Genomic DNA, 65,043 nt, shown 5'->3' with positions numbered 1-65,043 from the left:
GAGAAAGGGGAGAGCGGGAGGGAGAAAGGGGCTGAGGAGGGAGGAAAAGGGGAGAGGCTTTTTGTTGGTTGGGGGGGAGAGCAAGGGGGGGGGCTGAGGCGAGCGAACGGGGGGGCGGAGAGAGAGGAAGGAAGAGAACGAGCGAGCGGAGGGGGAGGAAAACGGGACACAAGGGCGGCGAGAGGTGAGCGAGAGCGAAAAAAAATATTGATAGATTAAAGGGTCAGGGCGAGAGAGAGAGAAAGGGGGAGAGAGGCGAGAAAGGGGGAAGAACCAGAGGTGTGTGGGAGAGATAGAGGAAAGGGGGAGCCAGAGAGAAAGGGGGAGTGGAGGAAAGGGGGGACGAGAGGAGGGTGTAAGGAAAAGTTGGGGCGACTGGATCCCCAGAGAAGAGGGAAGGGGGCAGGGTAAGGAGTGAATGAAAGGGGAGACCCCTTAAGTATTGAAGAGAAAAAGGGGAAGACGAGGGACCTGCCAAGGGGGCAGCGAGTGGGAATCAAGGGGGTCCATGTGCAATGGCGAGTATGCCTACAAGCGCGCTGCGAACGCGAAACCGGTTAGAGATAAGGTGCGATGAGAAGGACGGGAGAAAAACCCTCTCCCGATTGTCAGGGAAGTCGTCCGTTCATTGCCGGTAGAGAGGACGGGGAGTCCTAAGGGGTATGGACGAGAGAACGCTAGTCGTGGAGGGAGAGATGAAAGAGAGAGGAGGAAGAGGAGAAAGAGAAAAGGGGGGACAGAGGATTGAGAACTTAGGAGAATGATGAATGGGAGGGGAGAAAGGCGAAATAGGACTCGAGAAGAGAGAAAAGGCGGGAGAAGGGGGGGAAAGCGTGGGCGGACGCGAAGAAAATAAGAGCCAATGAGAGGGGAAATTACGACACGAGGAGGAATATAAGGGAGCGATTAGAAGTAAACGGGGAAGAGGGAGACGGAAACGAGAAGGGGAAGGGGAGAAAGGAGGGGAGGGACCGAGTGAGAGTTCAGTAGGGTGTCGAAAGGAAAGAAGAGAATAAGGAAAGAGGAGGAGAATGAAGCGGCAGAAGGGACGGTCTTCTCGGAGAACTTTTTGAGCTTATGAATGTGAGAACGGGGGGAGACGAGCCAAAGGGGGGGGGAGAGAGGCGGAGGGGGAGAGGAGGGGAGGGGGGGGGAGTGAGAGTGAGAGAGACCCGGGGAACGCTTGCTCATTGCCCTTCCTTCGGCCCTGGGCTCTCGTCTTATTGCGTTTCCCGTGCGCGAACGATATATTACAGGAAGATGGCGGATAGACTATTGTCGTGTGTCGATGGGGAGCAGAGGGCAAGTTGGAACTGTGGATGGAGACTCAGAGGCATGGCAAGGAGCCTAACCGTGACGGTTGAATCTTGAGTCAGGCACCGTGGGGCAGATGAGGGATCAACCCCACCAGACCAATGACCAGAACGACAGGACTGGCATACTGCTCCACGAACCGCAGCCATACCAGGATAAGTCAGGTAGGTGGCGCTCGAGGGCCAAGGGGGATCCAGATTTAGATGGACAACCAAAGCAGTGGCCCGAGAATTTTGCGAGAGGGGCAGGACTGGGCAGATTGACGTCTGTTCCGTGGACGGCAGCAACCTTAGTGGTAGTAAAGCAGATTTCCAGGTGAGAGGTGGTGGCCAGGACCAAGTGCTATTGGGGGCAGCCTCGGGGTTAGAAAGTCCAGATGGGGCGCGGAGGGGCCATGATTGGGCCAAATAACCAATGGATGTACTCGGTTTTGTCCGTGCTAACCCCCAAGGAACGGCAGCCCCCCACACCACGGGAAGTGTCTAGATCCAAGATCCACAAATCCAATCTGTTTCACATGCGGTTTCAATGTAGGTCCCACCAGCAGAGAGAACCCCACCAGGGGTTTTGAGCGGAGCGTATCCCAGCTTCCACATGGTCAGTATGATCTAGGCCAATTGTGATCTCTTGCAACGGTTTCAAGCCCCATGCACCGCCCGGCCGCGCTCTGCGGCATGAGACGGACAGCCTCCCACCTTTTCACCACTCTCCCACTGTGGTTGTGGACTGTTCCATGAAAAAACCCATATTCCAACTTGCGTTAAGGCCCATGCACTAACCAGACCGCAACCATTTTTCTTTTCCCAAGAACCTACGTATGCTCGCTCACCTATCAGGCTTCCCCTGTTGGGACACCCCTCTAGCCACCTCGCGACTCATTACAATGCTGCGGGGACATTCAGGCGATGCAGTGTTCTCCCAGACGCCCGTATCCCACCCCTGGTATCTTGCTTAGGTGTGTCCTGTCCTTGATGCGCGTAGTGTCCCGCTTGCTCGGCATCCAGTCACATTTGTGCGTACCAGTACTTGCCTGCTGGGTCAAAGTTCCAAAGCACTCTAGTAGATGAGCTCGCCATCATAGGTTTGATGATCAATGAAGGTCCACTGCGTGGTGCACTGCTGTTAACACAAAAAGCCCGCAATCTGGCAACCCAGTGGGCCCATGCAGTGGGTGGATGGGGGGGGGGGGCGGGGGGGGGGGGGAGAGAAAAAAAAATTACTCCCACACTGACACTCTCACCCATTGGGCTCAGGAAACGTGAGCGAGTGCAACCCAAGCCCGCTTTGGTTGGCCCACACCAGTCCTTCTGCATTACGCACATTACGGTGCCAGCTCTTTCTCTGCTCCCAATGAACTGAAACATTGGTGCAACCGGTACGAGAATCTACACCACGACTTGATTTATCACCTGCTGGCTCAAGACACACTATTACATCACTAGTCCTGGTGCCACCACCCTGGTCCCGCTTCCCCATGGCCAGTGGAGGGCCAGATCCCGCGAACATCGAGACTCCGTCACGACGAGTACACTGCTCTTCGGTAAAGTCATACCACAGAAGGAGGACAGGGCAAGTCACACCAGAGCTGTAGGATCCAGTCCCCGTAGACGGAACATGGCTGAATTGTGGGGCAACAGCTCTTTCAGCAGAACCTGGTTCTCTGATCCAGACCATCACAAGTGCTGGAGGATCTGAAGACCAGGGCTGAGGTCGCAGGTACAGTCAGAGCAGTTGCAACTGGTCCTCTTCACCCAGATGGGAACTGTATCACAGCGTGATCAGGATGTCAATGATCAAAACCTGGAGAATTCTAAGGGGCAAAGTTTAGGCTTTACACCTATGAGCCCGGGGACTAGTGTTTGGTTGGGCGGCCACATACTCCGCTTTGTTGGGAATGAGATCAAAGTGGCTTTTAATGGCGTACCGGACCGAAGGTTCACTTGCTTGGCTGATCGAGTACGGCATGGGCTAGTAGTGTGACGAGGAGTGGATAAATCAGATTTGGAGTCCGTTGTCCAGCACAGAAAACAGGGTCCATTGGCCCAAAACTTTGGCCATTCTGCACAAATTCCCAAATGCCTGCACTGTGGCCATAAAGCCGTCCAAACCACTTCATATCAATTAATTATGTAATGTATTTTAAATTCATTTTACTCTTGTTTGTAGTAGAGTATTAATCAGCGGGGGGACATGAGGCTTGCAGGAGGAACACCAGGGTTCAGGGAACCGAAGGTTTTGATGGGACAATAACAGAGCATGGATCCGACAATGAGGGACAAGGGTGAGGGATGTTGTCTGTGCAAGGCTCCAACAAGCAAAATGCCCAGTTAGATTTGGGAATGAATCATTCTGGGCACATTCTACCGACATGAAGTAGGTACAGAGATCTGACTGTGGGATTGAGTATTTAATATAACCAGCCCACACTGTTCAGGCAACTACAACTACAGCTACAGTCACATCTGAGGCAGGTGCAGCAATACTGCAGGGTGGGTTGGAACCCACAAGGATCACTGATTACACCTGGGAAAGTCTGAGTCACGACCACTTGTTGTAGGTATGCTACAATACTTACCTTCAGCGGCGCTGCAATTCTGCCACTGGCCATGTACGTGATGTTGGCGCGTTTGAGGGGGGCACGGGGTTAAAATACGGTTTTCACTACCTGGTCCTGGGTTATATTTTGTTGGAGTGCAAGCGTTTGCTAAAGAATCATTCCTACGGCCGTCATTTCCGGTTAGCGGCAAGATGGTGCTGAGTGCGTCACTTCCGGTTCATGGCAAGACGGCGCTGACTGCAGAAGGCATAGTGAAGACGTCGTTGAATAATTCAAGAGAGCTAACTGCTGTCTATGGTGAATGTGTTTGTTGGACATTATTTAAAGCACGTTTTTGCTTCACCAGCAGCAGCCCGAACAGGAGGCTTTAAACATTTTAATCATTCGGTTAACACACTGTATGTTCACCATGTTCTGAAGTTACTTGGCATTTTAGTATTGGGTGTGTGTGCGCGTGTGTGCATGCACGTGTGTGCATGCGTGTGTGTTTGCAGAAAATGTATTGGTTGTAAAGTGTTTGCCAAATTGTCTTGGCTTTTAAAAGGTTTTCAGAAAATGGATTGGTTGTAAAATGTTCGCCAAATTAATATTGAAATATTAAAAATATTGGGAATTATCGCCTTTGCTCACTGCATTTCATCAACAGTAAAGGGCCTGTCCCACGAGCATGTGACTGCATGCGACGAGCGCGACCAAACCAGAAGCGGGGGCTGCGCGGAGGTCGAGTGATCCCGTACGATTTGACGTGAAGTTCGAGCGAAGTCCGCACGTGATGTACGGCATCAGGATGCTGCGTACGGAGTTGAGACGCTGCGCACGCCCATCGAGGCAGTGTGTACGGCCTCAATGCGGCTGTGGGCCGGCAGGCCGTTGCCGCGCGGAATTTTGAACAGTGTCAGTTTTTCGGACCCCCGCACGATGTCGGGACCAGCTCCGCACAACTCCATACGGCTCCGGCGATCGAAGTGGGACCGGCCTCGCGAGGCCCTACTGCTCAAGCGACCACGTTAGGTCGCGCTTGCCACATGCTCGTGGACAGGCCCTTTAGGCATTATGTATTTTATCTTGATTCCTTTGGTATGTAAAAAGTTTCAGAAGTGACAAATATGGCTGAATTTTTTTTTTAAATCGCCCATGGTTCTGAAGTGGGGTTTTACATGCAAAAAGAAAACCCTTCTGAAGCTACATTTATCATTAAAAAAAATCTCCAGACTTACGAGTGGTGTGTGAAAAAGTACGATTTCTATCATTGAGATGTAGGTTTTGGAAAATAATAAAATGGCCTGACAGCTTAAACACCCACTCCCCTTCAATAGGATATTGTCAATTTGCTGAGGTTGATTATGTCCAATTAACAGTTAACAATTATGCCATTCCTTGGCTTGCATCTGTGTAAAATGTAAGTTAAAACCTACGTATGGTTTCCAGAAGTCGGGCATAAGTCAGTCCACAAGCCGTGATTCAGTCTGTCAGTCCAGAGACCAGGAGTGAGTGAGTCAGTCCAGAGACCATCAGTTAGTCCCAAGGCAGTGAGTGAGTCCAGAGGCCATGGGTAGGTCGCTCACCACCCCCCACCCCCCGACATCCCCCACCTCAAGACACTGCCCTCCGCCTGGGCTATAGGATGCTCTCCCGCCTGAAGCCCCCCTCTCCCCCGTTGCAGGATATCCCCTCTCTCATCAGCCCACGAGAGCCCCCTCCTGAAGCCGTCCCCCTCCCTCAGCTGCAGGACGTTTGCCTCCCCCCTCCCCACCCCTCAAAAAAATGTTTTGTACAAATTCTTCAGTGAGTCCAGGGGATTGAAACATAGAAAATAGGTGCAGGAGTAGAGAGGCCATTCGGCCCTTCGAGCCTGCACCATTCGCCATTCAATATGATCATGGCTGATCATCCAACTCAGTATCCTGTACCTGCCTTCTCTCCATACCCCCTGATCCCTTTAGCCACAAGGGCCACATCTAACTCCCTCTTAAATATAGCCAATGAACTGGCCTCAACTACCCTCTGTAGCAGAGAGTTCCAGAGATTCACCACTCTCTGTGTGAAAAATGTTTTTCTCATCTCGGTTTTAAAGGATTTCCCCTTTATCCTTAAACCGTGACCCCTTGTTCTGGACTTCCCTAACATCGGGAACAATCTTCCTACATCTATCCTGTCCAACCCCTTAGAATTTTGTAAGTTTCTATAAGATCCCCCCTCAATCTTCTAAATTCTAGCGAGTACAAGCCAAGTCTATCCAGTCTTTCTTCATAAGACAGTCCTGACATCCCAGGAATCAGTCTGGTGAACCGTCTCTGCACTCCCTCTTTGGCAAGAATGTCCTTCCTCAGATTTGGATACCAAAACTGTACGCAATACTCCAGGTGTGGTCTCACCAAGACCCCGTACAACTGCAATAGAACCTCCCTGCTCCTATACTCAAATCCTTTTGCTATGAATGCTAACATACCATTCGCTTTCTTTACTGCCTGCTGCACCTGCATGCCTACTTTCAATGACTGGTGTACCATGACACCCAGATCTCGTTGCATCTCCCCTTTTCCTAATCGACCACCATTCAGATAATAGTCTGCTTTCCTGTTTTTGCCACCAAAGTGGATAACCTCACATTTATCCATATTAAACTGCATCTGCTATGCATTTGCCCACTCTCCCAGCCTATCCAAGTCACCTTGCAGCCTCCTAGCATCCTCCTCACAGCTAACACTGCCCCCCAGCTTCGTGTCATCCGCAAACTTGGAGATGTTGCATTCAAATCCCTCGTCCAAATCATTAATATATATTGTAAATAGCTGGGGTCCCAGCACTGAGCCTTGCGGTACCCCACTAGACACTGCCTGCCATTGTGAAAAGGACCCGTTTACTCCTACTCTTTGCTTCCTGTTTGCCAGTCAGTTCTCTATCCACATCAATACTGAACCCCCAATACCTTGTGCTTTAAGTTTGTATACTAATCTCTTATGTGGGACCTTGTCGAAAGCCTTCTGAAAGTCCAGATATAACACATCCACTGGTTCTCCCTTATCCACTCTAGTTACATCCTCGAAAAATTCTATAAGATTCGTCAGACATGATTTACCTTTCATAAATCCATGCTGACTTTGTCCAATGAATTCACCACTTTCCAAATGTGCTGCTATCCCATCTTTAATAACCGACTCTAGCAGTTTCCCCACTACCGATGTTAGACTAACTGGTCTGTAATTCCCCGTTTTCTCTCTCCCTCCCTTTTTAAAAAGTGTGGTTACATTAGCTACCCTCCAATCCTCAGGAACTACTCCAGAATCTAAAGAGTTTTGAAAAATTATCACTAATGCATCCACTATTTCTGGGGCTACTTCCTTAAGTACTCTGGGATGCAGCCTATCTGGCCCTGGGGATTTATCGGCCTTTAATCCATTCAATTTACCCAACACCACTTCCCGGCTAACCTGGATTTCACTCAGTTCCTCCAACTCCTTTGACCCCCGGTCCCCTGTTATTTCCAGCAGATTATTTATGTCTTCCTTAGTGAAGACGGAACCAAAATTACAACAACAGAATTCTTTAATTTGCCACAACCAAGAAATGGAAGGATGCACCTTGATGATGACAATCTAGATTTGCTGCAGGGATTGCAATACGATAGAACTGAACAGTAATTTGTTGAGGAGAATGGGTCTCTGCTGAATGCTGAGCAGAGAGATGTGTGTGCACTCAATTTAACAGCAGGTGAAGACATTCCCCTTCAGCAGACACAATTCCCCATTCAATCAAGTTTTGCTATGACGATCCATAAAGTACATGGACAAACAATGCAGAAGGTGTTGATCTACCGCGACAAACTGGTATTTCAGCATGTACAACTGTATGTGGCTCTTAGCTGAGGAAAGATGAAGGGAAATGTCAACGTTTTCCTGAAGAATGGAACATCGACCAAGAATGTTGTCATTAAAAGCGTGCTTTGTTGAATGATGACTTCCGAGTTAAATTCTCAGATTTTCTTTGATAAAATTTGACCGCTCAATCTCTCTATACTTAAATTATATATTTTTATCAACAGCAGAGACAAAGATGCAATGAACAGCAACATGAGACACAACGAGAAAAAACTTAATAATTCGCATCTTTAACATGTAAATTGTTCTCATATTTTAAGAGTCATCCACATTTTAAACTTTAATAAATCCTTTTTCCACTTTTCATATCTGCGTGTTCTTCATCACTATGGGAACCTATTAGGCAGGAATGGCTGCTCTGTGGGAGCCACTAAGAGTGCATGGGGGAGGTTGTGGGGAGATGGACTGAATGCGTGCGGGGGAGGAGGGGGAAGGTAATGGCAAGGGGGGGGTGAAGGAAGTAGGGGTGAGTGAGTGAACTGCCAGCGTACAAGGCGTGAGTGACTGCACTGCCAGCCCACCAACCGTAAGTGAACTGCCAGTCTGATAAAGGTCCAGATTTCAAAACATGGGGATTATTGTCACACACCTCTCAAAGCATGGGCCTGCTCGCTTTCCCCCCCCTCCCAGGATTTCCACCCATGGCTGCTGCAAGCTGCCCCATAGTGTGTGGGTAAGGGGTAGAAGCTTCTGGAAGTTTGAGGATATGGAAAGAATTAAAAAGTGGAATCAATGCAAATAAGTGGCTGCTGCCTGGTACAGGTTTAATGGGACAATACAGCTGTTTCTCTGCTGCAGCCATGAGCCAAGGGCAAACTGGAAGTGTCAACATTAGATGGATCCTGTGACACCGATCACAACCAAGAGATTCAAATTATAACCTGGCAACATTTCTAACAGACATGGTGGGACATTGTTGGGGCTGTAAAGGAAGCACAAACCATTGTATAGACATTTGACATGTTCCGGTTACACACATTGTGACAATCAGTGGTTACTCAAGATAAACCAACAACCAATTTACAACTAACTAGCAGTGGATGGCACCATGCATGCCCTGAAATCTGAATGGCTTCTCCTCCCATTGGTGATTTGGTTTGGGGAGGCAAGAGGAGTTATAACTCGTGTTTAAGAGTTCTTTAAGGTGTTATAAGAACTTAACTCGTGTTTAAGAGTTAAGGTGTTATAACTCGTGTTATAACTCTGTTGGATACCAAGTTATGATTATTCCTGTTTGGGAAACCAGCTCCAGGGGTCACAGATTTAGTGATCAAACAGTTACAATCTGGAATTTCTTGCCTGAAAGCAATGAATGCCAGCTGCATGTGCCTTCCAAAATAGTCAGATAAACAAGGAAAACAGCAGTGGAAAAGCCAATGTTACTTGTGAGCAAAGCACCAAGGCAAATTCCTTGTATGTGTACATACTTGGTGAATCAAATGTATTTGATTATTCAATTCAATGAATGGAACCGACTGGCTCACTCCAGAAGAGAAGGACATTGGGTGATTTAGCATTTACTTGCAGGGAGAGTGAAGGGAAAAATATGCAAATTAGGCCACTCAGCCCCTCTGTCAATAACAAGACAATAGTTGATCCAACTAACCCTAGTTCAATATTTCCCTCTAGTCTGGCTAACCTTTCACACACTTGCTCTTCAAATAATCTACTCATTTGTTCCAACACTGTGCTCACATGACCAGAGTAATAAATAACAATTAAATAAATTGCCCGAGCTATGTTAAACAGCGGTCTGGATTCTCCCAACAGAGAAACTATCCTCCTCATCCATCTGGAACTTGATTCAATCCACTGTTAACTTGAATTCCAGCAGGTCAAGCTCAGCTTTAAAAGGCCACATAACCATTTCAGTTTAGTCTAGGACAGTACTGCACATGAATGGCCCTTCAGCCCACAATGTTTGCCCTAAACATAAACAGATCGTATCTGCCTGCACATGATCCATATCCCTCTATCCTCTGCACTTCCATGTGTCCATCCAAAAGCCTCCTAAATGTCACCATTGTATCTGTTGTCACCACCATCGTGTCTGTCCTCACCACCACCACTGGCAACGTGCTCCAGGCCTCCACTACCATTCAACAAAAACTTGCCTTGCACATCTCCATAAAACTTTCTTCCTCTCACCTTAACTCTCTATTGTTGGACATGTCCACCCTGGGGATAAATTCTGAATGTCTACTATCTATGCCTCTCACAACATTCTACGCCAGGTCCAATCCTTCAACAACCAGTTCCTCACCACAGACTCCACTAAGGAGCACTAGCTTTGCCTGCCTCCAGACTGGTCCCCCCCACGAACACTCCATGACTCAACCACCCGCAGCTGGACCATGCCAGTCTGTCCTCAGAGGCCTCACCTTCGCTCCCCTCTGCCCCACATCAATGTTCTGCCCCAGGACAGAGCTTTTCTTCCATTACCTCTACTCCTCACTCTACAGGAAGGAGTCCTCACCACTCAGTGATGACTCCTTCCCCACGGGTCCCACTACTCTACACTCTCCCAGGCAGCCGTCTACCCTCTTTAGATCTTTAGTTGTAACTATTGGTGTGACATCAACTTGTTCACTCACCTCACCTACTCCAACCTCTCCCCCATCTGAACGTACAGGCCTCCGCTCACTCTGCATCAACCCCAACATTATATCAAACCTACTGTCATGGGAGGTGCCGTGATAGACTGGTGAGCTGACCTCTCTAGTGACACCAGACACCAGCTCTCAGACACTCGACTTGCCCTTGGACCACAGACGACCAACAACCCATAACTGGAGTATTTCTGATTTTATTACTTTTGGCCGTCTGCCCTCTGCAGCCTCCAACCTTGTCATTTCCCAGCCCCGCACGGCCCTGTTTAACCTCCTCCCCAAAACCCATAAACACAACTGGCCTTGCGTACCCATTGTTCCTGCCTGCTCCTGTCCCACTGAATTCATTTCCACATATCTCAACTCCATCTTAAATCCCCCCCCCCCCCCCCGACTCATGTCCAAGACACCTCAAATCCCCTTTGTTGCTTCAATGACATCCATTTTCCAGCCCCCCCCACTCCCTCATCGTCACTGTGGATGTTCAGTCACTCTACATCTCCCACCAGGAAGGCCTTAAAGCCCTTCATTTCTTCCTCGACCACAGAACTAACCAATATCCCTCCACTCTCCTCCGCCTAGCGAAGCTGGTCCTTACTCTCAACAACTTTCACTCCTCCCATTTCCTCCAAATCCAAGGTGTAGCTATGGGCACTCACATGGGCCCCAGCTAAGCCTGCCTTCTTGTAGGGTATGTTGAACAATCCCTGTTCCAGGTGTACACTGGCCTTATCCCCAACCTCCATCTCCGTTACATTGACGACTGTATCGGGGCTACCTCCTGCACTCAAATTCACTTGGACCATCCGTTTCTGGATCTCACCGTCTCCATCACGTTCAAGTTCAAGTGAGTTTATTGTCATGTGTCCCTGATAGGACAATGAAATTCTTACTTTGCTTCAACACACAGAACATAGCAGGCATGAATACAGAACAGATCAGTGTGTCCATATACCATGATATAAATATATACACACATGAATAAATGAACTGATCAAGTACAAATAACGGATAATGGGTTATTAATGTTCAGAGTTTTGTCTGAGCCAGGTTTAATAGCCTGATGGCTGTGGGGAAGTAGCTATTCCTGAACCTGGACGTTGCAGTCTTCAGGCTCCTGTACCATCTACCTGAAGGTAGCAGGGAGATGAGTGTGTTGCCAGGATGGTGTGGGTCTTTGATGATACTGCCAGCCTTTTTGAGGCAGCGACTGCGATAGATCCCCTCGATGGAATGAAGGTCAGAGCCGATGATGGACTGGGCAGTGTTTACTACTTTTTGTAGTCTTTTCCTCTCCAGGGCGCTCAAGTTACCGAACCAAGCCATGATGCAACCGGTCCGCATGCTCTCTACTGTGCACCTGTAGAAGTTAGAGAGAGTCTTCCTTGACAAACCGACTCTCCGTAATCTTCTCAGGAAGTAGAGGCGCTGATGAGCTTTCTTGATAATGGCATTAGTGTTCTCGGACCAGGAAAGATCTTCAGAGATGTGCACGCCCAGGAATTTGAAGACAGACTATCGACTGACATCTATCTGGACTACACTTCTTCCCATCCTGCCTCTTGAAAAGACTATCCCCCACTCTCGATTCCTCCATCTACACTACATCTTCCCCAAAACAACGTGTTCCATACCACGACATCCCAGATGTTCTCGTTCTTATGGGAACGGGGGTCCCCCCTCTTCCATTATGAGTGAGGCCCTCATGCAAATCTCCTCAGTACCCCACAGCTCCGCCCTTGCTCCCCCTCCCGCTAGTCTTCACCTTTCACCCCATCAGCTGTTGCATACAGCACATAATCCTCCGATATTGTCACCACCTCCAATGGGATCCCATCACTAGCCGCATCTTCCCATCATCACCCCCTTTCCGTAGAGACCGTTCCCTCCACCACTCCCTGGTTAACTCATCACATCCCACCCAAACCATCCCCTCCCCAGGTACTTTCCCCTGCAACTGCAGGAGATGCAACACCTGACCCTTTACCTCCCCCTCGACTCAGTTTAATGACCCCAACAGAACTTTCAGGTGAGGCGGAGGTTCACTGCATCTCCTGCAACCTCATCTACTATATCCGCTGTTCCAGGTGTGGACTCCTATATACTGGCGAGACCAAGCGCAGGCTCGGCGATTCTTTCACTGAACACCTCCGCTCAGTCTGCCTAGGCCTACGCGAACTCCCAGTTGCTAAACACTTTAACTCCCATTCCCACACTGACCTTTTTGTCCTGGGCTTCCTCCACTCTGTGAGGCCCAGGCCCCACAGGAGAAGCTTGCTCCAGCATGTTGTGTCTATCTTAACACCAACAGACTGTCCAAGACAAATATCACGAGGACAACCTGCCTACATTTGTATTCAATTTCCTCAGTAATGAGCAAGTGTAGATTTCCTAATTAAATGTTGTACCCAAAAAATTGCTTGTGACAACTTTTGCACAGGACATCCCTATCCCTCTTCATATAACCATATAACAATTACAGCACGGAAACAGGCCATCTCGACCCTTCTAGTCCGTGCCAAACACATAATCTCCCCTAGTCCCATATACCTGCGCTCAGACCATAACCCTCCATTTCCTTCCCGTCCATATAACTATCCAATTTATTTTTAAATGATAAAAACGAACCTGCCTCCACCACCTTCACTGGAAGCTCATTCCACACAGCCACCACTCTCTGAGTAAAGAAGTTCCCCCTCATGTTACCCCGAAACTTCAGTCCCTTAATTCTCAAGTCATGTTCCCTTGTTTGAATCTTCCCTACTCTCAGTGGGAAAAGCTTTTCCACGTCAACTCTGTCTATCCCTCTCATCATTTTAAAGACCTCTATCAAGTCCCCCCTTAACCTTCTGCGCTCCAAAGAATAAAGCCCTAACTTGTTCAACCTTTCTCTGTAACTTAGTTGCTGAAACCCAGGCAACATTCTAATAAATCTCCTCTGTACTCTCTCTATTTTGTTGACATCCTTCCTATAATTAGGCGACCAAAATTGTACACCATACTCCAGATTTGGCCTCACCAATGCCTTGTACAATTATAACATTACATCCCAACTTCATCTCAGCGCTACATTCTCATTCAGACGAAGCCTTCTTACAAAAAGTAACACACCTCACATCACACATGCTGCGAGGTACATATGCCAAGGACCCATATTCTGCCCTTGTGTTTTAAAGGGTGGATGTAGAATATGGATACACTCATTGTCATCCCCCAAAATATCATAGGTTCTGAGTTGGGACAGCAAATGTGATACTAATGTTTAACAAACTGACAACCAACTAATTAGCCTGATGCATCTGAACAATGGTAGAATTGACATTAAAACGTAAAAAAATGTTACGGAGCAAGACCGGCTGGATGACAGGGGCGTGTCTCGGGATGGTTTAAGAGTTACATAGAAAATAGGTGGAGTTGGCCATTCGGCCCTTCGAGTCAGCACTGCCATTCATTGGCTGATCATCCATAATCAATAACCCGTGCCTGCCTTCTCCCCATATCCCTTGACTCCACTAGCCCCTAGAGCTCTATCTATCACTCTCTTAAATCCATCCAGTGATTTGGCCTCCACTGCCCTCTGTGGCAGGGAATTCCATAAATTCACAACTCTCTGGTTGAAAAAGTTTTTTCTCACCTCAGTCTTAAATGGCCTCCTCTTTATTCTAAGACTGTGGCCCCTGGTTCTGGACTCGCCCAACATTGGGAACATGTTTCGTGCATCTAGCTTGTCCAGTCCTTTTATAATTTTAATCGTTTCTATAAGATCCCCCTCATCCTTTTAAACTCCAGTGAATACAGCCAAGTCTTTCCAATCTCTCCTCATATGACAGTCCCGAAATCCCAGGGATTAACCTCATGAACCTAAGGTGCACTGCCTGAACAGCAAGGATGTCCAATTAGGAGCTTTCTTCACTGTCTGCCATTATTGCGCCGTTATTACAATTATTACAATTACCAAATATTAAAGAGGTAATAACGGGAGTAAAATGAAAATTTCCCGCGGAATTCTTCACTTAGAGGTTATTGAACTTGGTTAGAGGTACTCAGGACGGTTGCGGAAGTCGCGACAATGCAAAACGAGAACGGTGTGTTTCAGGGCAGCGAGAAAACAAGGAATACGGAATCGTGCAGGGAGATGGTGCCCAAGATCAGAGGCAAATTGGAGACACTTGTCCCACTTCCATTACTAGTGTGGACAGCATCCCTACATCACCCGTGTCCTTCCACTACCAGCTCCGTGGCCGCGGAAACACTCGGAGCCGCGAGTGAGCGCTGAGACCCGGCAAGATGCCAGATCGGGACAGATCCATCACAGAAGTTACAGTCGCTACTCACCGACTCCAACATCGTGCTGTCCAGGGAGCAGCAGGGAGCAGAACAAGAGCGCAACCCTGAGCCACAGGGAGCGGAGCTGGGCGGCGCCGTCCTTCATCACCGCTCACTGGGCACCAACTAAAGTAAAGATCCCACAGCCTGGAGCTAAACAGCAGCGACAAGACCACACCCGCTTTATATACCGACCCAGCAGCACAAACCAATCACAGCCGGGTAGAGAGGGGCCAATCACAGCTGGGCAGAGGTGGGCCAATCACAGCTGGGTAGAGAGGGGCCAATCACAGCCGGGCGGTGGTGGGCAGGTTCACAAATGATAGGAGTAGAGTTAGACCATTCGGCCCATCGAGTCCACTCCGTCATTCAATCATTGGCTGATCTCTGCCTCCTAATCCAATTTCCTGCCTTCTCCCCAGAACCCTTGAGACCCGTTCTAATCAATAATCTGTCTATCCCTGCCTTAAATATTTCACAGATTAACTACTTGCTGACTAAAGAAGTTTCTCCTCACCTCCTTTCTGAAGAAACGCCCTTTAATTCTGAGGCTCAGAGCTCTGGTCCTAGACTCACCCACCAGTGGAAATATCCTCTCCACATCCACTCTAGTTATGCCTTTCATTATTATGTCAGTTTCAATGAGGTCCCCCCTCAACCTTCTAAACTCCAGCGAGTAGAGGCACCGTGCTGTCAAACGCTCATCATATGCTAACTCACTCATTACTGGAATAATTCTTGTAAACCTCTCCAGAGCCAGCACATCCTTCCTCAGATATGGGCCCCGTATTTGATCAGTATGCGGCCACCTGCGCCTTAAAGGGCATCAGCATTACATCCCAATAAATGAGATAAGATGCTTGAGGAACTCGGCGGGTCAGGCTAGTTAGGACTGGACAGATTTGGCTTCGTCTGGATATGTTTGTCTGGACGAGTTTGGTATGGTCTGGACGGGCACGTGGATGTCCACTGTGTCCCTCCGTCTGATGTCTGGTGAAAGTGAAGGTGACATGGTGATGGTGACACGGGCACGTGGATGTCACCCAGTGTCCTCATGTCTGATGTTTCGATTGGTGAAGGTGAAGTGAGGACACAGTGACAGGGGGACATGATGACAGGGGGACACGGTGATGTGGGGACACGGTGATGTGGGGACAGGGGGACAGGGTGATGTGGGGACACGGTGATGTGGGGACACGGTGATGTGGGGACACGGTGATGTGGGGACACGGTGATGTGGGGACACGGTGATGTGGGGACACGGTGATGTGGGGACAGGGGGACACGGTGATGTGGGGACACAGTGATGTGGGGACAGGGGGACACGGTGATGTGGGGACAGGGGGACACGGTGATGTGGGGACGGTGATGTGGGGACAGGGGACACGGTGATGATGTGACAGGGGGACACGGTGATGTGGGGACACGGTGATGTGGGGACAGGGGACACGGTGATGTGGGGACAGGGGGACACGGTGATGTGGGGGACACGGTGATGTGGGGACAGGGGGACACGGGGATGTGTGGGACAGGGGGACACGGTGATGTGGGGACACGGGTGATGTGGGGACAGGGGGACACGGTGATGTGGGGACAGGGGGACACGGTGATGTGGGGACACAGTGATGTGGGGACAGGGGGACACGGTGATGTGGGGACACGGTGATGTGGGGACACGGTGATGTGGGGACAGGGGGACACGGTGATGTGGGGACACAGTGATGTTGGGACAGGGGGACACGGTGATGTGGGGACACGGTGATGTGGGGACACGGTGATGTGGGGACAGGGGGACAGGGTGATGTGGGGACAGGGGGACACGGTGATGTGGGGACACGGTGATGTGGGGACAGGGGGGATGTGGGGACAGGGGGACACGGTGATGTGGGGACAGGGGGACACAGTGATGTGGGGACACGGTGATGTGGGGACACAGTGATGTGGGGACAGGAGGGACACGGTGATGTGGGGACAGGGGGACACGGTGATGTGGGGACACAGTGATGTGGGGACAGGGGGACACGGTGATGTGGGGACAGGGGGACACGGTGATGTGGGGACAGGGGGACACGGTGATGTGGGGGACAGGGGGACACAGTGATGTGGGGACACGGTGATGTGGGGACAGGGGGACACGGTGATGTGGGGACACGGTGATGTGGGGACAGGGGGACACGGTGATGTGGGGACAGGGGGACACAGTGATGTGGGGACAGGGGGGACAGGGTGATGTGGGGACAGGGGGACAGGGTGATGTGGGGACAGGGGACACGGTGATGTGGGGACACGGTGATGTGGGGACAGGGGGACAGGGTGATGTGGGGACACGGTGATGTGGGGACACGGTGATGTGGGGACAGGGGGACAGGGTGATGTGGGGACAGGGGGACAGGGTGATGTGGGGACAGGGGGACACAGTGATGTGGGGACAGGGGGACACGGTGATGTGGGGACACGGTGATGTGGGGACAGGGGGGACACGGTGATGTGGGGACAGGGGACACGGTGATGTGGGGACAGGGGGACACGGTGATGTGGGGACACGGTGATGTGGGGACAGGGGGACACGGTGATGTGGGGACACGGTGATGTGGGGACAGGGGGGACACGGTGATGTGGGGACAGGGGGACAGGGTGATGTGGGGACAGGGGGACAGGGTGATGTGGGGACACGGTGATGTGGGGACACGGTGATGTGGGGACAGGGGGACACAGTGATGTGGGGACAGGGGGGACACGGTGATGTGGGGACAGGGGGACACAGTGATGTGGGGACACGGTGATGTGTGGGACAGGGGGACACGGTGATGTGTGGGGACAGGGGGACACGGTGATGTGGGGACACGGTGATGTGGGGACAGGGGGACACGGTGATGTGGGGACACGGTGATGTGGGGACACGGTGATGTGGGGACAGGGGGACAGGGTGATGTGGGGACAGGGGGACACAGTGATGTGGGGACAGGGGGACACGGTGATGTGGGGACACGGTGATGTGGGGACAGGGGGACACGGTGATGTGGGGACAGGGGGACACAGTGATGTGGGGACAGGGGGACACGGTGATGTGGGGACAAGGGGGACACAGTGATGTGGGGACACGGTGATGTGGGGACAGGGGGACACAGTGATGTGGGGACACGGTGATGTGGGGACAGGGGGACACAGTGATGTGGGGACAGGGGGACACGGTGATGTGGGGACAGGGGGACAGGGTGATGTGGGGACAGGGGGACACAGTGATGTGGGGACAGGGGGACACGGTGATGTGGGGACAGGGGGACACGGTGATGTGGGGACAGGGGGGACACGGTGATGTGGGGACACGGTGATGTGGGGACAGGGGGACACGGTGATGTGGGGACACGGTGATGTGGGGACAGGGGGACAGGGTGATGTGGGGACACGGTGATGTGGGGACACGGTGATGTGGGGACAGGGGGACACGGTGATGTGGGGACAGGGGGACAGGGTGATGTGGGGACAGGGGGACACAGTGATGTGGGGACAGGGGGACACGGTGATGTGGGGACAGGGGGACACAGTGATGTGGGGACACGGTGATGTGGGGACAGGGGGACACAGTGATGTTGGGGACAGGGGGACACGGTGATGTGGGGGGACAGGGGGACACGGTGATGTGGGGACACGGTGATGTGGGGACAGGGGGACACGGTGATGTGGGGACAGGGGGACACGGTGATGTGGGGACACGGTGATGTGGGGACAGGGGACACGGTGATGTGGGGACAGGGGGACACGGTGATGTGGGGACACGGTGATGTGGGGACAGGGGGACACAGTGATGTGGGGACAGGGGGACACGGTGATGTGGGGACAGGGGGGACACGGTGATGTGGGGACAGGGGGGGACACGGTGATGTGGGGACAGGGGGGACAGGGTGATGTGGGGACACGGTGATGTGGGGACACGGTGATGTGGGGACACGGTGATGGGGGAACAGGGGGACACGGTGATGTGGGGACAGGGGGACACAGTGATGTGGGGACAGGGGGACACAGTGATGTGGGGACAGGGGGACACGGTGATGTGGGGACAGGGGGACACGGTGATGTGGGGACAGGGGGACAGGGTGATGTGGGGACAGGGGGACACGGTGATGTGGGGACAGGGGGACAGGGGTGATGTGGGGACAGGGGGACACAGTGATGTGGGGGACAGGGGGGACACGGGTGATGTGGGGGGACACGGTGATGTGGGGACACGGTGATGTGGGGACAGGGGGACACGGTGATGTGGGGACAGGGGGACACGGTGATGTGGGGACAGGGGGACACGGTGATGTGGGGACAGGGGGACACGGTGATGTGGGGACAGGGGGACACGGTGATGTGGGGACAGGGGGACACGGTGATGTGGGGACAGGGGGACACGGTGATGTGGGGACACGGTGATGTGGGGACACAGTGATGTGGGGACAGGGGGACACGGTGATGTGGGGACACGGTGATGTGGGGACAGGGGGACACGGTGATGTGGGGACAGGGGGACACGGTGATGTGGGGACAGGGGGACACAGTGATGTGGGGACAGGGGGACACGGTGATGGGGGGACAGGGGGACACGGTGATGTGGGGACAGGGGGACACAGTGATGTGGGGACACAGTGATGTGGGGACAGGGGGACACGGTGATGTGGGGACACAGTGATGTGGGGACACAGTGATGTGGGGACAGGGGGACACGGTGATGTGGGGACACGGTGATGTGGGGACAGGGGGGACACGGTGATGTGGGGACAGGGGGACACAGTGATGTGGGGACAGGGGGACACAGTGATGTGGGGACACGGTGATGTGGGGACAGGGGGACACGGTGATGTGGGGACAGGGGGACACGGTGATGTGGGGACAGGGGGACACAGTGATGTGGGGACAGGGGGACACGGTGATGTGGGGACAGGGGGACACGGTGATGTGGGGACAGGGGGACACAGTGATGTGGGGACACAGTGATGTGGGGACAGGGGGACACGGTGATGTGGGGACACGGTGATGTGGGGACAGGGGGACACGGTGATGTGGGGACAGGGGGACACAGTGATGTGGGGGACAGGGGGGACACAGTGATGTGGGGACACGGTGATGTGGGGACAGGGGGACACAGTGATGTGGGGACAGGGGGACACAGTGATGTGGGGACACGGTGATGTGGGGACAGGGGGACACAGTGATGTGGGGACAGGGGGACACGGTGATGTGGGGACAGGGGGACACACGGTGATGTGGGGACAGGGGGACACGGTGATGTGGGGGACAGGGGGACACGGTGATGTGGGGACACAGTGATGTGGGGACAGGGGGACACGGTGATGTGGGGACAGGGGGACACGGTGATGTGGGGACAGGGGGACACGGTGATGTGGGGACAGGGGGACACGGTGATGTGGGGACACAGTGATGTGGGGACAGGAGGACATGGTGAAGTGAGGACACAGTGATGTGGGGACAGGGGGACACGGTGAAATCGGGACAGGAGACGGTGACGTGGGGACGGGGGAAATGGTGAAGTGGGGACAGGGAGACAGGGGGACACGCTTACATGGCGACAGCGGAGCAAAGTTACGTGAGGACAGGGAGTCACGTGGGGACGCAGTGATGTGGGGACAGGAGGACATGGTGAAGTGAGGACAGGGGGGGACATGGAGACGGGGACTAATCCGTCATCCATGGATGATGGGTTAGTCTGGGACAGGGAGACACGGTGAACCGAATGATGGGTTGGTCTGAAGAGTGACTCAGTAAACTGGGACTATATCCTCCAGTGGTTCGTAGGATGATGGGAGGACTCACTAAAAATGTTTTAAGTTCTTCCACACAATGAGATATTTTTCTCCTGTTGAGGAATCTAGGATCCAGGAAGAACCTTCTCAGACAAAGAGTTTGGCCATTTAAAAGAGTGAAGAGTGACTCTTCTCCAAAAAGGTAATGAATCTGTGTAATTCTCTGCATTTGAAGATGATGAACGTCATGGAAATGAGGCAATTCAGTCATGAGAATCGTGATGTCCTGAAATGCATCCACCTTACAAAGGAGTCTTGAGGCACGTAAATCCCTGGGGCCTGACAAGTGTATCTCAGACATTGTGGGAAGGTTTGGAACAAAAAGAACTGCAGATGCTGGTTAATACACAAAAGGACACAAAGTGCTAGAGTAACTCAATGGTAGAATTCCTGGAGAACATGGATAGTTTGGGGTCGAGACCCTTCCTCTCCCCCTGCTCCCCCCCTGTCAGTCTGAAGAAGGGTTCAGACTCGAAATGTCATCTATCTGCTCTCCAGTGACGTTGAGTTACTCCAGCACTTTGTGTCCTTTAGGGATATTTATAATCTTTTATCCAGGGGTGAGGTACCACACCACTGGACAGCAGTGAATATAGTACCGTTATTTAAGTAAGACACATCAGGGAACCACTGACAGTGAGTCTAACCTTACTGTTGGCAGAGTTATAGGAGGGGATTCTGAGAGGATCCAAGGAGGAACTATTTTCACACAGAGGATGGTGTATATGGAACAAGCTGCCAGTAGAGGTTGGTTACACAAAAAAGCTGGAGAAACTCAGCAGGTGCAGCAGCATCTATGGAGCGAAGGAAATAGGCAACGTTTCGGGCCGAAACCCTTCTTCAGACTGATCGGGGGCGGGGACAAGAAAGGGAAAAGGAGGAGGAGCCCGAAGGCTGGGGGATGGGAGGAGACAGCAGGGGGACTGAGGAAGGGGAGGAGACAGCAAGGACTAACAAAATTGGGAGAATTCGATGTTCATGCCCCCGGGGTGCAGACTCCCCAAACGGAATATGAGGTGCTGTTCCTCCAATTTCCGGTGCTGCTCGCTGTGGCCATGGAGGAGACCCAGGACAGAGAGGTCGGAGGCGGAGTGGGAGGGGGAGTTGAAGTGCTGAGCCACCGGGAGGTCAGCTTGGTTATTGCGGACCGAGCGGAGGTGTTCGGCGAAACGATCGCCCAACCTCCGCTTGGTCTCACCGATATAGATCTGCTGACATCTAGAGCAGCGGACGCAATAGATGAGGTTGGAAGAGATGCAGGTAAACCTCTGTCGTACCCTCTTAAACACTGCCAGTAGAGGTTGTTGAGGCAGGTATAGCAACAATATTTAGAGGACATTTGGACAGGTACATGGATAGAATGGTACATGTCTATGGGCCAAACGTAGGTAAATAGACTAGGTCAGGAAGACACCTTGGTTGACATGGATGAGTTTGGCCAAAGGGCCTGTTTATGTGTTGTACATAATTACGGCTATGATTAACCAACAATAAACAGACAGAGATGGCGGCTGGTGGGTTAATTTGCGGGTTTATTGGTACAGGATCCAATCACGGAGTATGTAGCCGTGGTCTGTGTAACAAGTACAGATCCCCCGGTGGAGACGCAGCGTCTGGAGGCAGAGACACCGGGGACATCGGCAAGGAAATGTCTGGAGAAAGAAAAGGAGGTTAGTGAGGTTCAACCGGGGAGGAGGGGCATCTGCTTAGGGCAACTGAACAACTGGAGGTAGCTCACTGGGCAACAGGGACACCACACCGCCTGGCACGTTGAACAAATCATTATTGGTGCCACAATGTAACTTAACATCCCTGAAGATCCCTCCCCTGGTTTCCCAGTCCCTGTGATCCCTCCTGTCCCCAGGGTGTCTGCAACCCACTTAGTTTTGCCTTGTGATGGTGAACAGGCCCAGGCACAGCTGCTGAACATCCGTTCCATACACAACGTCATACCTGGACGTCCTACATAAACGCACATTTCCAGTTCTCCTTCCCAACTTAGAACCCTTCCTCTCAACTCCCTCCTTCCTTCCCCTTCTGATACCCTATTGCTTGACTCCCTCCCTCTCTGCACCTTTTCCCCAGCGTTTCACTCCACACCCTCAAGTTATTCCTCTCTTCCACAGTACTGTAGTAAGATGCTGCAGTTGTTCTACCAATCAGTGGTAGCCAGTGCCATGTTCTTCACTATCGTGTGCTGGGGCAGCAGGGCAAAGGCCACAGATGCCAACAAGATTTAACAAGCTTATCAGGAAGGCTGGTTCCATCTTGGGGGTGTTGGATTCATGGGAGGTGGTCTTGGAGGGGAGGATGCTCCTCAAACTGAGGAGCATCCTGGACAATACAGCTCACCCCCTCCATGACACACCGGTCATCCTGAGGGGTATCTTCAGCAGCAGCTTGGTTTCACCAAGATGCAGTACAGAACACCACAGGAGATCCCACTTCCCTGTGGCTGCCGAACTGTACAATTCCTCCCCCTTCTGTTGTGGGGTAGACTGACTCCCTTCTTCCCCCACCCCATGTTTCATGTCTCTTGCGTTTTATGACTGTTGCAGATCAATTTCCCTCCTGGGATAAATGAAGTTCTACCCTAGAATACTGCAATAATCCCTCGACACATTGCCATAGTACCAGTAATAATCTCTGGATTGCTACCTGAGCCATGAGTAAATTGGCGTAGGGTCGAGAAGATTAAAGAGTTGAACACATGGCTCAAAGATTGCATTGGAAGAAGTGGGTTTGAATTCATGGGACATTGGCATCGGTATTGGGGAAGGAGGCAGCTGTTCTGATGGAACAGAGTCCACATGAACCCTGCTGGGACCAGGGTCCTGACGAACCGCCGTTGATAGGGCTTTAAACTTAAACAGTGGGAGGGTGGGTTCACCAAATTGGAAATGTATGGATGAATTTAAAGGGGAAGGAGAATGCACAAGAGGTTACTGAAGTCTCCAGAAGAACTAATCGGACAGAAAGTTTAAGAAGGGATAATAGACAATAGACAATAGGTGCAGGAGTAGGCCATTTGGCCCTTCGAGCCAGCACCGCAATTCAATGTGATCATGGCTGATCATCCCCAATCAGTACCCCATTCCTGCCTTCTCCCCGTATCCCCTGACTCCGCTATCTTTAAGAGCCCTATCTAGCTCTCTCTTGAAAGCATCCAGAGAACCGGCCTCCACCGCCCTCTGAGGCAGAGAATTCCACAGACTCACCACGCTCTGTGAGAAAAAGTGTTTCCTCGTCTCCATTCTAAATGGCTTACTCCTTATCCTTAAACTGTGGCCCCTGGTTCTGGACTCCCCCAACATCGGGAACATGTTTCCTGCCTCTAGTGTGTCCAAGCCCTTAACAATCTTATATGTTTCAATGAAATCTCCTCTCATCCTTCTAAACTCCAGAGTGTACAAGCCCAGCCGCTCCATTCTCACAGCATATGACAGTCCCGCCTTCTTGGTTCTTGGTCCTCCAAAATATTCCAAATAGAATTTAAACGGGAGGTGGTGAAGGAAGGGATTAAGCCAGAAAGGGTTATTGGGAAGAAAGAGCTACTTTAAATTGAGTTGCATCTGGTTGGGTAACTATAGTTGGGTGGAGATTATTCCATGCTTTAATTGTGTGTGCGGGGGAAGAACGAATTGCTGTACACATCTGTCTTTGTAGCTGGGATCACAAATTGGATCGAATGCCCTCGTCTGCTCCTAATTGGTTTGGGTTTGGTGTAGGCCTTGTAGTCTATGTTGAGCTGACCATTTAACATTTTGTAAAAACAGGTCAAACGGTGAATTTCACGTCTGCCTTGGAGAGGGTTCCACCCCAGAGAATTCAGAAGTTGGGTGACAGTCACTTCTCTCCCATAGGTGTTAGTAACAAATCAAGCTGCCTGTCCTTGGACACGTTCGATGGATGAAATGTTTGTATTTGTGTATGGGTCCCATGCTGCAACTGCGTAGTCCAAATGAGGTCTAACGAGGGTGAAGTATAGCTTCTCCTTGACAGAAGTTGAACAATGATGAAAGTTGCACCTCAGAAAGTTTAGGACACCTGTTACTTTCACCGTTGCATGATGAGTCTGACCATTCCAACGCAGATCATTCTGCAATTTGATGCCAAGATACTTGGTTTGTTTGGATTCTTCAAGGATGACACCAAGTATGTTGTAAGATGTTTCGCTTGGATTCCTCTTTCTGGTGACATGCATGGTTTCACATTTGGAAGGGTTGAACTGCATGCCCCATTGTTGTGACTACTCAACCATAGTATCAAGATCCTTTTGGAGAGCATCTTCATCATCAGATGACTTAATTGGACGGTACAGCAAACAATCATCGGCGAATAGTCTGGTCGTACTTGCGACTTTTTCATGGATGTCATTTATGTAAAGCAAAAATAGGTGTGGGCCAAGTACTGTGCCCTGGGGTGTACCACTCAACACTGGATGCCAATTGGAGCTCTTTCCATTCACACATACAGGCTGAAGATGTTTTATCAGGAAACTGGAAATCCATCGTTTCGTGTTGGAACGAATACCATAGAAGTCAAGCTTCCGAGGCAGTCTCTGGTGTGGGATGACATCAAATGCTTTAGAAAAGTCCAGCACAACTAAATCCATGATGACGTTACTATCAAGGTGCTTGGCCAGGTCATTTGTCATCAGGATAAACTGAGACTCACATGATCTATGCCTCCTAAATGCATGTTGGTTGTCAGCAAGAATATTATGTTTGCTCACGTGTCGCATCAGATTACTATCAATGATAGGCTCCAGCAATTTGCAGCAAGTACTTGTTAATGAAACAGGACGATAATTCGCTGGGTTGGTGGTTGAACCCTTCTTAAAGAGAGGAGTGATGTTGGCCTTCCTCCAATCCAGCGGAACATCACTCGAGTCAAGCGATACTTGAAAAATGAACTGCAAAACTGGAGCCAGTTCTTCGGCTGCGATCTTGAGGGCTTGATTCTGTATCTGATCTGGTCCAATTGCTTTTGTGGTATTGATGTTGAGCAATAACTTCTTGACACCTTCAAGCTCAATTTTAATAGCAGGCATATCAGCATACGGGCTGGGCAGTAGGACTGGGAATGATGAAGGCTCCACATCTTCCCGGGTGAAAACGTGTTGAAATTGGTTTGCAAGAGCTTCTGCTTTCGCCTGGTCCTCAATGATCAAACAGTTGTTCACTTTAAGCATCTGGACACCAGTGTTGTCTGTCCGTCTGGATTTCACATATCTCCAAAAAGCCTTGGGTTGCTCTCCCCCAAGAATAGAGGAACCATGTTGTCTATGAGCACCCCTAATTGAATGATCGACTTGCTTTCGCACTCTAGTAAAACTGTCCCAGTCCAGTTTTGTACCCCTTTTATTGGCACGGATATAAAACTTCTCTTTCTTACTGCAGAGACGTTTCAGTTTTGCCGAAAACCAAGGAGGACGCACACGGCCCTTAATTAGTATTTGAGGAACATGATTTGTAACAATATTATTTAAGGAGTTTCTCAGCCACACCCAGTTGTCATTTACAGATCTTTTGTCTGGTTGCAGGTTGAAGAAATCTTTTCCCAGTTTTTTTGCTAAGACTTTAAATTCCTCGCTGTTCACTTTTTCCCAGAGGGAAATTTTACGCGGTGGTTTTGAAGGAACTTTAAGCTTTATGTGCAGTTTTGCTTGGATAATATAATGATCGCTAATTCCAGCACACGATGAAACTTCCGAAATTAAATCTGGGTGTGAAATGAACAGTAAATCTAAAGTATTTGCGGTGCCACTTGTCTGGTAGGGAAAGAGACTTCTTGGGACAAGTGATTTTCCAGAGTTAGGTCAGCTAGTGCTTCCTGGAGCGCCCCCTTTGGATCGCTTTGTATGCCGTCAGTCCAATCTACACCCGGGACATTGAAAACGCCCCCCAGGATGATAAGTGGAGACCATGACGAGGCGTTAATTTTGGAGATGTTTGATCCAAGATCTAAAAGAGGCTCCGTTTTCATGTCAGGTGGTCGGTAAAAGCTTCCGATCTGTAACGACTGACCCTCAAGTGGAGCTTGACACCAGATTTGCTCAGAGTCGCTGTCCATGTCTGTTCTTTCAAAACAAGGAATGGTATTGTTAACTCCGATGAAGACCCGCCTCCATGCGTGTTTCTGCCCCTAAAAATTTGGAGGTGAGGAAGAAAAATCTCAGCAGATTTGATTGATGGGTCCAGCCAAGATTCAGACCCGATAAGGATATCAGGGTTTTCAGTTTCAATAAATGAATTAACCTTCCCGGGAATTAACCTTGTAAACCTACGCTGCACTCCCTCAATAGCAAAAATGTGAGAAGCTGTTTTTACCTTTTAAAAAAAACTTTAATCATGAATAACGTGAAATATAAGATGAAATCCTAATTGAACCCGATTACAGCGTGGAGAGGAAAAATGTGTAAGAATATGTAAAAATTTAAGAGCTAGTGCATAACGCTTTGAGGAAGATACAAAACATACATACAAAACACAGGACTTTTAGTATATGGACTAGACTAAGTGGGGCCCATTGGGTCCCACTCACACAGGAGGCCTGGTCCCTCGAACGCAACCCATTCCCCAAAGCAATATTCCACCACTCACCTGCTCCCTCAACGTAACCCGTTCCCCCAAAGCAATATTCCACCATTCGCCCATAACCCCTAACTGCGCAGACGTGGCTCATTTCCCCTCATCCCCAGCACTCCCCCCTTCCTCTTCAAGTGTGGGAGGGGAGACGGGTCTGCAGTGGGAGGGGAGGAGGGGAGTGGGCAGGGGGTTGGAGGTGGGGGGGGGAGCACATGGTGTGGGGGGTGGGGGTGGTGTAGCGACGGGGTGTGGGGGGGAAGGGAGGTGTGTATGTGTTGCTTCTCTTGTTGCATTCTTCAGGTGGGGCTGTCGGGGGCCGGTGGGGGGAGGGAGGAGCGTCCTGCACCCAGGGAAGGGGGACAGCTTCAGGAAGAGCCTGTCAGGGGCTGGTGGTGGCAGCTCTGCCATGGCCGACTGCTGTAGGACCCTCCACCCCAGACCCCAACAGCCCCCTCCCTCGCCGGAGGATGCCCCCCCCCCCCCCCCCCCCCACCACTGGCCTCTGCCTGCAGTCGTCCCGTCCCCCAGCTTTATTAAATACACTCAGCTTTATTCTTCCTTGCCACCGGTGATTGACAGCGGGTGCTGGATCGGGCAGTTTTTTACGATTTTTAAACATTCATATCTTTTGTACTATGTCAGCAATTGGAAGAAAACTTGTTGCACTTGCAGCGCAGAGAATGGCGTGAAAGGTGGAAAAACATCGTAGCGTTAACGGGTTCCATTTTTTCGCAAATTGAAAAACAACGCAAACCAGACAAGGACAAGGTGAGTTTCATAAGTATACTAGACCTAAGGAGACCCGTTGGTCCCGTTCCCTCAACGCACGGTTTGAAGGTGGGGGGGGGGGTGGGGCGCTGCGGTGTCACACATAAACTACACCACCCCACACACATGGGGGGGGGGGAGGAGGATGAGAAGGGGGAGACGGGAGTGGGTGAGGGGAGAGGAGGGAGAGAGTGGGGGAGGAGGAGGGTGTAGGGACCAGGGGAGAGAGGGGGTAGGCGGGAGAGAGAGGCGGATGTGAGTGGGGAGTGGGAGGGAAAGGGAGGGGGAGGGAGGTGGCGGTGAGTGGAGTGGGGGATGGGGGGTGGAGGGGAGAGAGGAGGGGGAGAGAGAGGGGGAGCGAGGTGGAAAGGAGGGGAGAATGGGAATTGGGGGAGGGGGAAGGGGAGAGAGGGGGATGGGGAGGGGGATGGGGAAGGAGAAAACGGAGAGGGGGGATGGGAGGGAAAACGGAGAGGGGAAGGGGAGAGAAGAGAGTGAGGAGGGGTTGGGTGGAGAGGGTAGGGTTAGGGGGGGAAGGAGGGGGAAAGGCTAGGGGGGGAGAGGGGCAGGGAGATAGGGGTAGTATTTAGGGGAGGAGGAGGGGAGGAGAGGGGAGGAGTGGGAGAAGAGTTGGGAGGGAGGGGAGAGAGTATTAGGGGAGAGGGGTAGGGGGAGGGGGAGTTGGGAGGGGAGTGGTTGGAAGGGTTGGGAGGGCGAGAGGGAGGAGGGAGAGAGGGGTAGGTTTGGAGAGAAAGAGGGGGGAAAGGATTTGTGGGAGAGGAGGTAGGTTGTGGGGAGTGGAAATGGGGAGTGGAGGGAGAGAGAAGGATGGATGGTGAGCGGGGCATAGGGGTAGTGGGGGATAGGGAGGGGGGAGTTTGAGGGGTTGTGGGGGCGCATCGTTAGAGCTGAGGGCTGGTTCTTGAACGCAATAATTACTTGCTCCCTCACTGCAAGAAGACAGCGTGTTTTTTATCAAAGGCCTTGGAGCGACGCAACTAGCAGCGCGTACGGTTAGCAACGGGGACTTAACTCGTGCTAAACAGCAGATGTTTAATCCAGAGCCGAGCCGGGGGCGGGGGGGTGGAACAGGGAAGGACAGAGGCAGAGAGAGCAAAATACAAGCGTGCGTCAACCGCTGAAGCGTTCAGAATGTTCTGGAAATGAAGCGTGCTCGTCTCATGCACGAAAGCTTTCGGCAACTGTATAGAATTCGGGGTGAGGAGCCGGTCACATCTCACAAACTAACCACCGCCCCCACAAACAGCGGGTCCCTTCTAATCTAAGCTGTCAATGAAGAGACAGCAAATTTATTTTTTAAAGTTGTCTTTGAACGTAAAAGTTATTGTTAAGAATTAGTGATGTTAAGTGAGAAATAATTAAATTCAATTCAATGGAAAACAATGGAATCGACAATAATTAGTGCAGTTAAATGAGAAACAATAAAATTCAATGTTATGAAAAAAAATAAATAAACAATGCTTTAATCCACTGCTAGGGGCGGGGCCAGGAGGCAGGTGGGCCTCGAGCAAGGGCATTGTGACGTCAGCAGCTGGCAAGTAGCGATAATTGAATAAAAGTCAGTTTCGTGAATAATTTTAGTGAAAATCTCGGGAACTAATTGACCAAATGTACAGAGGAGTGGATTTCAACAATCAAAAGGTAAATCGCTACTGAAATATGTAAACATTTCCCCGTTTTGGCGTCTGGTTTTCAAGGAGGTACGTTTTGAAGGCAAAATGACACACACGCAGTTTTAATAAGTACTAGACCAAGTGCAGACCCGTTGGGTCTGGTCCCCCAACGTGCAGTTGCGAGAGCGGGGGGAGGGCAGTTTAGGGGGCAGCATGCGGCATCATGCACACTAACTACCCCCGCGCACAACCACCCTTGATATTAATATTATCCATTTGCTCCTTTTACCCCATAACTGCCCTATCCACTGACGCATAGCCCCCAACTCCCAGGCGCAGCTGGGGGGGGGGAGGAGGGGGGGTGGGGGGGGGAGGGGGGGGGGGGGGGAGGATGAGGGAGAAAGTTCGATGTTTTCAAGAAATGTCCGTGCTTTCACTTCCCTCTCCCTCTCTCTCTAATTTTCTCTCCATGCCCTCAACATATACTGTGTGTATGAGAGAGTTTTGAGTGTGTGTGTAGAGAGAGTGTGAGAGAAGAGAGAGGGGGGGAGAGAGAGAGGGAGAGAGAGAGGAGGCGAGAGAGAGAGGGGGAAGGGGAGAGAGAGGGGGGGAGAGAGGGGAGGAGAAGAGGGAGAGAGCGGGGGGGGGTGAGCGGGGAGAAGAAGAGGAAGGGCGGGGGAGGAGAGAGGGGGAGAGCGCGGGAAGGGGAAGGGGGGGGGGGTAGGTTGGAGGGATGGGAGGGAGGGATAGAGACGGGGAGATGGAGAGGGAGAAGGGGAGATAGGGGGAGGGGGAGGGAGGGAGGGAGGGGAAAAGTGGGGAAGGAGGGGGGAGAGGGGTGGGAGAGGAAGAGAGAGGAGAGAGGGGGAAATAGTGGGGAGAGTTAGGGAGAGGGAGGGGGAGCGGGACGGGTGAAGGGAGGGGCGGGAGATGAGGGATTTGTGGGGGGAAAGGAGGAGGGAGAGGACTACCACTTTCCCCAACTACAGGGCCCCCCCTTCCGAAGGAAAGGGATACGGGGAGGGAAGCGACGAAAGTAGGGATGAATTGGGGAGAGTAAGAGGGAGGGAGAGGAAGGGGGGGGGGGGACTTCCCTTTGGGGAATGGGGAGGGAGGAGGGGGGAAAAGGGGGGCCAGTGGGGAGGTGGATGGGGAGAGGATGGGGGAGAGGGCGGACTTGAACTTGGCGAGCGGGCGGCTCGGACGGGGCCGACTGCGAAAGGGCAGCGAGCATCGGCAGCTCTCTGGACCTCGGGCGGCGTGGAGAACCTCGACAGCATTCGCGTCACGATTCCCCGAGTCCCTGCGATCAACGGAGGAATTGCAGTTTCCCCAGAGGGAGTAATGGCCGGCAAGGCCACCTTCTCATCGCATGCCCCGCGCGACGAAAACGGCCGCCGCCGCCATGTTCTACGATCGGACGGGGGAGACGGAGAGGATTCAGAAACCAGTGGCCTCCGGCTGTGAGTGAGTGGCTGTGAGCGACGCCTCTAGCGAGTGGCTGCGAGCGATGCCTCGAGCGAGCGGCTGTGAGGGAGCAGCTGAAACCACTGGATCTGTAAAACGCTCGATCTTTCTGCGCGTCCTGAAGAACGAGGAGGTGGGCTTACGTACCTCTGGGGGTGGGACTACGAGGAAAGGCATTGTGAGGTCAGCAGCTGGATAGGGACGATTTCTATCAGAAGTTGTAAAAATGTCACTGTTATTGTAACGTCAGCAGGTGGGTTAAAAAAGATCAGATTGGTCAACAAATTTAATAAAAGAGTTGGGAAAATAATGTACCAAATGCACAGAGGGTTGGATTTCTAAAATGACAAGGAAAATCTCTACTGAAATATGTAAAAAACCCCCGTTTCAGTGTCTGGTTTTCGAGGAGATACATGGCAAAGGCAAAGGCACACACACACACACGTCCCGAACGTGCTTTAGACCCCGAGTACGGGGAGAGGGGGGGGAGGGGGAGGTAGTGGGGGAGGGGGAAAGTGTATAGATATAGTCACACACACACCACACACACAGTTTTAAAAAGTATACTAGACCCTCCAACTGAAGCCGTTCCCTAACATAAGATTCCAGGCACTCAGCAGTGCGGCTGTTTTTAAATGGCGTCTTTGAGGCGAGAGGCGGGCGCCAACAGCGTTTCTGGTCGCTGGCCAGCAGGGGAGGCGACAAAAATTAGTGAGTGGGGGGGGGGGGGGGGGGGGGGGGGGAGAAAGAAGGATTTTATTAAAAATGTGTATATAAACACTACAAAATTTAATCGGGAGTGGATACTTGGAATGAAAAGTGAAATCTCAACAAATGGAAAAAATCTCGGCGTTTCAGTTTCTGGCGTTGCCGTAGCAACGAATCAAAGGTTGGCACCCACAAGTCAGGCAGAAACACACACACACACACACACGTGCACGCACACACACACACTTTTAATATTATACTAGACCAAGTGCAGACCCGTTGGGTCTGCTCCCCCAACCCAATATTCCACCATGCACCCGTCTCCTCCAACGGAACTGAAGCCGTTCCCAAATGTAAGATTCCAGCACTCCCCTGCCTCCCTCAGCAGTGGATTAAAAAAAAACTCCAATTGCACCTCCCCTGCCTGCTGCAGCAGTGAAAAGTGCAGAGTGTTCCTGTCTTGCAACTTTGTTTTGAATTGTGTTGGAAGCTGATAGGAAGGAGCAGCCGTCAACGAATCAAAAGGCAGAAAGGCAGCCGGACGGACGTCAGGCGGCAGCCACAGACTTTTATATAATAGATACATAGATAGATAGAGATAGATAGATAGATAGATAGATAGATAGATAGATAGATAGATAGCTAGATAGATAGATAGATAGAGATAGATAGATAGAGATAGATAGATAGATAGATAGATAGATAGAGATAGATAGATAGAGATAGATAGAGAGATAGATAAATATGATGACAGATATAGATGTACGTTTTTTTTTACACACAGATTGGTGGGTCCATGGAACGTTCTGCTGGGAGTGGTGGTGGAAGTAGATACAATAGTGACATTTAAGAGCTTTTAGATGAGCACATGGATATGCAGGGAATGGAGGATATGCATCATGTGCAGGCAGAAGGGATTAGTTTAATTTGACATCAACTTCATGATCCAAAGGGCCTGTCCCTGTACTGCATTGCTTTATATTTTATGATCCTGATAACTGACCTTCTCCATCTCAGGCAAACTCCTGGTGAATCTCCTTTCCATCTTCTCCAGTGCTATCAGATTATTCGTACAGCAAGATGATCAGAACTGCATGCACTGCCCTAGCAGTGTTAGAGCATAACTACCTGATATCTGTATTCAGTGCCCAGACTAATAGTACAGCATAGGGCTTCCTAACCATGTTAACTACGTGTAATGTTATGTCTGGGATCTATGGACGTACTGCAAGGCCCCTCTGTTCCTCAATACTACCGTACACCTTCATGGACAATGCCCTAGCCTCATTAATACTTACAAAATATCACCTCACATTTGTCTGAATTAAACACTATCTGCCATTTATCAGCCCATATAACCAACACCCTGGCATCTCTCTGCCACCTGACTATCTTCCACACTACCAAATTGCTCTATCAATCTTCATCTCATCCACGAATTTACCGAACATTACACCCACATCCAAGTCATTGACATATATTACAAGCCCGGAAAGCAGCACCAATCCCTGTGGAACACGTACTCTAACACCACTAATAGAAACAATTCTCTACCACCACTCTTTCTCTGATTGCTGCTAATTTTGGACTCAGTTTGTCCATTTGAAGCATCTCCTATATTTATAGTCCCCTATAACTGTCACATGCCATCTTTGCACTCTTAATCTAACCCTCAATGGCCCTCTAAATCCAGCTTCTCTGTACTTGTCACCTCTGTTTTTCCCCTCACTGGCACATGTTTAAGTTTCGGTTTAGGTTAGGTTTATTATAATCACGTGTACTGAGGTACAGTACTTTAATGATTCAATTCAATTATTCAATTTGCTTTGCATGCTATCTAATCAGATGAAATATGCCACAAATAAATACAATTCTGCCAATAATAAGTACAATAGATGGAGAAAAGGGGAAGATACAGAGTGCAGAATAGAGTTCTCACCATTGGAAACCTAGAAACATAGGTGCAGTAGTTGGCCATTCGGCCTTTCTAATCAGCACCGCCATTCAATCTGATCATGGCTGATCAACTAAAATCAGTACCCCGTTCCTGCTTTTTCCCCATATCCCTTGATTCCTTTAGCTCTAAGAGCTTATAGTGTAATAGTGTTATAAACAAAGTCCGTTGTCTTAATGAGGTAGAGGTGAATTGGACACTACTTAGCTTATGGAAAGACCGTTCAGTAGCCTGATAACAGAGGGGAAGAAGCAGTTCCTGAGACTGGTGCAGCGATTTAAAACTTCTGTACCTTCTTTTGGATAGGAGCAGGGAGAAAAAAAGAATGACCAGGGTAGGACAAGTCTTTGATTCTAAGCTGGAGTAACTCTGCGGGTCAGACAGCAACACTGGAGAAAAGGAATAGATGGTATTTCGAGTTGAGACCCTTCTTCAGATTATATTTGCTGCTTTTTTGAGGCAGCATAGTGTGGCTTTACTTTATTTTAGACATTAGAATATACAGCATGGTAACAGGCTCTTCGACCAACAGAGTCTGCGCCAAACAGCAGTAACTGTATACTAGCACTATCCTGCACACTAGGAACAAATTACAATTGACAGAAGCCAAATGAACCTACAAACTTGTATGTCGTTGGAGTGTGGGTACAAACTGGAGCACCAGAGAAAACCCACGCAGACACAGGGAGAATATGTAAACTCTGTAGTCAGGATTGAACTCGGGTATATGGCATTGTAAGGCAGCAACTCTGCCACTTTGTCACTGTGTCGCCGTCATGTCAGTGGTGGAGTCAACGGTGGAGTACAATCATTGATGAAGTCAATGATGGGGATTGATTGGGCTAATTCTCGTTATTTCTCCTTTGAATGCTTCCCATCCCACTGTGTAGATGTAGACTTACTGCAAGTAGATGCTCTCGATTCACCTGTGCCAGGAGCAACAAACCAACGTGTTGAGCAGTATCATGAGGAGAATGTGATGTTGACATCTCAGCTTGAAACCCTGTGTCAGCCTGAGTTTCCCCAGCAGCTTGTGTGTTGCTCCAGATTCCAGCATCTGCAGTCTCTTGTGTCTCTACCTCTGTCAGGTTTTCCCTTATTGAATGAAATTGGCCGTTCAAGATTTAAACCTCCCTGGATTTCCATTTTCACTGAAGGTTTGGATAATGTGTCTGGTCAGAGGGTGAACGGTGGAGCCCTGGTACCAGAGGGGTGACAAGGAGCAGCCTTGGGAGTTTCTGATGGAGAATCTCTCTCAGTGATGGGACTGGGCAGACTGTGATCATCACATGCCCCACACTCACCGTTAGATGCCCTGCTGCTGAGCCTGCAGCCGCTGCCTCTCTTTGATCAGTAAGATGACTCCCACCACGGCGCTGATGATTCCCAGAGTGATTCCCAGAGCACAGATCACAGTTCCAGGGCCGGACACTTCCTCAGGTACCTCGGGCTCTGGGGAGAGACGAGGGAAGGGTGAGGATCCAACAGAGAGCCCGGGATGAACACATAGAGCAGAGAGCTGTGAGACCAAGCCCACCTGGGTGGAGGGGAGCCAGTCCCACCCCAAATACACACTTACGTCAGCAAACCCTGGCCCCACACATCAGTAATTCCCCGATCTGTGTGAAATACTCACAATATCAAACAGCTAACGTTTAACATTCTCAAGGTACCAGCGATGTGAAAGCAGCATCCAACCTGCCCTGCAACTACATGGCATTTCCTTCAGCTCTTTATCCCGTTATCTAGTATAATTATTCAACTTATTTCCAGATTCAACACGGAATTCCAGATCACAGGAGATTGCTGCTTAAAAATCTCACGTCTTATATCCATCTCGTCTGGTTCCTGACCCATGGCAGCAGAAACAACTTCACCTGTCTGCTGTGTGAGAACCCTTCATGATCAAGACCTCACCACATATACCTGTCCAATCTTCTCTGCTTCAGAGACACATCCAACTTGTCCACACCCCACATGAGAGTGATGGAGGGTCGGCAATGTAAGATGGGCACCATCGGAGCATATACACAGGGAGAAGCTGTCTGAGGTCACGGCAATTGTTGTACTAGAGCCCCTGGAACATTAAGTAAAGTTTGGACAAATCGGTGAAATAGAAGCAGATCGCAGGATCTAAGGAGAGGGAGGGATGAGATCTACCTTGTTACAAGTGCAGGAAATGTGCACACCTGTAGGATTCACTTCAGACTGAACTGGAGCTATGTGGAGAGCAGAGCAGTGGGAATGGTCTGGGACTGATCAAGTGGGGAGTGTGTGGACAATGGGATTGGTCTAGGAATGATCAGGTGGAGAGTCTGGGCAATGGGATTAGTTTGGGAATGATCAGGGGGAGAATGTGGGGAATGGAATTGGTCTGGGGTTGTTACAAAGCAATGGAAACGTGGTATTAAGTTTGCACTCCCAAATAGTGTAACCATGAGAGTTTTGGTGCATTTTAGTGTGAAGAAAACAAAGATAAGAATCTAACTGGAATGCAGGTGGTGGAGAGAACAGTCAGGGTTGAAATCATTGATCATTAAGAAGGTTATTGGCTGCAACCTTCCCTCCATTGATGAACTGTACACTGCAAGGGCCAGGAGGTGAGCGGGTAAGATCATCTCTGACCCCTCTCATCCTGGCCACAAACTCTTTGAATCACTTCCCTCTGGAAGGTGACTCTGAACTGTCAAAGCTGCCACAGCCAGACATAAAAACAGTTTTTATCCACGAGTAGTGGTTCTACTCAATAACCAAAAATCTGTTGCCTCCTTTTGCTCTGGTATTTTATTTAATTCACAAGTTTAATCGATAATGTTTTATTATTAATGTTTAAAGTGTCATTCCTGTCACTGTATGTTGTTGTCACTTGTCACTTGCGGCCGGAGCACCAAAGCAAATTCCTTGTATGTGAATACTTGGCCAATAAACTTATTCATTCATTCATTCATTAAACGTGCTAACAGAGGTTAATGAAGCTGCATTGCGGGCAGATTGAGCCCTGGGGTTTATTTCACGAGGGATCCTGACTATATCTGCTGGGGAATGCTGCACATACTGGTCTCCTCCTTGACAAGTGAAACTTACCCAATAGTGAAAGGCCTGGATAGAGTGGATGTGGAGAGGATGTTTCCACTCATGGGAAAGTCTAGGAACAGAGGGCACAGCCACAGAATAAAAGGACATGCATATAGAAAGAAGAGAGTGGTGGATCTGTGGATCTCTGCCACAGAGGGTAGTTGAGGCCAGTTCATTGGCTATATTTACGAGGGCGTTAGATGTGGCCCTTGTGGCTAAAGGGATCGGGGGTATGGAGAGAAGGCAGGTACAGGATACCGAGTATATCCGGTAATATTTACCTAATTCCTTGCCACAGGTGTATCATCAAGTTCCGATTCAGGACAACGCAGAATAGTGTTGAATCCCAAAGTATTTTATAAAATATGGTTCATGCTTTTCATTGATTGCAGAAATATGTGGTAACAGGGGTGAGAGATAGTATGATAATACAACCATATAAGGTTACTTTAAAAAACAAAAACTTTGCTGGTTCAAACAGTGAGTTAGGAAACCAGCCTCTGTATATTAGTGATTTACACATTCTGAATGCACATGCAGGTGCTCACTGCAGATTGCAGGGAGAGCACCAAAAAAGCAGTACATTCCTATTCAGGATATTGGAAAGGGGTTTGTTTCATGTTAATGTTACATTTAACATGGTACAGATTACTGACGTTTTCCAGTTGGGTTTTTTCAACCCCGGATATCGAGTTGCAAGCGATGTCTCTAACACAAATTTCTCCCAGTATACGTATACGTAGTATGGGACATTGACATTGGGTTAACAATTTTCACCAGAGCCAGCTACATCCTTTAGTCATGACACTAGGATCAGCACAGCGAGGCAGACATTGCAGAAGCTGCGTCTAGATAGGATGGAAATGGCTGCAAATGCCATTACGTTTTACATTCTGATCTACACAAGCAGAGCAGACCAAGGGTGGCAGAATTTAAGATCGTATTGCGACATACCCCACGGACTCACGTCTATGTGTGAGGGCATGTTTTCTATATTATATCGAGGCCACTCAGCATTGGGTTTAGTCACAAACAGTCACACAAGGGATAATCAGACTATTTCAATGTGGCTGAAGCAGGTTCTGGTTTTATGCACGTATAAACACTGACGATTTTACATCTCATTCCATCAGGACGGCATCAACGTCAGCGGCCAGGACAATGGATGTTCTCATCATCCATATCCTCGTGACCGCAGGATGGTCCAGTGAATACATTTCAAATTTTTTTTTTACCATAGGCTGATTGCCGACCAGGGCTGTTTTGCCCATTCTGTTTTGCGTTCACTTTAGCCTCTCTTGACATAGAGGGGTTGCTATTGATTGCTTTATTCACATAAGCCATTAATACATTTGAATCAATGTTATGCTTAATTCATTATTGATTATTCACTCATTCTGAGTCAATCGATGCAGTGAGACGCCGGGATTTGAATCTGCGGCATGAAATCACAGAGCTTTAAACTCTTCACGGAATCACTCACGTGACTCCGAAGTAAAACAGTAAGATTAAACGAGAACTTACCAGTTAGAAGTTTGATCTTTATTTTATGAGGAGTTGCGTTGATTACGTGCCCACCACGCCCAACCCTCTCTCTCATAAAGATCATATGGTCGTTCTCATGTTGCTGATCTTACTATGTTACTTCAACTATTCTGTTATCTGTGATTGCATTTGTTTTGAAGATTGACGTGCATGCGCACTGGCGGGTCTTCTTCACGCAATCACCAACGTAACTCCTCATAAAATAAAGCTCAAACTGGTAAGTTCTCGTTTAATCTTACTATTCTACACTATTTTAGAGATTTATTCAACTTTAAGCCAGAGTGAGATAGCGTGGAAACAGGCCCTTCGGTCCAATTTGCCCATGCCAACCAACCTACACTAGTCCCACCTGCCCGCATTTGGCCCATATCGCTCTAAACCTATCCTATCCATGTACCTGTCTAATATTTTTTGAACATTGCACTTGTACCTGCCACAACTACCTCCTCTGGCAGCACATACCATATACCTGTTACCCCTTGTGTAAAAAAAAAAAAAATGCCCCTCAAGTTACTAAATATTTTCCCCTTATGCCCTCTGGTTCTTGATTCTCCTATTTTGGGTTAAAAACCATGCACTTACCCTATATATCCATCTCCTTATCTTATACACCTGCATTAGATCACCCCACTTTCTCCTGTGCTCCAAAGAGCAGTCCTAGCCTGCTCAACTACTCTCTATAGCTCAGCCCCTAGAGTCCTGCCAATATCTTCTCTGCACCTTTTCCAGCTTGACAACATTTTTCCTAGAACATAGTGCGAAATTGAACAGAATGCTCTAAATGTGGCTTTGCCAATGTATTGTACAACTGTAACATGGACTTCCAACTTCCATAATCAGTACTCTGACTTATGAAAGCCAATGTGCTAAAAGCCTTCTTAACCACCCTTTGTCACCCTATCAGTGATGTTTCTTACGGGCAACTATGTAGCTGCACTCCTAGATCCATCTGCTCTAACCATTCCCAGAGCCCTAACATTCACTTTGTAGGTCCTGCCCTGGATAAAATGCAACACTTAAAATGCAACACTATGTTTTAACTTTCATCAACTATTCCTCAGCCCACCTGGCCAGCCGATCAAGGTCCTGCTGCAATTTTTGACAACTATCGTCACTATCCGCAATACCACCCATTTTAGTGTCATCTGCAAACTTGCTAATAATGCTATGTACAATCTCATCCAAATGATTGATATAGATGACAAACAGCAATGGGCCCACCACTGAACTCTGAGGCACACCACTAGTCCACGGGTCTCCAGTCCAAAGAACAACCTTCCACCATCACCCTCTGCTCTCTTCTATTAAGCCAATTTTCTATTTATTCACCTATCACTCCTTGGAACCTACACATCACATGGGATCCAAGTCATTAAGGCATTCTATGCATCCATTTTTATTTATGGAGACTTGCATGAACCTCCCCGACTTTTTTGCTGAATCCTCCAACTACTAAGTCTGTTTATAACATATAACATATAACAATTACAGCACGGAAACAGGCCATCTCGGCCCTACAAGTCCGTGCCGAACAACTTTTTTCCCTTAGTCCCACCTGCCTGCACTCATACCATAACCCTCCATTCATTTGGCAATATTGATACCAAGTGTGTAATTAGGACCTCACCTCCATCTTCTGGTTCTACTCATGAATTGCCCCTGATGTCCATAATGGGCTCTGCCCTTTCCCTGTTTCTTTTATTCTTAATGTACTTACAATAGACTTTCCAACTTAACTTAGTCCTGTCAGCCAGTGTTTTCTCATGACCCCTCTTTTCCTTTCCAATTTCTGTTTCAAGCTCCTCCTGACACTCTTTATACTCTTGACAGGCTCTGTGTCATTAGTTCCCATCACTATCTCCAAAATGCTCCTCCACTTGACCGGTTACATTCCCTGAGATCCAGTGCTGCTCCTTCCCTCATTGGTCTACTATATACTATGTCAAAAAACTCTCCTGGACAAACCTCAAAAATGGTGTCCTTTAACTTCCCAAGGATGAAATCTCCTAGTATCATTACACCATTTTAACATATAGCTCTGGTAAATGCCTTTATATCTGTCCCTCTATCTCCTGTTGACTGAATCCAGTATTTCAGATTTCCAGGTTGCCTGTATTTGTCTTTTCCACTCATCAGATCCCTCTGTTTTCTCCCTTTGATGTAATGGTTTCTTCATATTGTTTCTAATCCCATTATGCTTGAATCAGGTTTCTGTATGTTACTTACTCAAAAGGTAGGCAATGCATTTAAAGACGGGGAAAGAACAGGCGAGGAAGAGGATCTTTGCTGACTCTACAGGTGTGATGTTATGAGGACAACAATAAATTGTGCAGAGAAGGAAAGGGTTGAGAGAAGGAGAGAGGATAATAATAATAATAATAATAAATTTTATTTATGGGCGCCTTTCAAGAGTCTCAAGGACACCTTACAAAAATGTAGCAAGTAGAGGAAAAACATGTAAGGGGAATTAAATAAATAGTAGATACATGACTAGTACACAAAGTAAAGACAGAATTCAATACAAAACACAATATGAGGCAATTAATGCAGAGATGAAAAGGGAGGGGGACGTGGGGCTAAGGATAGGCAGAGGTGAAGAGATGGGTCTTGAGGCGGGACTGGAAGATGGTGAGGAACACAGAATTGCGGATCAGTTGGGGGAGGAAGTTCCAGAGCCTGGGAGCTGCCCTGGAGAAGGCTGTCCCCAAAACTGTGGAGGTTGGACTTGTGGATGGAGAGGAGACCGGCTGATGTGGATCTGAGGGACCGTGAGGGTTGGTAGGGGGAGAGGAGGTCAGTGAGATATGGGGGGGCCAGATGGTAGAGGGCTTTGTAGGTGAGGATCAGGATTTTGTAGGTGATCCGGTGGGAGATGGGAAGCCAGTGAAGTTGTTTGAGGACTGGAGTGATGTGATGCCAGGATTTGGTGTGGGTGATGAGTCGGGCGGCTGCGTTCTGGACCAGTTGGAGTCGGTTGATGTAGGTGGAGCTGATGCCAAGGAGAAGTGAGTTGCAGTAGTCCAGTCGGGAGGAGATGAAGGCATGGATGAGTCTTTCAGCAGCGGGAGGTGTGAGAGAGGGTCTGAGTTTGGCGATGTGGCGGAGATGAAAGGAGGAAGTGTTAATGACATGGCGGATGTGAGGCTCAAGGGAGAGGGTGGAATCAAAGATCACGCCAAGGTTGCGGGCCTGGGGAGATGGGGAGATAGTGGTGCCGTCGATGGTGAGAGTGGGGTTATTGATTTTGCTGAGTGTGGCTTTGGAGCCTATGAGGAGGAATTCTGTCTTATCGCTGTTGAGTTTGAGGAAATTATGTTGCATCCAGGTTTTTATAGCTGACAAACAGGAGTTGATATGGGAGAGGGGGGGGTTGTGGGGGGATTTGGTGCCGAGGATGAGTGAAAGGAGGCGAGAGATGGAGCTGGGGAGCAGAGAGAAAGGGAAAACAGACAAGTATGAGTGGGGCAGGAGTGATAGATGGAGAAGGGGAATGGCTGAGACAAAGAGCAACGAGACAGACTAATTGCGTTTTGCACTATCTTGATTTTTTGCGCAGCCTTGCTTAATTTTTAGTGTAATTTATGTATAATTTATTTTTATATATAATTTGATTTGTTTGTCATATATGTCTATGCCCTCCAGTTTATTAACGCTTTTATACCCATGTGAAAGAACACATATCTTATGAGTCTGGTGCAAGCAACATTTTCATTGTACATCAGAGAGAATGGGCAGCAAAAGAAGAGGTGATGAAAAGACAGAATTTCTCTCTGTTCATTTCTGTTTAGTCCTTAATTCCCATTTTGTTTTTAGCTGCCCATTCTCTCTGTTGTAGGCTGTCAAAAGCCAATAGAAGCAATTTTATCCGCTGATAAACCAAGGGGATTAACTTTGGGTGACAAAGTGGTGCAGTGGGTAAGACCAAAGCCTCACAACTCCAAGAACCTGGGTTCAATCGTAACATTGTATGTGTGGAGTTTGCACTTTCTCCCTGTGACTGCGCGGGTATTCACTGGGTGCTGTTTCCCCGAACATCTCAAAAACATGTGGGTTGGCAGGTTTAATGACTGCTGTAAATTGATCCAAAGTGTGGGTGAGGGATAGAATCCGGGGTGAGATCCGGCCCTGCTGAGTGCCCCCCCCCCCCCCCACCCACCCCCGCTGGACAGTCTCCCTCGGATGGTCAAGTCACTCAGCTTGCTTATTTATTTATTTTACTTTTCTTGTACATCGTGGAGCTGCATACTAAATCTTGTTGCACTTACGTGCAATGACAATAAAATATATTATTATTATTATTATTAGATTAGTTAACAGACTAATTGGAGAGTGCGATCGCCCTTTAGTTGTAAGGAGAAAGAGTATCAATGATGTAAACTCACTGATTTAGCTCAATCACTGAATGTGCATTACCAGTGAAGACTTTGCTGTGTTGGATGCCGTATCCCAATTTGCAGCAGCTCAGAGTAAATCTCCCAGCAGGAAAGATTCATTATTGTGGGCACTCTGTCAGAATACACTAAAATCCCAGGACTGAAATGGTCTGGAGACACTCAAGATGGACAACTGCCCGGGGAACAATCTAATCAGAACATCCACAACGTGCAGTCAGAATAGGTCCTGAACATTGCCCCAGGATATGGCCGGGAATGTGAGCCTCGTCCTCATCTGTGGTTTCTGACAACCAAGCCTGTTTCATTACTGACTGGGAATCCAATCATGGCAGAGACACAGTGCTCTCCTCATTACTGTGTGGACAACATGGACAATGACAGCTCTATTTGCCATTTGTCAGCGTCTAGACTGGTTTTACAATCGCCCACCCTGGTTAGACAGCACCAGCAACCCTCACTCCGCGAGCAGGACACATTCACTGGTCTTGAACCCCACGGTACATGGTGGTACCCAGCACTCCACCTACTTGTAGCTGGAACAGAAAGCTGAGACCTTGCTACTGGACCAGGTGAATGCGGGACCTACCACCAACCAGTCCCAACCCCGCATAGAGATCAGCCCCGTTAACCTGGTCCATACTGACCCCAGAAGACAGTGGTTGGCCTCTCCAGACCCTCGTGCTCCACGTGGCAGGAGTACATGTCTCCCGGGCTCGGGACGAAGCTCAGGTAGGTGAACCTCTGGAAGGTGTAATCTCTCTTTATGTAATACTCCGTGGTGTTGATTCCCTTGCTCACAGGCTCATCGTTCCGTTTCCACTTCATGTTGATGCGCGGAGGTGCGAATCCGTCAGCCAGACAGATCAAGGTGTTGGGCTTACCCCACTCCACGGGATCCTCGGGGTACATGGCAGCCTGAGGGGGCACTGTGGGCAGACAGGGTGAGAACAGGTTAACCAAGGTGACAGGACACTGAAAACCAGAATGCAATGAGTGTGGGTGGGGAATGTAAGGAGCAGAGACCAGGTCTAGTTCACAACTAACAGGCAGAGCAGAAATGCAATTGCAGATTTACAATCAACAGTGGAAGCTGATAAATGGTTGGTTTATTTGTGCCCCAGCACCTGCCCTGTGGTCTTCACCGGCAGTGAGTTCCATCAGTAAACCCTGGGGAGAGTGGACGGGATGTGAACGGGTCACCTGGAGCTGGAGGTGTGGGCTGGGGCAGGAACTTTGGTTGTGATATCATCGTCAACCCACACAAACCAATAAAATAACCCGCAATCTAGGCTGTGGGCCGAGGAGCTTTATTCTACTTTCGTGACCCAAGTCACAGAACTACATGAACACCCCACTCTTCCACTTCTCTCCCTCCTTCCCCCACCCCTCTCACTCCCTCCCCCACCCTATCTCCCCCTCCCTCCCCACTCCCTTACCCTCCCCCTCTCCCACTTCCACAACTCCCCCTCCCACTTCCACCACTCCCCCTCGCTCCCCATTCTTCCACTTATCTCCCTCCACCCTCCCCATCTCCCTCCCCCCACTCTCCCTCCCCACTCTTCCCTCTCTCCACCTCCCTCCACACTCTTCCGCTCCTCCCTCCCCCTATCCTCCTCCTCCCACCCCCTCTCCTCCTCCCTTTCGCCCCTCTCCTTCTCTCCTCACCCCTCTCCCCTCCCACCCCCAACCGCCACTCCTCTCCCCTACCCATCTCTGCCTCTTCCACCACTCCCCCTACCCCTCTCCAACTCTTACCCTCCATCACCACTGTTCCCCTCTTCCCCTCCCCCCTACCACTCTCCCCTTCCCTCCACACTCTTCCCCCTCCTTCCTCCCTCTCTTCCCCCTCCTCTCACACCCCTCCCTTCCAACTCTCCTCACCCCTCCATCCTCCCAACCCCTCTCCCCCCTTTTCCCACCCGTCTTCACCCCCATCTCCCCTCCACCCCCTTTCCCCTCTCTCTTCCACCGCTACCCCCCCTCTCCCCCTTACTCCCCACTCTTCCCACCTCTCTCTTCCCCCCTCCCTCTCTCTCCCCCTCCCCCCGTCTCCTACCCTCTCCCCCCCCATCCTGTCCTCCCTGCTCTATTCCCACTCCCCACTGTCCTCCCCCTCCCTCTACCCCACCCTGCTCTCCTCTCCCCCCGCCTGAGTGTTTGGGGGGGGTGTGGTTAGTGTGAGCGTTATGCCGCAGTCGTCGTCATCCGTCCCCCCCGCAAACGCTCATTGGGGAAACAGACCCAACGGGTCTGCACTTGATCTGGTCTATATTAAAACTGTGTGTGTGCTGTGTGTGTGCGTGTGTGTGTGCGCGTGTACATGTGTCAGACTCCATTTTCAGATTAGATTTTTGGCCTTTGATTCCTTGGTCCGCCAATACCGCACGCTGAAACGCCGAGATTTTTTCAATTTCGGTAGAGATTTCACTTTTACATTCGCTAATCCGCTCCTCATTAAATTTTGTCGTGTTTAAGTACACATTTTAAATAAAATCCTCCCCCCCCCCCAAAAAAATTTTCAAGATGTTAAAAAAAAACAGCTCTCGCCCATAGAATGTTGGTGAACGTTCCATCGTGTGATGACACAATGCCCAATGCTCAATATAATAGATCTCATTTACATATGCCTTTGCACCAGCCCCAGCCCCCCACCCACGCAGCCTGTGTCGAAGCGCGTGATCACGTGGGGGAATAGAGAAAGAAGATTGGGGGTGATAGGGAATGGGGAATAGATGGACTGTCCCTACCCCTCCCCCTCCCCTCCCACTCTCCCTCCCCCTAAACTCTTTCCCCTCTCCCCTCCCCGCCACACCCTCTTCCCCTCCACCCTACCCCCCATCTCACATCCTCCTCTCCCTCCCCACACCTCTCCCCTCTCCTCCTCCCTATCTCTTTCCCCCTCTCCATCTCCCCCCCCTCCCCCTCTCCTCCCTCCCCCACACCTCTATCCCCCCCCCACCTCCTCTCCTCCCCCACCCCCCCCTTCCCTCTCCCCCCCCCACCCCTTCCCTTTCCTCCCCCACCCCTTCCCTTTCTCCCCCACCCCCCTTCTCACTCTCCCCCACCCCTCCCTCCACACTATTCCCCCTCCGTCCCCTACCCCATATCCCTCCCCCCCCCCTCCACAACTTCCCCCTCCCTTCCCATCCCTCCCTCCCTTCCCCTCTTTTTGCCTCCACACCTCTCCCCCCCATTCTTCCACTTATCTCCCCACACCCCTCCCTCTGCCCCCCTCCCTTCCTTCTCTCTCCCCACCCTTCCTTCTCTCTCCCCACCCCCTTCCCTCTCTCTCTCCCCACTCTTCCCCCCCTCTCTCTCCCCTCCCTCCACACTCTTCCCCCTCCCCCCACACTACAGCTCTCACCCCCCTACCCTTCTCCCCCTCCCCCTCTTCCTGCCCTCCCGCTCTTCAACCACTCCCCACTTCCTCCCCCTCCCCTTCCCCGTTCTCTCCGCCTACCCCGCTCTCCTGTTTCCCCCCCCTCCCCCTCCCCCTCTCCCACCCCCGTCTCCCTCTACCTCACCTCTACCTCACGTCTCCCCCCCCCCCGCTTGTGTGTTTGGGGGGTGTGGTTTGTGTGAGGCCGCAGCAGCAGCCCCCCCCCCTTCCCCCCCGCAAACGCGCATTGGGGAAACAGGACCCAACGGGTCTGCACTTCGTCTAGTATTTCATCTAAATCTGTGGAAAATTTCATGTAGTTCTGTGACCTGGGTCACGAAACCGATTTCTAGACACATTTTTGATGCTCGGCCCACAGCCCAATCACCGTAATCTCTCTCAAAACCATAATCTGTTGCATCACTGTAAACCCACCATCATATCATCCCTATCACAATGATGCTCGCCATTATAAACTCCCCAATCACCGATCACCATGACTCCCACTGTAACTCACTATCTCCATAAATCCAGGCAACATAAATCCCGTGAATCTCCTTTGCACTTCCTAGAGTCTAATCACATCCTTCATAATGTATGGTGACGAACTGTACAAAAAGGTGCAGAAGAAACGGAGCTGTCCGATATTGCTGTTCCAGCTACGCAGGTGGAGTGCTGGGTACCACCGTGTACCGTGGGGTTCTAGACCAGTGAATGTGTCCTGCTCGCAGAGTGAGTGTGGCTGGTTCTGTCTAACCAGGGTGGGCGATCCTAAAATATTGAGAGCCACGAAGATATTAAGATACAGCAACTTTCCCAAGCTGCCCTCAATAAGAATCTACCTGTAGAATATCCCAATTAAATTGAGACACATTAGGATATGATAAAGACAATCATTCTTGATGCCAACAGCAACATCATTGGCACCAAAAACATCAGGACTGGCGTGACGACAATGACACTGACATTGAATGAGAAAACGTTTTGTTCCTGGCAGAATCACATCAAATGCCAGGGCAAAAGGGAACTACATTCCAGAGCCATGGCTATTGTCCAGTGCTGAATGAGGGAACTGAAAATCAAATGGTGGACCAATAAAATCTTGAGATCCAGCATCTTGTTGACTCAGTGACACCAGGCTCTCTTCAATGCCACCAAGGCCATCTATGGCCCCATCCAGCATGGGCACAACCATCTGTGTGCAAAAGATGGACAAACTTATTCTGAAGGGGAATGAACAATCATTTATGAATGGTGAGAACACTTTGAAGAGCTGATTAACCGGGAAATAACTGTTGACATGGAGGTTATCCACCTTTTTTTGCTTCTGGTTTCCAGCGCTGTGTACACGGCACCCAGGCAACAGTCGATCATCTTTTCCTTCATTTTTACTTATTTAATTCCTATTTATTTTGTGTTTTTTAGTTAGTTCATTTTTTTTTCACCATGTTGAGGTGGGGAAACTTTTTATCTCCTCGTTGAGGAATACTATTTCAGTGTATCTCTGAACAATCACTGCAACATCGAGGAGCTGGTCTGTTTGTTGTCTACACCAGGGATCAACTGCTGGAGCTTTGACCACCCTGACCAGCTGACTTCACCAGAGTTACATCAGAAATCCCCACGGAACAGAGGATGAAATACAGGGGATGCCGGCCGGGAGTAAAATAACATGCGCAGAAAAGGAGGAACAATCCATACTTGCCTTCCAGCACAATCCATTGGCTAACAAGATTGATGAGCTAGCTGCACTAGTGAGGACCCAGAGGGAACACCGTGAGAGCAGTGTGATGTGTTTTCACGGAGACATGGCTCCCCGAGGAGGTAGCGAGTGCCAACTTCTTTGCTGTCGTGTGCTGGGGCAGCAGGGCGCGGACGCCAATAGATTAACAAACTCATCAGGAAGGCTGGCTCCATCCTGGGGCGGAGTTGGATTCATGGGAGGTGGTCTTGGAGAGGAGGATGCTCCTCAAACTGTGGAGCATCCTCCCCTCACAAGACCACAAGAGATCTGTCTTTCCTGTGGCTATCAAACAGTACAACTCCTCCCCATTCTATTGTGGGGTAGATTGACTTCCCCTCCCTCCCCAATCTTTGCACATCCCCAATCCTTTCCACTCATCACATTCATTTCATATTTCATGTATTTTGTGTTTAATGACTGTTGGTAGATCAATTTCCCTCCTGAGGTCAATAAAGTTCTATCGTATAGTATCATGCATCGCCCAGAGCCCCATGAGGGAGAATACGGAAGATCCTCCAAGCTTACAGGAAGTCAGCAGATGCCATCCTGAAGAAGAGCAACAACAAGAATATGGACACTGATGGTAAAAATCTGGCAGAATAAAAATTCTACCCAATGATTTCCTAGATTCCCGGATTGTCATCGTACATAAAAAGGGGGACAGGACAGAGTGTGGAAGCTATAGGGGCATCTAACCTGTTCATTATTGGAAAGATAATCGGCTGTGGTTCTCTCCAACCAACTCTTCCCACTGCCTGAAGAAATCCTGCCCCAATTCCACTGCAGCTTATGCCCAGCCAGAGGCACAACAGACCTGATTTTCAGGGCCCAACAGCAACAAGACAACTGTAAAGAGCAGATACAGTCCCTATACAGGGCCTTCATGGGCCTCACCACAGACTCTGTGAACAGGCAAGCCCTCTGGCTGGTTCAGTCAAAAATTGGATGATCTGAGAAATAAGGTACTGAGACTACTTTCTGATCACGTCTTCCAACCATTCTTGCAAACTATGGCAATAGGTGCTACACATCCAAAAGCGTATGTAGATAAATCTCCCAGGCCTGACTGGATATATACAAGGACACTGCAGGAAGCTGGAGAATAAATTACAGGAGCCCTGGCTGAGATTTATGAATTATCGTTAGACATGGGTGAAGTTCCAGAAGACTGGAAGGTGGCTAATGTTGTGCCTCAATTTAAGAAGGGCTGCAAGGAAAAGCCTGGGAACTATAGATCAGTGAGGCTAATGTCTGAGGTAGGCAAGTTACTGGAGAGGATTCTGAGGGATAAGATGTAGATGGACTGTGCCTAATTAAGGATAGACCAGCATGGTTTTGTACGTGGGATATAGTGCCTTACAAAAAGTCGGATTCGGAATGGGAGGGGGAGTTGAAGTGCTGAGCCACTGGTAGATCAGGTTGGTTATTGCAAACCAGTGTTGGGTGAAGCGATCGGCAAGTCTAGGCTTGGTCTCACCGATGTAGAGCAGCAAACACCTAGAGCAGTGGATGCAATAGATGAGGTTGGAGGAGATGCAGGTGAACCTCTGTCGCACCTGAAAAGACTGCTTGGATCCTTGGATGGAGTCAAGGGGGTAGGTGAAGCGACACGTGTAGCATTTCCTGCGGTTGCGACGGAAAATACCAGGAGAGGGGGTGGTTTGGGTGGGAAGGGATGCATTGACCAGGGAGTTATGGAGGGAACAGTCTCTGCGGAAAGCCGAAAGGGGAGGAAATGGGAAGATATGGCCAGTGGTGGGATCCCATTGGAGGTGGCGGAAATGTCGTAGGATTATCCGTTGTATGTGACGGCTGGTAGGGTGGAAGGTGAGGACAAGGGAGACTCTGCCCTTGTTACGAATGGGGGAGGGGGGGGTAGGTGAGAGCAGGGTTACGGGGTATAGAATAGACACTGGTGAGAGCCTCATCTATAGAATTAGAGGTGTTCCAAACCAAGGCATCGGAGATGTCCTCATTCTGTAGAGAACATCTCTGATGCCCTGGTTTGGAACACCTCATCCTGGGTGCAGATGCAGCGTAAACGGAGGAATTGGGAGTAGGGGATGGATTCCTTTCAGGAAGTTTAGCAGTAAATTTACGTAGCCATTCTGAGAAGACTCATCAGCATGTTAACAAGGATTGTGTGAAACTTCTACGGTTGTGGTGGGGAAAATATTCTGACGGGATGCATGTCAGCCTGGTATTGCAAGTGTTCGACCGCCTGTCCCCGCAGAGAGTGGTGAACAGTCCAGTCCATCACGGGCTCCTCATTTCAGGGCATCTAGTCCATCATCACCGGCACCAGCCCAGTCCGCAGGCTGCGGGGAGGATGCGAGTTACTGTGGGCCTAGTGGCGGTCCTACATTTTTGGGGGCCTGAAGATTGAACTGTTATGAGGGCCCCTTCACAACCAGCAACAAGGTCTGGGTAACCACTGTTATCTTCTTCAAATGGGGTTGTCCCATGCTAGATCACCACAAATTTTAATTTCTGTCATAAAATGTTAATAGTGTTTTAAATTAGTTATAATAATCTTATCTATATTACTAAAAGTCTGATCTTGACCACTTCCTGTTGTTCTGTATATTGATTTTAGAAAAAACGCTGCCACTTATGGCCGTGATTGTTGGTCATCGTACTCAGAGCCCCCCTCCGCGTGAGTGGTTTTACTGACCTATCAGTGCCCTTAATGTGGTTTGAAAATTTATTTTGAAAGTGCAAAAGTGTGTTTTGGATTGAAAGTGCTAAAGCTGTATTGCCTTTGGTTTTGAAAGTGCTAAAACAAGCTGCCTTGCCTTTGGTTTTGAAAGTGCCACAGCAAGCCGTGTTGCCTTCGGTTTTGAAAGTACAAAAGCTGCCTTGCCTAATTAGAGCTGCCTTGCCTAATTAGAGCTGCCTTGCCTTCTATATAATTAAAAGTCTAATCTTGATTTTAGAAAGAACGCTACCACGTACGGCTGCGATTTTTGGCCATCTTACTCAGTCCCCCTCCGCTCATCAGGTGCCGAGGATTTTTCTCATCGATGAAAACTAAAAGAGTAATTAGCGTTTAAAAAAATGTTGAGATTTTCTCTCCTGAAGGCCAAGCCCCTTCTGGAGGGACTATAAAACCCAGAAGTGTGGAGGTGCCTCAGTTCTCTGCAAGATGGGGGAGGCGAAAGATCCCAATTCTCAGGCTGAGCTGTGAATAACACTGAACACATGTCTACTAAACTGTGAGTGGTTTTACTGACCTGTCAGTGCCCCGTTCTTGCTATCTCCCCATATCTCTTGACTGCGCAATCTTTAAGAGCTCTATCTCTCTCTTGATAACCTCCAGAGAAATGGCCTTCTGCCCAAGCGAAATATGATGAATTATGACAAATTGACCAGGGAGTTACGGAGGGAGCGGTCTCTGCGGAAAGCAGACAGGGGAGGAGATGGGAAGATGTAAATGAAGTGGTGGGATCACGTTGGAGGTGGCAAAAATGTCAGAGGATTATTTGTTGTATGCAACAGCTGGTAGGGTGGTAGGTGAGGACATGGGGGACTCTACATCTTGTTACAAGTGGGGGGGGGGGGGAGGGGGAGGGAGAGCAGCGTCACGGGGTATAGAAGAGTCCCTGGTGAGAGCCTCATCTATAGAAGAGGGGAACCCCCATTCCCTGAAGAATGAGGACATCTCCAATGCCCTAGTTTGGAACACCTCATCCTGGGTGCAGATGCAGTGCAGGCAGAGGAATTGGGAGTAGGGGATGGAGTGCATACAGGAAGTAGGGTGGGAAGAAGTATAGTCCAAATAGCCATGGGAGTCAGTGGATGTCGGTCAGTAGTCGATCACCTGCGATGGAGGTGGCCCCTGGTTCTGGACTCTCCCAGTAATGGAAACAAGCTTCCTGCCTCAAGCATGTCCAAACCTTTAATAATCTTACGTTTCAATAAATGGCCTCATACTAGGTATGTTGCAAAACCTACCTTCAGCGGCGCTGCCCGTGTGCGCGATTTTGGCGCCTTTGAGAGGGGGGCAGGTTTAAAACGCGATTTTCTCTAGGCTATTCAAATCGAGGTTGTTCAGCCTACTTAGTTGCTGATGAAAAATCACTGCAAGGTTCGTTCGCTGCAGCTATTTTTAAACTAAATTGGTTAACATCATTTGTTATAGTAGGTTAACAGTCATCCTCTAAACCGGCGACCGCCGACAACGGGGTGGATCTCATGCAGGGGACAACGGAATGTAGGTTGTTTATTTTTACATTAAAAAGCGCTTCTTAAGATCCCTTTATACAACATTTTATGCTGTGAATAGCTGATTTGGGGGCCCATTAAATCCTGCAGTATTTTTCTGGGCATATGGGGTACAAATCCACCGCAATGGGAACGTTCCAAACCATCGCGTTCCACAGAGTTCCCACTTAAATGGCCATTAATTTACAGCAATTGAACACTAAATTCCTTCCATTTGGCCTATAAATTAATGTCAATGAGATTTTAAAATCATGTTTTATTGTGAATTATTGTCTGAATGTTCTTTGGACACTTATGCTATTTTAAAATGTTAATCTTTCCTTAAGAAATGGATAGATGTTTAAATCTAGTAATTGAATTTTAGAATTAGCTACAATTGGGTAACTAACTAATTATATGCTTTAATTTCAGGTCATCCAAGTAAGATTGTTTAATATTTGTTTCAGAATGCTTCAATCTATAATATCTGAAAATTTCTTTCAGTTCTCTTAATTTTTAATAAAGTTATGGGCTTTTGACTGTCCTCGATCACAGCTTTTGTGTTAAGTCAATGGGAAATCAATAGGGAACAAGATGCTAATTTCCGAGTATGAAAATGGCCATAACCTTTTTAATACTTTTTTATCTGATGGGATAAATTGCAGACTTGATTTTTAAATCTCAAAATTTTGTAACATTGCTAAAAATCTTTACAAAAACTATGTTACCTGAAATGTCTCTTTGCCTCGCACTGAGATGAGAAAACACGTTTTCACCCACAGTTGTGAATTTGTGTAATTCTCTGCTACAGAAGGTAGTTGTCGCTCTCGTTTCATTCAGCATCACCTTGGCCTCCCCTTCCTGAGCTCAGACACCCACTTCCCCTCACCTCACCTACGCTCACTTCCCCTCCCCTCACCTACACCCACTGCCCCTCACCTACACTCACTGCCCCTCACCTACACCCACTGCCCCTCGCCTACACCCACTGCCCCTCGCCTACACCCACTGCCCCTCGCCTACACCCACTGCCCCTCGCCTACACCCACTGCCCCTCGCCTACACCCACTGCCCCTCGCCTACACCCACTGCCCCTCGCCTACACCCACTGCCCCTCGCCTACACCCACTGCCCCTCGCCTACACCCACTGCCTCCCTCGCCTACACCCACTGCCCCTCGCCTACACCCACTGCCCCTCGCCTACACCCACTGCCCCTCGCCCTACACCCACTGCCCCTCGCCTACACCCACTGCCCCTCGCCTACACCCACTGCCCCTCGCCTACACCCACTGCCCCTCGCCTACACCCACTGCCCCTCGCCTACACCCACTGCCCCTCGCCTACACCCACTGCCCCTCGCCTACACCCACTGCCCCCTCGCCTACACCCACCTGCCCCTCGCCTACACCCACTGCCCCTCGCCTACACCCACTGCCCCTCGCCTACACCCACTGCCCCTCGCCTACACCCACTGCCCCTCGCCTACACCCACTGCCCCTCGCCTACACCCACTGCCCCTCGCCTACACCCACTGCCCCTCGCCTACACCCACTGCCCCTCGCCTACACCCACTGCCCCTCGCCTACACCCACTGCCCCTCGCCTACACCCACTGCCCCTCGCCTACACCCACTGCCCCTCGCCTACACCCACTGCCCCTCGCCTACACCCACTGCCCCTCGCCTACACCCCCACTGCCCCTCGCCTACACCCACTGCCCCTCGCCTACACCCACTGCCCCTCGCCTACACCCACTGCCCCTCGCCTACAACCCACTGCCCCTCGCCTACACCCACTGCCCCTCGCCTACACCCACTGCCCCTCGCCTACACCCACTGCCCCCTCGCCTACACCCACTGCCCCTCGCCTACACCCACTGCCCCTCGCCTACACCCACTGCCCCTCGCCTACACCCACTGCCCCTCGCCTACACCCACTGCCCCTCGCCTACACCCCGCCCCTCGCCTACACCCACTGCACCCCTCGCCTACACCCACTGCCCCTCGCCTACACCCACTGCCCCTCGCCTACACCCACTGCCCCTCGCCTACACCCACTGCCCCTCGCCTACACCCACTGCCCCTCGCCTACACCCACTGCCCCTCGCCTACACCCACTGCCCCTCGCCTACACCCACTTCCCCTCGCCTACCCCACTTCCCCCTCACCTCACCTACACCCACTGCCCCTCGCCTACACCCACTTCCCCTCGCCTACACCCACTGCCCCTCGCCTACACCCACTGCCCCTCGCCTACACCCACTGCCCCTCGCCTACACCCACTGCCCCTCGCCTACACCCACTGCCCCTCGCCTACACCCACTTCCCCTCGCCTACACCCACTGCCCCTCGCCTACACCCACTGCCCCTCGCCTACACCCACTGCCCCTCGCCTACACCCACTGCCCCTCGCCTACACCCACTGCCCCTCGCCTACACCCACTTCCCCTCGCCTACCACCCACTTCCCCTCGCCTACACCCACTGCCCCTCGCCTACACCCACTGCCCCTCGCCTACACCCACTTCCCCTCACCACACCTACACCCACTCCCCCTCACCTACACCCACTTCCCCTCGCCTACACCCACTTCCCCTCGCCTACACCCACTGCCCCTCGCCTACACCCACTTCCCCTCGCCTACACCCACTGCCCCTCGCCTACACCCACTGCCCCTCGCCTACACCCACTGCCCCTCGCCTACACCCACTTCCCCTCGCCTACACCCACTTCCCCTCACCTCACCTACACCCACTTCCCCTCACCTACACCTCGACTAATCCCCTCGCCTCGACCTAACACGACAGGATTAGGCCCCCACTTATTCTGGTCTTCACTAAACACAACGTCACACCTAATGGCCGCATCGTTCCCGCTCCCGGCCGTTGGCGGCGCCTCACGTGCGCGGAACGGGCTCCAACCCGGGGGGCGGGACCTAGTGCGGCGATCGGCGCAAGCGCATTGCCCGAGAGGGGCGGGGTGGGGCGCATGCGCGCGGGCGTGACGTCGAGCCCTTGCCCCGCCCCTCCCCACGGGAGCGGGAGCGAGGAGGCGATTAGACTGAAGTCGCTTCTGGGGCCCCTGGAGCTGGAGCAGTTCCACAGTAGGGATCGGTCAGGGATGGGTAGCGGCACCCTGTTGCGGACAGCCCGGGTTACCCGGCCCTAACCCCGGCCCCCGCGCTCACCTTTGGGCTCCGGGCTCCAGTGCGACAGGTTCTTCCAAACATTTAAATTCTGTTTAGCGACGGCGATGTTAGACGAGATCGCCGCCTCTCCTCCCTGCATCGCGAGGTGCTGGAACGCGGGGATCCGCGCCACCTCCTTCTTCAGCTTGAAGTCCATGTAGAAAACCTCATCGTCATCCACCAACATGTCAAACTGCTTGTCGGGGCTGCCGTCCTGGACCAAGTAGACCTGGAGATTGTCGTGTTGGTCTGTGTGTGAGAAAAGCAGGTGGTGAGAGGGAGGAAATGAAGGGGAGGGGGCAGAGAGAGAGAGACGATTGAGGGGGGAGGGGGAGATGGAGGGGGGGAAGGAGTGGGATAGAGTGAGGAAGGGATGGGGGAGAGGAACGTAGGGGAGTGAGGGAGGGGGACATGGAGGGAGGTGGAAGTGGCAGGGAAGGGGGGGGGGGAGAGGGGGAAGGCATGGAGGCGGTACAGATGGAAGGGGGGGAGAGGGAGGGAGGGAGAGACGGGGGAAAGGGAGGGATGGGGAATGGTGGGAGCAAGGCAGGGGGAGTGGGAGGAGGGGAGCGGGAGCTGGAAAATGAAGGGGGAGGGAGGGAAGAGAGCGGTGGGAGGGGGAGGGGAGGATAAGGGGCGGGGGGTGAGGGGGCAGAGTGGAAGGGAGACGAGGGAGAGGGCGGGTAGGGGGAAGGAGAGGGAGGGAAAAGAGTAGAGGGAGAGGGATGGGGGGAAGAGGGGAGGGGGGAGGGGGAAGGAGGAGGAGAGGGAGAGGGGTGAAGAGGACGTGGGAGAAGGGGGGTGTTGGAGGGAGAAGATAGAAGGGGATGGGCAGATACAATGGAAGGGGGAAGAAGGGAGGGGGGGCGAGAGAGGGAGGGAGGGAAGTGGGAGAGGGGGATAGGGAGGGAGGGGAGAAAGTGGATAGGAGGGTGGGGAAAGTGGAGGGGATAGGGGAAGAGTAGGAAATGGAAGTGGAGAGAAGGAAGGAAAGGGATTTGGGGGAGGCAGAGGGGAGAGGGGAAGGCAGGACAGGGAGAGGAGAGAAGGGGTGGGATGAATGAAGAATGAAAAGAAAGTGAGGGTGGCAGGGAGGTTGAGGGGAGCGGGGGAGGAGGGGGTAGTGGGGGAGAAGGAAGGGTGGGGGGAGAGAGGGGAGGGGGAGGAATGGTATGGAGGGAGGGAGAGAGGAAGGAGGGAGTGGGAAGAGGGAGGGAGATAGGGGGTGGGGAAGAATAGAAAGAGAGGGGGAGGAATGAGGGGGAGAAGGGGGTGGAGAGGGATAAGGGGGGAGGAAAAGAGGGAGGATGGGGGGATGAGGGGGGGGGGAAGGGAGAGAGGGAGGTAGGGAGATTAAAGAAGAGGAGAGAAAGGGGGGGGTGGGGGGAAAGGGGAGAGGGGGGGGAGGAGGGGAGATGTAATGGTCAGAGAGGGAGGGTGGAGAGAGTGAGGGGAGAGAGGAATGGGGGAATGGGGAAAAAGGGAGGAGGGAGGGAGGGGAAGAGGAGAGAGAGGGAGGGGGGAAAGGGAGTGGGAGGAGAGGGAGAGGGAATGAGGGGGAGGGAGAGTGGGAAGGGAGGGGAGAGAAGAGGGATTAGGAGAGGGGGGAGGGGAAAAGGGAGGAGAGGGCAGGGATGGAGAGGGTAAAGGGGGAGGGGTGTGGGGTAATGGAAGAAGGGGGAGAGAGAGGGGAGGAAGTGGAGGGAGCCGAAGGGGGATGGAGAAAGGAGAGGGATGGATAGGGGAGGGAGGGGGAAGAGATAGGGGGAGAGAGGGAGGAGGAGGAAGGGGGAGTGATGGGGAGGGGGAGAAGGGAGGGAGGAGATGTAGGGGGGGGGTGAGAAGGTGGAGAGGGAGCGAAGGAATTTCAGAGAGAGGGGGTCAGCGGGTGAAAGGGAGGGAGGGGGAGGGAGGGAGGGAGGAAAGGGTATGAGGGAATGAGAAGGAAAAAGAGGAAGGGGAGAGAAGGGAGAGGGAGGGGGGGGAAGGGGGGGAGAGGGAGGAAAGGAAGGGAGAACAAAGAAGGGAGAGGGAGGTGGAGGAAGGATGGATTGAGGGCAAGAATGGGGAGGGGGAGTTGGAGGGAGGAGATGGGGGGGGGGGGGGGGGGGAGAGGGGGGGGAGGAGGAGGGGGATTGGGAGGGGGGGGGGGGGAAGAAGGGTAGAGCAGGAGGTGAAGAGGAGGGAGAAGGGTGAAAGGGAGGGGGGGGGGGGAAGGAGAGAGAAAGGAAAGGGTGAGAGGGTGGCCAGAGGCACTGAGGTGGAGGAGAGTGGAGAGGGAGGAGAGAGGAGAGAGGGGGGGGGGGGAGGAGGAAGGGTAGGGGAAGAATGGGAGAGGGGGATGGAGGTGGAGGAATTGGAGGAAGGAGGGGGAGGAAGGTTGAGGGGGAGGGGGGGGGGAGAGAGAGAAAGGGGAGGATGGAGGGAGGAAGGGAAATAGAGGGGAGAGTAAGAGGCGTGATGGGGAGAGGGAGAAGGAGGGGGGAAAGAGAGAGGGGGAGGAGAGAGGGAGGCAGGAGGGAGGGAGGAAGGTCTAGAGGGAGGAGAGGGAGGAGGAGGACAGGGAGAGAGGAAGAGGAGGGTGGGAGGGGGTGAGGGTAGGAGAGGGGGGATAGGGAGAGAAGAGACTAATGGGAGGAAGAGGAGGAAGGATGGAGGGAAATAAGTTGGAGGCGTTGGAGTTGGTGGGAGGAAATGGAGGTGTACAGACGGAGAGAGGAGGGTAGAAAGGAAGGAGAGAGGAAAGGGAAGGAGGGAGGAGGAGAGAGGAAGAGAGGGGAAGGAAGGGTGGGAGCAAATAAGGAGGGGAGTGGGGTAGAGAGAGAGGGAGGAAGGAGAGGGAAGAAGGGGGGGGGATAGGGAGGAGGGAAGTTGGGGAGATTGGGAGGGAGAGAGAGAGTGGAAGAAAGGGGGGGGGGGAGAGGGAGAGGGGGGAGTTTGGGAGGCCTAGGGGAGAGGGGGGGGAGGGGGTGGGAGAGGGATGGGGTGGAGGGGAGATTGGTGGGGAGAGGCAGGGGGGAGAGAGGCACGAGAGAGGGAGGAGGGTAAAAGGAGAGGGAGGAGGAGGGGGGGAGGGGGTAGATAGAGGGGAGGGAATGAGGGTAGGAGGGGGAGAAAGGGAATGGAGGGGGATGGAAGGGGAGAGGGAGAGGGAAGAGAGAGGGGGAAGGGGAGGGAAGAGATAGGAAGAAGGAAAGGGGGGTGTGGGAGGCGAAAAGAAGTGATAGAAAAGAGGGAGAGATTGGGGGAGGAGGGAGGGAGGGGGAGAGCGGGGTAAGGGTGTTGGGGAGGAGGGAGGGTAGTGGGGTGGGTGGGAGGAGAAAAGAGTGAGCTGTAGTGAGAGGAGAGGGAGGGGAGAAGAGAGGGGTAGGGGGGAGGGGTAGTGAGAGAGGGAGGTGAATAGGGGGGGAAGGGAAAAAGGGGGAGGAAAGGGGGAGAGGACAGAATAGGAGGGGGGGGGATAGAGGGAGTGAGTAACGGTGTGAGTGGGAGAGGGAGGGAGGGCGAGAGAGGAGCGGAGTGAGGGAGGGGGAAAGGGGGCAGGGAAGAGGGAGGCAGGGGTGGAAGAGGGAAGGGATGAGGAGGGAGAGAGGGAGGCAGGGGGGAGATGATAGAAACATAGAAATTATGTGCAGGAGTAGGCCATTCGGCCCTTCGAGCCTGCACCGCCATTCAATATGATCATGGCTGATCATCCAACTCAGTATCCCGTACCTGCCTCCTCTCCATACCCCCTGATCCCCTTAGCCACAAGGGCCACATCTAACTCCCTCTTAAATATAGCCAATGAACTGGCCTCAACTACCCTCTGTGGCAGAGAGTTCCAGAGATTCACCACTCTCTGTGTGAAAAAAGTTCTTCTCGTCTCGGTTTTAAAGGATTTCCCCCTTATCCTTAAGCTGTGACCCCTTGTCCTGGACTTCCCTAACATATTGAACAATCTTCCTGCATCTAGCCTGTCCAACCCCTTAATAATTTTGTAAGTTTCTATAAGATCCCCTCTCAATCTCCTAAATTCTAGAGAGTATAAACAAAGTCTATCCAGTCTTTCTTCATAAGACAGTCCTGACATCCCAGGAATCAGTCTGGCGAACCGTCTCTGCACTCCCTCTATGGCAATAATGTCCTTCCTCAGATTTGGAGACCAAAACTGTACGCAATACTCCAGGTGTGGTCTCACCAAGACCCTGTACAACTGCAGTAGAACCTCTCTGCTCCTATACTCAAATCCTTTTGCAATGAAAGCTAACATACCATTCGCAATGGGAGGGGAACGGAGGGAGAGGGAGGGGGGAGAAGAAGGGGAGAGGGAGGAGGGAGGGGAGAGTGAAGGTGGAAGGGGGGGAGGGGGAGGCTGGAGGGAAAGGAGGGGAGGGAGGAAGGTGGTGGAGGAGGGAGGGGGGGGGAAAATGGATGGAGAGAGGGGGGGGGAGGTGAGGGGGGAATGGAGGGAGGGGGGGGAGGAAAGAGGAAGTGAGGGGGAGTGTGGGAGGCATGGTGGGAGTAGATGGAAGGGTGGAGCAGGAAGGGGTGGTGAGGGAGGGAGAGGGAAGAAGGTGGAAGAAGGGAAGGAAGGAGGAGGGGAGGATAGGGAGGTACTGGGATGGAGCAGGGCAAGAGGGGGAGATGGAGGTAGGGAGTGTGGGAGGGAGATGTAGGCATAAGAGATTGGAGAGGGAGGGATGGGGATGGGGGAGGAAGGAGAAAACAGATGGAGGGCTGGAGAGGGTGGATATTGAGGGGGAGAGGGAAGAGGGAGGGGGGGGTGAGAGAGATGGAGGAGAGTGAGGGGTAGAGGGTGGGGAGATGGAGGGAGGGGAGGAGAGGGGGGGGGGAGGAAGGAGGGGGAGGGGAAGGGAGGGGGGGGGGGAGAAGGTGGGGTGGGGAGGATGAGAGAAGGAGGGGGGGGGAAAGGAGGGAGGGGGTGGGAGGGATGGATGGGGAGGGAGAGAGGAAGGGTGGTGAGTGGGGAGTGTATGAGGACAGAGGGAGGGAGGGGAGCAGATGGGGAGGGAGGGAAGGGGGTGGGGGAAGGTGGCAGAGGGAGGGAAGGGGAGAGGGAGGGGAGTAGAGGGGGAAGACGGGGAGGGACGGAGGTGGAGATGGAGATGGAGGGGGGGGGGGTGGGGAGAGGGAGAGGGAACGAGGTGTGGAGAGGGAGGGGGGGGGAAGCAGATGATGGGAGGGGGGACAGTAGGGAGGAGTGGGAGGACAGTGGGGGGAAGGGGGTGATGGGGAGGGATGGGGGGGTGGTGGAGGGAGAGAGATGGGACGGAAGCAGGAGGGAGGGAGGGGAGAGAGGGAGCGGGGAACAGGAGTGAAAGGGAGATGGGGGTGAAGAGGAAGCACAGAGAGGTGAGAGAGGGGGAGGAGATGGAGGAGGGAAGGGGTGATGGGGAGGGAAGCGGAGGAGATAGAAAAATAGAAAATATGTGTAGGAGTAGGCCTACCCATTATTCTTAAATGGTGACCCCTGGTTTTTTTTTTTAGAAACATAGAAAATAGGTGCAGGAGGAGGCCATTCGGCTCTTCGAGCCAACACCACCATTCATTGTGATCATGGCAGATCATCCCCAATCAGTAACCCGTGTCTGCCTTCTCCCCATTATTGATGCAGTACACCACATATCATTGCTGTAAAATCTCTGAAATTTACATATGTCGTCGCTACCTGCGCTTTGCCTCTGAAACCATCAACGGTACAAATTAAAAGGCTGAAGGTCCTGTTTTGGTGTGAAATTCATTGTACGTTTTCCAGTATCATCACTCTCTAAATATATACTTCAGTTAGAACTCCCAACAGTTTAGAGTCAACCTGTTTGCAATTATTTAGTTCATCGTTTAAATGTAAATAGGTGAAAATTTAAAAAATATTTGCAGACATCTTCCCTTTCCTAGAAATAAGCTTGAAAGCTCATTTCTGGACTCCCCCAACATCAGATACATTTTCCTGTATCTAGCCTGTGCAATCCCTTAAGAATTGTATATGTTTCTGTAAGATATCCTCTCATCCTCTATAATTCTAGTGAATATGTCAGTTCCGCCATCATGGGATTGTACCTCGTTAACCCAAGTTCCACAATATTAAACGCAGAATAGTAAAAAAAAATGAATCCCTTAACTGGGTTTCACCTGATGGGTGACCACCAGGTAAGGGAGTAGGCAGAGATGGCCATTCCCCGTCACCACTGGTGTGGGGGAGCAGCAGCTGTGGTCTGGTCTGCAGTGTCAGGCCTGGCTCTGAGGCAGGGAAGGGAACAGGCAGATCCATCATGATAGGAGACTCGTTAGTTAGGGGTACGGACAGGAGATTCAGTGGCAATAAACAGGACTTAAGGGTGGTGTGTTGCCTCTCCAGTGCCAGTTTTAATCAAAGGAACTGCAGATGCTGGTTAGACACAAAGTGCTGGAGTAACTCAGCGGGACAGGCAGCACCTCTGGAGAAAATGGATAAATGATGTTTCAGGCCCAACCCAAAACATTATCTATACACTTTCACCAAAGATACTGCCTGACCTGCCGAGTTACTAAGAATTTTGTGTCTATTCATAAGTTTTGAGATTGTTTTGAATAGGGAGAGGGGTGGACCTTGTGGAATGTAGTAAACTGGAGAAAGGCAAACTACAAACTACAAACTCCTGGTGTCCTGGGCATCCTCCATTGTCAGAGTGAGGCCCAGCGCAAATTGGAGGAACAGCATTTCATATTTTGCTTGAGTAGCTTACACCCCCAGTGGTAAGAACATTGACTTCTCTAACTTCAAATAGCCCTTACTTCCCCCCTCCCCTTCTCATTTCTCCCACCAGTCTTACTGTCTCCGACTACATTATATATCTGTCCCGCCCACTCCCCTGACATCAGTCTGAGGAAGGGTCTCGACCCGAAACGTCACCCATTGCCTGGCCCGCTGAGTTACTCCAGCATTTGTGCTTGGAGTCTGGGGATGTAGGAGAGGTAATAAATGAGTACTTTGCATCAATTTTCTCCAAGGTGAAGGAAATGTAGGACAGTGAGATCAGTGTGGAGTAAAGACACACACACACACTGATATTGAACATGAATAAACTGCAACATTGAACTGATCAACCCAAATATTAAACAGAATAAATATTGACTTTAAAATATATACACAGATATTAAACTATGATCCTAATGTTGAACAATTCTAAAACCAGTCTTCAGACTGATTGTAGTGGAGGGAGAAAGCTGAAAAACGGGTGGGGCAGGACAAAACCTGTCAAAGTGATCGGTGGATACAGGTGCAGGGGGTGGTTGCCATATGAATGAAGGAGTAAAACATATGTCAGAGGAGAGGAGTGAAATGTAAAGCCAGAGGGCGGGATATGAGTGGAATGGGGTTAGGGGGAAGAGAAACAGGGATAAAAAGAAAATTGGTGATTCGGGAATGGGAGTCAAAATGGTTAGCAACTGGGAGTTCCTGCCGGCCGTGGCAGATCGAGTGCAAGTGTTCAGCAAAATGGTTGCCTGGTCTATGCTCGGCTTTGCCGAAGCAAAGGAGGTCACACCGGGAGCACTGATTGTAATAGACGCGGTTTGAAGAGGTGCTCGTCAACCTCTGTCTCAACTGGAAGGGCTGCTGTGGACCCTGGGTGGAGTTAGAGGGCTAAGTGATCCTTATCCGGCGGTAAATGGGGATGATGACTTATCCTGGAGAGTGGGTGGGAAGGAATGAGTGATCCAAGGAGTTGCCGAGGGAGCGGTCTCGGTAGAAAGCAGAAATGGGTGGCGATCGGAATATGTGACTGGGCATTGGATCATGTTGAAGGCAGTGGGAATGTTGGAGAATGATTTGTTGGATGTGGAGCCAGTGGCATGAAAGGCGTGGTCCCGGGGAACTCTATATTTGTGTTTAAGAAAGAACTGCAGATGCTGGAAAATCGAAGGTACACAAAAGTGCTGGAGAAACTCAGCGGGTGCAGCAGCATTTATGGAGCGAAGGAAATAGGCAACGTTTCGGGCCGAAACCCTTCTTCAGGTATTCTATATCTAGGGGGAGCAAAGAGCTGAACAATGGGGCTCATACGAACTAGTGAGGCAGGATTTCCCATGATCAAACCTATGACGACTATTCCTATTCAACCTGCCTTTCCACATGAAGATAAACTCTGTCACCAATAACTTGCAGATGTTAGACCGGGACAGGGCGAGATGCCAACGACTCTCCGGGTGGAAAAATATCACCCTCAGATCCATTGCATCCTACTTACTATTCACCCTAAAAACCGGCCAGCCAGTTTCTGGCAGTCAATGTAACCCCCTACCCCGACCTCTCCCCAACCGACACGCACACACACACACACACACCACAGTCTCCTCTTCAATTCACTCCCACCACTCCCAGGGTTTATCGGGCGGAAGAGATCTTCACCGACCCTCGCTGCCTCCCCGTCACTCCCCGGCTTTCTCCCCGTCCCCACTCCCATCCGGTCACAGACTGTTCCTTCACTCGGAACAGACGTCTCAAATTCCCTGGATCAATCCAGTACAAACTCAGACCAGCAACGTTTCCATATAAAGAGAGTGAGCTCGGGATTCTAGAGACCGTGAGGATCGTGTGACCCGGACTGTACTCCCCGAGAGACATCAGCGAGGTGAGGGTTACTTCAGCGTTGTGAAAATAAGAGATCCTGAGACCAAGACAGACCCCAGTTATAATAGAGAATGAAGGAACTGCACAAGCTGGTTCACCAAAGAACACAACATGATAGAATCGTTTCTTATAGAAACTTACAAAATTCTTAAGGGGTTGGACAGGCTAGATGCAGGAAGATTGTTTCCGATGTTGGGGAAGTCCAGGACAAGGGGTCACAGCTTAAGGATAAGGGGGAAATCCTTTAAAACAGAGATGAGGAGAACTTTTTTCACACAGAGAGTGGTGAATCTCTGGAACTCTCTGCCACAGAGGGTAGTTGAGGCCAGTTCATTGGCTATATTTAAGAGGGAGTTAGATGTGGCCCTTGTGGCCAAGGGGATCAGAGGGTATGGAGAAAAGGCAGGTACGGGATACTGAGTTGGATGATCAGCCATGATCATATTAAATGGCGGTGCAGGCTCGAAGGCCGAATGGCCTACTCCTGCACCTAATTTCTATGTTTCTATGTTTAGCGAATCAGACAGGGTCACTGGAGAACATCAACAGGTGACATTTCGGGCCGGGACTCTTCTTCAGACTGAGTTTCTCCAATATGTTGTATCTTTCTGCATTTACAATAGACCCAAGTGAGATCAGAATTATTCTTGTGTACTCATTATAACACCAGCTAATCCCGAGAGTTCCGACGTCAATATCTGTTAAATGTTACAATTGAATTACTTACAGTCTCCAGCCCGGGCTCCGCATATTATAGCCATCGCTAACATAGACAAGTAAACAGCTCCCATGTTCGATCTCCCTTGTCCCACAATCGCGACGTCTCCTCGCTAACACCAGCACCAGCACCAGCTCCGCTCAATGTGGCGCCGGTTTCTCTCTGAAGCCAAGTTTCTATCTCACTCACTTTCTGATAGATCTGTCTATAACTGACATGCGACTGAGGGCCGGTGAGCCAATCACCAGCTGGGATTCGTACGCGACAGCAGTTTCCAGGTGAACTACACACAAACTTGCTCTAAATTTCACCAAGCCTTGAACTTGCCGCATGGAGGCAGGATTGTGGCGAGAGGAGGCGCTGCTGTCAGTCGAGATGATTCGAGGAGAAGATATTTGTTGACTGGCGTTGAACTGAATAGTTTACGCGTTTAGATTCACTTCCCTCTCCAGTCGCTGAGTTGTGAGCGAGAACCAGGTTCAATGTGTTTGTTCAACAGGTCGGACAGCATCTATAGAGAAATAAACAGTTTCAGGAGAGTCAAGAATGGTTAATTGTGGTCAGTGTTGTGCAGTGTGG

At 50.9% G+C, this 65,043-nt stretch overlaps 1 protein-coding gene across 1 annotated transcript; it reads right to left on the bottom strand.

Annotated features, from left to right (window-relative positions):
* Nucleotides 1-22,000: 22,000 nt before the first annotated feature.
* LOC129694455 (H-2 class II histocompatibility antigen, A-U alpha chain-like) lies at nucleotides 22,001-64,662 on the bottom strand. Its single transcript, XM_055631172.1, has 5 exons — nucleotides 64,474-64,662; nucleotides 55,136-55,384; nucleotides 43,268-43,549; nucleotides 34,914-35,061; nucleotides 22,001-22,140 (listed from the first exon to the last, which is right to left on the bottom strand). The coding sequence occupies exons 1-4, from the start codon at nucleotides 64,535-64,537 to the stop codon at nucleotides 34,916-34,918; spliced, it is 741 nt and encodes a 246-aa protein (XP_055487147.1). The 5' UTR covers nucleotides 64,538-64,662; the 3' UTR covers nucleotides 22,001-22,140; nucleotides 34,914-34,915.
* Between the last annotated feature and the right edge of the window lie 381 nt (nucleotides 64,663-65,043).

This window comes from Leucoraja erinacea, unplaced genomic scaffold, assembly GCF_028641065.1.
Source record: "Leucoraja erinacea ecotype New England unplaced genomic scaffold, Leri_hhj_1 Leri_67S, whole genome shotgun sequence".
NCBI classification, from domain to species: domain Eukaryota; kingdom Metazoa; phylum Chordata; class Chondrichthyes; order Rajiformes; family Rajidae; genus Leucoraja; species Leucoraja erinaceus.
This window is presented reverse-complemented; position numbering and strand designations above follow the sequence as displayed.

Coding starts and splice junctions, on each gene's coding strand:
- LOC129694455 (XM_055631172.1), bottom strand. CDS start 64,537: ATGGGAGCTGTTTACTTGTCTATGTTAGCGATGGCTATAATATGCGGA. Junction 55,385..64,473: donor CGGAGCCCGGGCTGGAGACT/GTAAGTAATTCA, acceptor TCTCACACACAG/ACCAACACGACAATCTCCAG. Junction 35,062..43,267: donor GCCAACCACTGTCTTCTGGG/GTCAGTATGGAC, acceptor GTCTCTCCCCAG/AGCCCGAGGTACCTGAGGAA.